Source organism: Nicotiana tabacum, chromosome 10 (assembly GCF_000715075.1).
Source record: "Nicotiana tabacum cultivar K326 chromosome 10, ASM71507v2, whole genome shotgun sequence".
In the NCBI taxonomy this organism is placed as follows: domain Eukaryota; kingdom Viridiplantae; phylum Streptophyta; class Magnoliopsida; order Solanales; family Solanaceae; genus Nicotiana; species Nicotiana tabacum.
The window spans coordinates 162,595,607-162,667,695 of NC_134089.1; the positions used below are offsets into that span (position 1 = coordinate 162,595,607).

The following is a 72,089-nucleotide window of genomic DNA, read 5'->3' on the forward strand; positions in this document are numbered from 1 at the left end:
TTCTTTTCACTTGACCTTCCTTGTTACATCAATCATGTCGAATAACAATGACAACACCCCAGGAAACCAAGAGAACCAACAAAGTCAGGGAGGCCCACAGAACATTAACATTCAAGTTCCTACTTCGTAGGACTCTTCACGGCAATCTCGTGAGGGTACTCCCGATGGATCTCAAATAAATGAGTATGCTCAATTTGAAAATATTGAAGCTGTTGATGAAACTCTGCAGATGTTAATTACTGCTCAGGTCAACAAAGCTGTTGAAGCGCTTGTTAACCAGTTACCAGTTGCAACACCCACACCTTCTCCAAATAATAACACTATAGAAAACCCTCGTTCCGGGCTTGTTAACTCAGGCAGCGGTGGAACTCCCAGTAAATCGCAGGAGAGAGAACCAGGTAATGTAATTAATTCTGATTTACAAAATTTAGTACTAACCTTGTAGAAACAGCTCAAGGAGCAAAGTGAACGCATAGAGCAGATACCCGGAGTGCCACCCATAATCAAAGGGGTAGACATGGACAGATATTCGCAACAACCCTGGAAGCCGAATGCTGCCCCACTCCCAATTCCAAAAAAGTTCAAAATGCCTGATATTCCAAAGTATGATAGAACGACAGACCCACGGGACCACGTGACTGCATTCACAACGGGCGTAAAAGGCAATGATCTGACTAAGCATGAGATCAAGTCGGTATTAGTCAAGAAATTTGGTGAAACACTCACCAAAGGAGCACTAACGTGGTATTCCCTTTTACCTGAAAATTCTATAAATTCTTTTGCTGAGCTTGCAGATTCTTTCATCAAAGCGCACTCGGGAGCCCAAAAAGTGGAAAAAGAATGGAGGATATTTTCAAAATTAAGCAAGGAGATTCAGAATTGCTTAGAGAATTCGTGGACAGATTTCAACGCGAAAGAATGACGTTGTCGCGTGTAACTGATAACTGGGTAGCCATAGCTTTCACAAGCAATTTGAATGAAAAAAGCTCGGATGCTACGAGGAGACTAAAGGAAAGCCTTCGAGAATTCCCGACTACAACGTGGAACGATGTTTATAACAGTATAGCATGAAGTTGAGGATTGAGGAAGATACTATTCCTCGATCTTAAAAAGAAGAAAGTACATGTTCAAGACGTGCGGAGAACGAAAAAAGATCCGGTAAAAACAGGTACGAACCTTATATGGGACCTGTGAGGAAAGACTCACGGTCAAAACAGGATAATCAAAGGCACGATCACAGATCAAGAAACAGAGAATCAGGTTCTTCATCAAGATTTAGGAAGAAACGAAACAATTATGAGTCACAGGATGATGATAGAAATTTAAAAGCGAGATTCAGAGGTTACAACTTCAACGTCAGCACCTCCGAGCACGTAGCTGTTTTAAAAAGCATGGGATATAAGGTTTGATGGCCAAATGAAATGAGATCGAATCCAAACAGGCGCAACCCTGACCATTGGTGCGAGTTCCATAATGATCACGGGCATAAAACAGCAAATTGCAGATTTTTACAAAGTGAAGTTGATCATTAATTAAAACAAGGGTATCTTATAGAGTTGTTCAGCGAGAAAGGCAAGAAAGATTACATAAAGAACAGGCAGGAGCCTCCAAAGCCACCTTCTCCCAAAAGAACTGTTAACGTTATAAGTGGGGGTGAAGACATTAATGGTGTGTCATATACTGCGGCTAACAAAACTTCCAAAATAACTATTACCCAAGGGAAACGGGTGCGGCATGTTCTAGAAGAAGGCAATATTACATTCAATTATGCAGATACAAATGGCATATTAATCCCTCAAAACGATGCACTGTTAATATCTTTAATTGTGCATGATACTAATGTGAAACGAGTTTTGATTTATCCAGGTAGTTTTGTGAACATTATTTTGCTAAGAGTACTACGTGAGATGCAAGCTGAAGATGGAGTAATACCAAAGGTGCATACTCTATCTGGATTCGATAATTCCAGTGTCGTCACAAAAGGAGAAGTAACACTCACCACTTTTGCTGAAGGGGTCGTCAAAGATACAAAGTTACAGGTAGTAGACATAGAGATGGCTTACAACATGATTCTGGGGAGACCATGGATCCATGAAATGGATGCTGTTCCTTCAACCTTGCATCAAGTTATCAAATTTCCATCGCCATGGAGAATTTGTCAAATTTGCGAAGATCAACATACATCCCGGGATAATAATTCTGTTGCATATACAAACATGAGAAATGAAGGCAAATAGCAATCACAGAATGCAGTTGAGGACACCACAACACAGACCTCAACTGAACAAGTGCGAACAGATGTAGACCCAAGACCTGATACCATTCAAGAACCAGAAGAGAATGAAGACATCAAAACAACGATAGAGGAATTAGAACCTGTCGTGTTGTTTGCTCAGTGGCCTGATAAAAAAATCTATGTCGGGGCTAATCTTGACCAAGGAATGAAAGGTAAGTTACTCGAATTTTTGAAAACTAACATGGACTGCTTTGCTTGGTCCCACTCCGACATGACAGGAATACCACTGGAGGTGATGACTCATAAACTAAATGAAAATCCGTCATATCCTCATGTGAAGCAAAAGAAAATAAAGCAGGGAACTTTCAAAAATCAGGTGATTCAAGAAGAAGTCCAAATATTGCTAAAAATTGGTTCCATTCGAGAGGTAAAATATCGCAACTGGTTAGCTAATACTGTTGTGGTTCCAAAGAAAAATGGTAAGTGGCGGGTTTGTATGGATTATACAGATCTTAACAAAGCCTGCCCTAAAGATTCTTTTCCACTACCATACATAGATCAATTGATTGATGCAACTGCAGGTCATGAATTGTTAAGTTTTCTAGATGCATATTCAGGATATAATCAGATTAAAATGGATCCAGCAGATGAAGAAAAAACTTCGTTCATAACAGACAGGGGGACTTATTGTTATAAAGTAATGCCCTTTGGTCTAAAGAATGCAGGTGCAACGTACCAGAGGTTAGTTACCAAAATGTTTCAGGAATATTTAGGAAAGACAATGAAGGTATATATAGATGATATGTTTGTTAAAACTCAGCACTCAAAAAAATCACATATCACACTTGTCTGACACATTTTCAGTTTTGCGTAAATATAATATGAAGTTAAATCCTGAAAAATGTGCATTTGGCGTTGTATCAGGCAAGTTTTTAGGTTTTCTTGTTTCTAACCGTGGAATTGAAGTAAATCCTGCACAGAATAAAGCCATTGAAGAAATCCCTCACATACTTTCAAACAAGAAAGAAGTTCAAAGATTAATAGGGAGAATTGCGGCCTTGGGAAGATTCATCTCTAAATTATCATAGAAGTGTTTTAAATTCTTCTCAGCTCTTAAAAAGCAGGATCATTTTGAATGGAATGAGGAATGCCAACAAGCACTTAGGAATTTGAAAACGTACTTATCAAATCCGCCTCTGTTGGAAAAACCAAAGGCTGGGGAAAAGCTACTCCTATACCTTGCTATTTCGGAGGCGGTAAGTGCTGTTCTGGTCCGAGAAGAGCAAGGTAAACAATCACCTATCTATTACGTAAGTAAATCTTTGTTAGATGCATAAACGAGGTATCCTCAGTTAGAAAAACCTGCACTTGCGTTAATCATGGCATCTAGGAAGTTAAGACCTTACTTTCAATGTCATCCTATTGTTGTGGTAACTACCTACCCTTTACGTAACATACTACATAAGCATGAGTTATCAGGTAGGTTAGCTAAGTGGGCAATAGAGTTAAGTGAATACGAAATTGCATACCAACCTAGAACTGCTATAAAATCACAAGTATTAGCTGATTTCGTGGCTGATTTTAGTCAGGGAATACAGTTAGAAGCAGAAAGAGAACTACTTCAATGGAGCCAACCCAGGAACTTGGACTTTATTCACTAATGGCTCATCTAACGTGAGATGAGCAGGTTTGGGGATAGTATTGGTACCACCTACGGGTGAAACCATTCGGCAAGCTATTAAATGTCATTCCATAACTAACAATGAGGCAGAATATGAGGCTATGATTACAGGTTTAGAATTGGCATAGGAACTTGGCATAAATCAGATTATAATCAAGAGTGATTCACAACTCGTAGTTAATCAAATGCTGGGGACTTATATAGCCAGGGAAGCAAGGATGCAGCAGTATTTAGAAAAGGCACGAGAATTGATAAAACAATTTCAAGATTGGAAAATTAGACAAATACCCAGGGATGAAAATCTTGAAGCAGATGCCCTAGCTAATCTCGCATCTGCGGCCGACGTGGCAAACGATGCAAATGCCTCAGTAATACATTTATTTCATTCAGTTCTTGATCCTGATGTTAACGAGGTTAATTTTAATAATTTAACTTGGGATTGGAGGAACGAATTGTTGCTTTTTTGTAGTACGGAACCGTTCCTGATGACAAGAAAAAGGCTTGTGCGCTTCGAAGAAAAACTGCTCGGTACTGCTTAAAACAAGGCAATTTATATCGTAAAATGTTCGGTGGTCCATTAGAAAGATGTCTTGGACCTTCGCAAATAGAGTATGTAATGAGAGAAGTACACTAGGGCCATTGCAGGAATCACGCAGGTGGCAGATCAGTGGTAAGAACCTTGATTAGGGCAGGTTATTACTAGCCTAAAATGGAAGAAGAGGCAGAAAGTTTCGTGGTCAAATATGATAAATGCCAAAGGTACGGTAACAATATGCATAGACCTGTGGAATTGTTACATCCGGTCATTGCACCATGGCCATTTATGAAATGGGGAATGGATATCGTAGGTCCATTACTGCAAGCAAAAGGACAGGTAAAATTTTTGCTTGTTCTCACTGATTATTTTACAAAATGGGTAGAGGCAGGCGCATTCAAACAGGTGCGAGAAAAGGAAGTTAGAGATTTTATTTGGCAAAATATCATATGTCGATTCGGCGTACCAAAGGAGATCGTATGTGATAATGGCCCTCTATTTATTGGAGCTCAGATCAAGGAATTCTTTTAAAGTTGGCAAATTAAAAGGATTACATCAACACCATACCATCCAGTGGGTAATGAGCAGGCAGAGTCAACAAACAAAATTATCATTAACAATTTGAAAAAGCGTTTACAAGAAGCAAAAGGTAACTGGCCTAAAGTGTTACTTGGGGTTTTATGGGCATATCGAACAACTACTAAAACAAGTGCGGGCGAAACATCATTCTCGTTGGTTTACAGAGCTGAAGCCTTGATTCCAGTTGAGATAGGAGAGCCGAGCACACGGTTCATGCAGGCAACGGAGGAGTCTAATAGCGAAGAGATGCGGGTCAATCTTGATTTACTCGAGGGAAGAAGAGAAGCTGCATTAATAAGGATGGCAACACAAAAGCAAGTCATTGAATGATATTACAACCGAAAAACGCGCCTCAGATTCTTCAAAATTGGGGACTTCGTGCTTAAAAAGGTCTTTCAATCTACAAAGGTAACTAACTCAGGGAAATTAAGTCTAACATGGGAAGGACCCTACAGAATTAGTGATGTTGCAGGAAAGGGAGCGTATGAACTGGAAACAATGGATGGCAAGATACTGCCTTCACATTGGAATGGTGTTCATTTGAAGAGATACTATTTCTAAGGAAAACCTACGGTTAGGTATAACCATTTTAAATTTCATTTTTGAATTATTAATTTTACTAACGATTTTAGATGATAGGCACAAAGCTAGCCCATACTAAATGATGAGACACGACCTGTAAGGCACACAGAGTAACCTAAAATTCATGGCCTAGGGCTACAATTATTCTGATAGAATAATTTTACGAAAATGGGTTATGTAGTCTTCATCTATAATCGTCCCTCCGAGTCCCTTATATTTTTCCTTTTCAGGAAAAGGACCAGGATGAGAGAAACAAACAAGTGCTCGAGGCTTCAAACGTCAACGCTCAAACACTTGGGGGAATACATAATATACACAGACATATGCGTAAAAATCAAGCAAAGATTTGAGGAAAAAATCAAGCTTAGAAGAAACAAGTGCAAAGCAAAAGTTACGAAGTTACGGCATTCATAGCATTCATCATGGTGTTCTTTCCTATTAAGACAATGAAGAGATATGGCATTCATCATAGTGTTCTTTCTCATGAGAACAACGGAGTCACTTCTCAGACCCTTCCAAATACATGGAGTTAGGGTAATGACTATGTACTGAAACGGGTTATAAGAAAAAACCTTGTGTGTATTATTTTTCTTTTGTAAAAATCTGTTACAAGAAAAACAGTTACGAGAAAGCTATAGATGTAATACAAATACATGTAAAGTATTATTCAAAAGCTTGTCAAGGTTCATAAATAAAAACTTGTCAAAGTTATTTCAAACAAAACATGTGTGTTCCTATTCCTTTCATCGTATTATAACACCATTATGAAGTTGAGACGTCTTCTTCATTAAGTATCGAAAATATAAAAGGGCCCTCTTTTATAAAACTCGTGTTATTAAGTCATGAGATTAATCATAGAGCATTTTCAAAGGATAAAAATGCAAGCTATTCTTTAAGTCCTTAAAAATAAAAGGCAAGAATAGAACGAATAGAAGCAATAAAAACTTCTTAATATATTTAAAATCTAAAAACTAAGTATAAACTTAGTCATCAAAATTGTTTTATATAGATGCCCCATAATAAGAACTGGGGACTTTTCCTTCTAAAAAACCCTTAAAAACAAACTAAGAGTTTGATCATTATCTTCCAAAAAGAAAAAAAAACAAAAAACAAGTTAAGTTATAAAAACTGGTCACTGGGAGGCAGGAGCATCAGAAGTAACGGTGCCAACATCAGAAGGAGCAGCCACAAGCACGGTATCAACTTGACTTGAAACAGCAGGCTCGATGAAGTGAGCAAGAGTCACGGAAGCTTCACCTTTGAGAGCTTGGTCCATGGTAGCTTCAACTTCAGGAACTTGAGCCAAGGCTACATCAGTTTCGGGAGCTTCAGCCACGGGAGCTCAATTGCGGGAGAAGGAAAGTCCAGTGGTTGTTGAGCCTTCTCAATAGTCTCCATGACTTTAGCCAATTCTGACTCTAATTAAAGTTCTCTTTGCTAGCCTCGGTTAAGGCATCACAGCGAGGGTTCAGAAAAGTCCAACTTACCTCAACAACCATTTTATCCTCGAGAAGCTCGTAGTCTCTTTCCCAAACAACAAGTTCACTTTTGAGTTCTTCATTTTCAGCCAAGGTGGAATTGAAGGAGATTTGAAAAGAGGCATTGGAACTTTCCAAAGCACGGATTTTATCAGTAGAGGCCCTCAAGTCCATTTGAGTTTGAGTCAAGCTCTGTGCAAGATCCTTCTCATAAACCTCCTTTTGACTCAGAAGTGCTTTCAACTCTTTAATCTTCTCATCTGCCTTAGATAGCCGATCTGAGAAAGAAGACTCAAGGCTTTCTTTGTCCTTCTTTGCTTGGCTTGAAGAAGCCTTGGCCACTGCCAATTCCAAAGTCAATGCACGCACTTGCTGCTCCAGGTTACTCCTACTCTCTTTCATATCTTCAATAGCAATTTGTGCACTATCAAATTGCCCTTTCCAGTTAGCCGCTTCTAGTTGAGCTTCACGAGTCACTTTCTCGGCCTCAAGAATTGTTTTCTCAAAGTCACGAGCCACCTTCTCTAAAAGAGAAATTCTGCCCATCAACTCTGTACCAATGATGTTGGCCTGAAAATAATAAAGAAAGAAAGTAAGAATCCAAGAGTAAAAAGAAAAAGAAATTTTTTAAATAAAGAAGGAAAATACCTTCAAAGTGGCATGAACAATGTCGTTCATCAAAGTCAACCAGCTATGGCTATTCATCATCTCTTTTTCAATTGAGCCAATCAAAGGCTCAAGCCAAACATCTGCCTGACCAGATTTTCTCAAAAGGCTGTTGTTGGCAGGAACTTCAATAGTCACGCTCCTCATGGCAGTAGTTCTGCTCGTAGAACCAACTTCAGTATGATGAACAATAGGAGGGGGAATAATCAAAGGAGGAGTTGGAGAAGAGGTGAGTGCAGTAGAAGAAGGAACGGAAGTAACTGGGGCCGGTATAGAAGGAATCACAGGCACAGGTGATGAAAAAGTCGATAAAGGTACTTCATCTAAAACAAGCCCGAGATCACCACTATCAAAACCACTAGCGAAAAGTTAGTCGGTGGATTCACGAGTATCTTGGGGGGTAACATCGTCATCAGAGACGAGATGAACAGGTGATGATAGGCTATAATTACGTATTTTAGTAGATTATTACACTCTAATTTACTGCACTTTAGTTGAGTTTGCGCTTTAATCGCTAGTGTTTTGCACTAATTGTGTGTTTTATACCTTGTAGGTGTGATTCCGAGCTATATAGATGTTATGTGATGAATTTAAGTGGTTTGGAGATTTGAAGTTTGAGTAATAGCTCAAGGAATTAAGTCGGGGTCGCGTTCGGGGATCAACGGATGATAAAACAACAAAACGAAAACTCGAAAAGGCATATTGCGCACTGTCTAGTAAAATAAACATACCTTTTTACTCAGAACTCCATTTGAGCTCTACAATATATGGTTGGAAATATAACGCAAAGGGATACAACTTTTATATTTTATGTTTTTCCAAATTCCAAACAGAACATGGTCAAAAACTACGATCGCGGCAGAACCGCGGCAGAGGGCAGTCGCAGACAACTGAAGAATCTGAGAGGGTGTTTGGCCGCGGTTGCGGCGCGACCGCGGTGGAACCGCGGCAGGATGTGTAAATTTCAGGGACCAAAGTGCAAAACATGAGATTTTAAGCCCTAAACCCTATATTAAACCAAGGAAGCCGGCCAAGAATTTAAAAGGGACATATTTTTGACATAGATTTGACCTAAGGAGGCAGAGACACAATAGGAGCAAGGCTTGAGAATTCTTCTACAAGTTTTTTCTTTCCTCTTCCTATTTTTCATTGTAGGTTATGTCTTTTAGTATTGTAATTTTACATACTATTATGAATAGCTAATTTGTTATCTAGAGTTTTGATAGAACCTTTTGTAGGATAAATTCTTGTTATGTTTTTATATAATTGAGCCGTAGTATAATCTCTATTTGTTCAACTACGTTCTTATTGCAGTTAATTGAAGAGCTCTCAATTAGCTGTGCCTATTTAGTATGCATAACTCGGGAGAGAGTGCATATTTAGGTAATTGTTGAACAATACCACTCCCAGAGTATATGAGGGATCAATAACCGAGGGTTTAAAGGCGAGATTAGGGATAACGAAGCCTTGGGTGCTATCTGAAGTGAGCTGTATCAAAAGCCAGCTAGCGTAGCTCGGGAGAGTGGGTCTAGTAAATTGTCGTGATTACTCGGGAGAGATTTACGGCAATAAGAGTGCTCATGATCGGTAGAGAATACTTAGGCGAAATTATAGAAGACATAGCGGGAAGGATTCCGACAAATGGGGAAATCATAACTCTAGACCTCCTTAATCTTGTCTCTAACTCTTAGTATCTTTAGTTGTTAATTTATTATTTTAATTTGTTAATCAATTAGTTAAACACAAGAATCTAAATATCTATAAGTTAGTAATTGTTCAAGCTTGTCTTCTTGGTGATAGTGAACAGCTGTAGCTAAGCCTTAGTTCTCTGTGGGATTCGACTCCGGACTTGTAAACCGGATTATATTTGCAACGACCGCATTGTCCTTTTTATAAGGCATAGTTGGGCATGATCAAATTTTGGCGTCGTTGCCAGGGAACTAACGGTGTAGCTGTAGGTGTACATATTGCTAGGTTTCAAGTTTGAACTTTTATTTTTATTTTTTGTATTTGATTTTTTTTGTGTGTGTGTTTTACTTGTTGATTTAAAAAAAAACATGGCATCATTGAATTATGAAATTTTTTATGTTGGTAATTCCACTTTTAATCCTCCTTATGAATATTGTGATGAAAACTACCCTTGGCAAAATTATCAAAATATTCTCGAGAGCGAGTTATGTGCACCAACTCAATCTTATATGTGGAATGTGTGTGATATGTGTGGTGGTCAAGATGGTCACTTTCATGGTTGTGCTTATATTTCTTAGCTTCCCCCAACCCCTTATTATGATGATTCTATGTTTTCTTGTGAGGATAACAGGAACAAAGAACCTAGGGAAGCTGACCTAAAGAAGATCGAAGATATGTTAAAGTGCATTATAGAACAACAAACTAAAATAAAGCTGCAGGTAGAAAGGTAAGATGAAACTATTCGCAACTTAGAGGATCAAGTGAGTCAACTAGTTGAAGCTTTTAATGCTCAATATGTCAATATTATGGATAGTAGCCAGGAGCAATTTGCATTAGAGACGGAAATTGAGGTGCCAATGGAGGGATCCAAAGTAGAACCCCAACACTCTAACCATCTAGATTTTGAGGATGTCGATGTCGTAGAGGAGATACTAGAGTCAACCAAGGATATTGAGGATACATATTTAGTTGACTCTATTGTCATTAGTGTTGAGAATGTAGACTGTCCCAATGTTCATGTAGTTGAGCGCATTGGTCCTCACTCCAAGCATTTTTCCACATTGTGTTTAGATGATGATATGAAAATAGAGTCGTCCGAGCCACTTGAGGAGTCAAGGAATGAGGAACAAAGTGCTTACATTCTGGAATTCTTCTTTCCAGAAAGTCGGGATTACACACCTCATCTAAAGGCCAAGAAGTGCAGAATACTACATTATTTCATTGGGCCAGTCAGATTCATTCCACCGCCCCATGACCATAATCATAAGCTTGAATCAAAACTTGGGGTTCAATTCATAAACTCGAGGTGGAGGCAAAAAGTGATCCGCGTCGTGTCGCGACATTAAATCAAGCGCTTGTTGGGAGGCAACCCAGCTTTATTGCTTTCTTTTATTTATTTTTTATTTTTTTAATTGTATTATTTTTGTAGTGTCAATTTTTTATTTTCTAGGAGCATGGAAAGCAAAGGTATTGGAAGGATGCAACAGCAAACCAAATGGTTGAAACTAAGTGTGAGGTACCCGCACAAAGGACCAAACTTGGGAGAAGTCTGAGGACCCCATGAGCTGTTAATGTTTCGGCCTTTGGCCTATCAGGAAGTCTCTTTTACCCTTTTTATTAGTTATGGTGTGCATTGGGGACAATGCACAATTTTAAGTGTGGGATGAGAAGATTGTCTGGGTGACTTTCTATGTCATTTTAGTTGTGTTAGTTTAATTGAACAATTTTTTTTTAAATAGAAAAGATTGAACTTTTCCCAACGATGGATCTATTAGACAATTTTCTTGAGGGATTTACGTCTAAAAAAAAGTACAAAAAGATTTTCTTTTGTTAGGTAGTGTAATAATTACCCCTTGGTTTTTCTTTAAACCACGGTTCTTTTCCAAGGGTTTTGTTTGAACCGGGTATAGTTAGTTTTTTTTTAGGAGTAAGAGCCAGTGTGAGATGAATTGAATTGAAGCAATATCTCTTGACTTTGTTATGCCTTGAGAATAGTGAGTACTTTGGTTGTGACGCTTAGGCTCAGTTTTTGACTCTTGTAGAAGTACCTTAAATTGTATGATCTTAACTTTGCTTAACTGCTTTGACTAGAGTGTCTTGATGCTCCAATCTTGAGTGAGTCAGTCATGTGCCATGCGTGCGTGAGGGTTGTTGTATTCTGTGCATTGCATTTGATGCCTAGAACTTGCCCTGTGTGTTTGCGAAGCGAAATAGTAGTTTTATTCAGTCTACGAAGTGATATAGGCATATCTTTTTTGAGCCAGATATGTATATTTTACCCACCTAATTGTTATGTATCGTAGTTAACCCCTTTGAGCCTGTAATCTTATTTCTTTGGCAACCACATTACAAGCCTTACCCATTTGTTTGAATTAACCATCTATTGAACCATTGTAACCTCTCATGAGCACTTGAATTGTTTATGAACTTTGTAAAAGTTAAAGTGTGGGGTGGTTGGTTTGGCTTTTGAGTGGAACTAATGAAATAAGGAGAAAGGGTGCACTGATTTGAAAAGCAAGAGTCTCTTGAATTGAAAAAGAAAAAAAAAGTTGTATTGCTGTAAAAAAAAATATATTATTTGATAGTGGTGACTATTGATATAATTGGGCTTAAATAATTTGGGAGTTTATGTATATTGATGTGAAGGTGGAGTTTGGCTTGACATAAGTATGAGGTTTGAATGTTAAAATATATGTATTAAAGTGCTTAGGGAGGTGTAGTCACTCTTATATCTAAATGTATCCTACCCGTCCCGTAGCCTACATTACAACCAAATAAAGTCCTAGTTAATCCTAGATTGAATGAGCTCCATTAATAGAGTAGTACACTATGGGCAAGCTTATGGTGCATCTTTTGTGGCATATGAATGTTATTTCTGAGAGTGAGTGAATTCTTTCTATCTTGAGTTCCTAAGTGTTCTTAAATTTTATTGTGTGGAACTACTCTTTTTTGTTGTGTGAGGGCACTTGATTCATGAAGGAAAGGTAATGTCAGTGACCTCTATGTTAGAGTAAGTAGGTGAATTGTGAATAATGCGTGGTACTTATGAGTCAAATCTTGAGGTGAAGATGTTACGCTTTTGTACTTAGTCTATTTTAATTACTCTTGGTGTGATGAGTTAGGAGAATTGTTTAAAAAGGTCGTGTCTATAAAAAAAGTGTAGTTTGATTACTCGAGGACGAGCAATGGTTTAAGTGTGGGGTGATGATGATAGGCTATAATTACGTATTTTAGTTGATTATTACACTCTAATTTACTGCACTTTAGTTGAGTTTGCGCTTTAATCGCTAGTGTTTTGCACTAATTCTGTGTTTTATGCCTTGTAGGTGTGATTCCGAGCTATATAGATGTTATATAATGACTTTAAGTGGTTTGGAGCTTTGAAGTCTGAGTAATAGCTCAAGGAATTAATCCGGGATCGCGTTCGGGGATCAACGGATGATAAAACAATAAAACGAAAACTCGAAGAGGCATATTGTGCACTGTCTAGTAAAATAGACATAACTTTTTACTCAAAAATCCATTTGAGTCTACAATATATGGTTGGAAAGATAACTCAAAGGGTTACAACTTTCATGTTTTACGTTTTTCCAAATTCCAAACAGAACAGGGTCAAAAACCACGACCGCGGCAGAACCGCGGCAGAGGGCAGTCGCGAACAACTGAAGATTCTGAGAGGGTATTTGGCTGCGGTTCCGGCGCGACCGCGGTGGAACCGTGGCAGGATGCGTAAATTTCAGGGACTAAAGTGCAAAACACGGGATTTTAAGCCCTAAACCCTATATTAAACCAAGGAAGCCAGCCAAGAATTGAAAAGGGGCATATTTTTTACATAGATTTGACCTAAGAAGGCAGAGACACAATAGGAGCAAGGCTTGGGAATTCTTCTACAAGTTTTTTCTTTCCTCTTCCTATTTTTCATTGTTGGTTATGACTTTTAGTATTGTAGTTTTACATACTATTACGAATAGCTAATTTGTTATCTAGAGTTTTGATAGAACCTTTTGTAGGATAAATTCTTGTTATGTTTTTATATAATTGAGCTGTAGTATAATCTCTATTTGTTCAACTACGTTCTTATTGTAGTTAATTGAAGAGCTCTCAATTAGCTGTGCCTATTTAGTATGCATAACTCAGGAGAGAGTGCATATTTAGGTAATTGTTGAACAACACCACTCCCAGAGTATATGAGGGATCAATAACCGAGGGTTTAAAGGCGGGATTAGGGATAACGAAGCATTGGGTGCGATCTGAAGTGAGCTGTATCAAAAGCCAGCTAGCGTAGCTCGGGAGAGTGCGTCTAGTAAATTGTCGTGATTACTCGGGAGAGATTTACGGTAATAAGAGTGCTCATGATCGGTAGAGAATACTTAGGCGAAATTATAGAAGACATAGCGGGAAGGATTCCGACAAATGGGGAAATCATAACTCTAGACCTCCTTAATCTTGTCTCTAACTCTTAGTATCTTTAGTTGTTAATTTATTATTTTAATTTGTTAATCAATTAGTTAAACACAAGAATCTAAATATCTATAAGTTAGGAATTGTTCACGCTTGTCTTCTTGGTGATAGTGAACAGTTGTAGCTAAGCCTTAGTTCTCTGTGGGATTCGACTCCGGACTTGTAAACCGGATTATATTTGCAACGACCGTATTGTCCTTTTTATAAGGCATAGTTGGGCGTGATCAACAGGCTCGGCAGAAGAGGCACAGGGAGAGACTTCAGCCTCATTATCGAACATAACACATCTCATAGCCCTTTTCCTCTTTATCAAAGAGTCATCTTCATCTTCCTCCTCGGAATCTTCTTCAGCGGTTTTCCTCTTCACCAGTATGTCCTGAGCTTTCCTTAAAGTGAGTTGAGTTCCTATAGAGGTTCGAGAGGCTGCAACTGCTTCAGCAGAAACACCTCGAATTTAAAATCCTGACAAAAAGAAGGATTAAAATTAAGGCAATAAATAGAAGATTTTACATACGAGAAAATATGAAAAAACTCTTACCATGAGTTTTTACTTTCCAATCGTACTGATTGGAGATAGATTTCCAGGACCTTGCCTCCATAGGCGCGGCCTTCAGTAATTTGTCTACCCAACCACAAAAGTTGGGAACTTTATCCACAACTCCCATGATTGCTACAAAAAGGAGAGGGAGAGAAAATTAAAAAAAATTCAAAATTGAAAGAAAAAGGTACGAGAAGAATAAAAGACTTACGTGCAAAATTCCATTTCTCTCGAAAAGGAACATTTTTTTCACCCACTAAACCAACAGTGGGGGCAGCAACGAATCGAGCATACCAGCCACGATCCTTATCATCTTCTAGGCTTACTAAAACCCTTTTACTCCTAGCTACTAAGGTAAAAACACCGATGCGATAGAGCCTGGAGGAGTAAAGATGAATTAGATGAGGGAAATCAAAATCAACACCCGCCTTGTTTGATAAATGTCTTAAGCAATCCACAGCTCTCCAAACGAGTGGGCCGATTTATGCTAAACAAACTTGGAAAAACGGCAAAAATGAAGAATTACTGGGTCAATGGCTGGTTTAAATCCTAGAGTAAAGGGATAAGTATAAACGAAAGAAAAACCAGTCATATAAGAAGTAATTCTTTGATTTGGATTAGGAACAAGAATTGGGAAGTCATTATTCCAATGACAGTCGTTACAAACTATGGGGGTTAAAACCTCTGTAATCATGGTAGGGTAGGTATCAGCACGACTCAACTCAGAAACTTGTTTCTGAAGTGATTCTCTGTCATGGGTAAAAGATAAGTCGCTAGGAACTATCTCTTCTATCAAAGGTTCTTGTAAAGGTTCAGAAGTTTCTTTACCCTTAGAAAATGATTTCAGAGTAGAAGAACCAGCAGAAGAACTGCCGCCATGGGCAGATCCTAAACTACGGAGTCTACCACCCCTACCCCTTCTATGTCTAACAAGGGCATTGGGGAAGTTATCCAAGATAGGAACTCTTCTAGGATTAGGTTTTGAAGAAGACATGATGAAGAAGGACGAATTAAGGAAGAAGTGAACAGTATCGAAGAATAAAGTATTCAATAAAATTTTATGAAGAAGAGGACAAGAGAAAAAGGTTATATTTATGTGAGAAAACGACCGTCAAAGGCAAGAAGTGTAATGATGGAAAGCCTATAATAAAGGTAACTAGCTCTTCGTGAGTAGTGGAGCTGTAAAAGCCTTGAAAAAAGGCTGTAAAACTGCAGAACCAATGGGAGAATGACACGTGTATAGAGCATTTAATAGAAGAGACAAGTGAAGCGTCAATGTTGTCACAGCATTAATAATGACATAAATTCCCTTTTTAATAAAATCAACTTCCCAAATATTTAATTGAAAAATAAATGGAAAGTGGGGGGACTATCTGTATTGGGAAAAATTGAGTTTGTATATTGGAGGTGACGTGTCATGACACGTGGATTAGTCAAATGGTCAAAGAGTTATAATTAGCCAAGAGGCACGAGCAATAATAGATACGAGAGAAGGCGATGAAAGAGGCACGGACAGTTATTCAAATAGTTCGGCGCCCGCACCTGTTTAAGTCATTTAAAGCTCAAAGATCAAGAAGAATCAAGGAAATGAATCTGACAACGCATGAGAGTCCAAATTCAGTATTTAACATACATTAAATACTGAGTACGTTAGAGAATTTGTATTTAATATAAATGATTGAGTAACGTTTATTTTATTGTCATTTATTACCCATAATTGCCTTATTAAGACAAAAGCAATACATATATCTCCAAAAAAACCATTATAAAAAGGAGAGAATGCTTTTGTAAGGACACAGAACACAATTGAAATACACTCTGATTCACTTGTTTTTCTCCTGATTACATTCTGGTTATTCCAAATTATTCTCTTCTACATATTCTTTTGATTATCAGTAACCCGCGTTCTTCTAAATTCTAGCTTTGACTAAAATTCTATTTTTTGGTTAAAAAGCCTTGGCTACTCTGGCGTCAATGTTATACCATCCGGATAGGCTTATGTTGACCCTATGCATATTCAAGTTCGTGATCAACATGCCTATTGTAATGTTGTTGAGGAGGAACTTGATGGTGAACCTTGGTTCCATGATATCCGGGAATACATCAAGATGGGGGTGTATCTGGTACAGGTCACGGGTGATCAAAAGAGAACGATTCGATGCTTGGCTAGTGGATTTTTCTTGAGCGGGGGAGTCTTATACAAGAGAACTCCAGATCTTGGATTGATGAGGTGCATAGATGCTAAACAAGTTCCGACCATCATGGCCGAAGTTCATTCTGGAGTTTGCAGGCGCTGCATATGAGCGGATATATTTTGGCAAAGAAAATTCTTTGAGCATGGTATTATTGGCTCACCATGGAACGATATTGCATCACCTTTGTACGCAAATGTCATCAATACCAGGTACATGATAATCTGATTCATGCTCCGCCATCTGAGTTGCATACAATGTCCGCACCTTGGCCCTTTGTTACTTGGGCCATGGATTTTATTGGACCAATTGAGCCAGCAACATCGAATGGGCACAGGTTTATTCTGGTGGCCATCGATTACTTCACCAAGTAGGTCGAAGTTGTGACTTTCAAATCTATGACCAAGAAGGCAGTAGTGGATTTTGTGCATTCAAATCTCATTTGCCAGTTCGGAATCCCTAAGGTAATCATCATGGACAATGCGGCTAATCTCAATAGTCATCTGATGAAAGAGGTATGCCAACAGTTCAAGATTATGCATCGAAATTCCACTCCATATCACCTGTCACACCTCCTTTTTACACCCCGAGGGGGTATATAAGGGAGTTTTTCCAATTAAAGTGACATTATTCGAAATGATATTATTTTTATAACCAGAGTCGCCACTTGGGATGGTTCATTTGGTGTCCCAAGTCACCGGTTTATTTTTAAATCCCAAATCGAGGAAATTCGACTTTTATTTTATAATCTGCGAACCAGAAATTCTAGATAAGGAATTATGTTAACCCGGGAGAAGGTGTTAGACATTCCCGGGTTCCGTGATTCTAGCACGATCGCTTAAACTATTAAAATTTGCCTATTATCCGATTTATTACATGTTTTAACCTATTGTGTGCTTTTAACTTTATAACCGCTTTTAATTATGTTAAAATCACTTTTTAGGAAAATTCAATGTTATTTAAAACACGCCTTGAACCCCGCTACATGAAATGCACCCGCGGTTCGCAACATGTTCTATTTAACATTGTTGAGGAATTGAAATTGGGTTACATGAAATGTACACCCGGAATTTAAAAAAAATCATAACTACGTCACGGGAACCATACCCGTAGCTATGATTGAATTATTTAAAAGACTCGCGTAAAGCAACTACGAAGGTTCAAATTAATAAGAAGTTTTGTGAGGGTCATGGAGAATTTAATTGATGGCACACCTCAAATTTTCTATAAAAAAAAGTTAACTAGTTTTGTGAGGGCCATGGGCTTAGGGGTTTTATTTGGCATGGCACACCTCAATTTATTTCAAAGGATTTTATTATTCGAAGTTGTTATAATCGGGTTACATGAAATGAATCCCCGAATTTTGGAATTAGGTATCATAATTATGTCACGGGAACCGTACCCATAATCACAATGGTTTATTAATCGCGCCTAAAGGAACTAGCGTATTTGAATTTTTCCTAAGTGAAACAGATTTAAAAAAAATCTTAATCTCTGTATATGCTTGGCTTCCTTTTTTTCGTTTGGCTTTATTGTCCACCATATTTATATGCTTGTCTCCTGCCACTTCCTTCTACTACTATATGCATTCAGCTTATGGATTAGTTAGGAAGAGATATGATAGCTTTAATTACTTTATATTTGTAATAGGAGAGCTTGTTCCTTCCATAGTATTTGTGGCACGGTAAGATATTAGGCATAATGCCCTTTTATGCTCTTTGTGTTTCCGGTTAACTATTACTAATAAAAAGGAATATTCTCAGAAGTGCAACACAATCTCCACTCCAAAGCTAGTTATATTCACATTACAACAATACACGGAATTTTTTTTTTAAAAAAATAATTTTTAACAAACTCAAATATCATGGCATTTAGGTTAGAGCTATCTTGAACATGACATAAATATTTAGCTAGTCACAAAATAAGCATAGACTTGATTTAACATTTATTAAAATTAACAATAATGTATGAAGTCAAGAACAAGTTTGAGAGATGGACCTTAATTTGTTGAACAAAATTCCGAAATTCTAAAATCGAATGTTGGGCTCGAACCACGGAAAGCCAGAGACCTCAAATAGCACTTCGTCGACTCAATTCCTATCTCGAAACTTTAAACTCTGAAATTGTCACTCAAATCTGAGCAACCAAAAAAAAACTCGAACCGAATGGAAGGCTAATTGATTTTCAATTTTGGATTAAGGAGGTAGGTGTTTGTATCTATATATGATGAGAAAAGCAAGAATCTAAAAATGGGTGTTCTAAAGTGGTGGAAGAAGTTAAAATCTAGCTACGGAGAAAGAGTAAACTTCCAATCCGTTCCACTCTCTTTATTCTCTTTCTATTTCATTTTTTGTTGTTTTCCCTGCCATGGTTTTTCTTGTCCATTCTTCACTTTGGAATTTAGGAATCCAATGAAAGATTGCCTTCGTTCTTCCCTTTTACCAAATGCTGCTGCCGTTTTTGTTTCCTTTTAGTCTTAGGTCCTTTTGTTTTTTTGGAGTTAGCATTATTTTATAGGGGTAGAAAATTATAGGGGTATGAATTAGGTTAGGTCAAATGGGGAATGGGTATGGGCTGAATGTTTTGGTCTTGAAGGGATTTGGGTCATAAATTTGGGCTAATTAACTTTGGGGTAGGAAGACTAAATCAAAATCTTTTTTTTTTCCTCTTTCATTTTTCTTTTTCTTTGATTTTAAAATCTAATAAAATCCTAAATTAATCTTAAATCAATCTAATTTGTAAAAGTTAAAAAAAATTATTTATTAAAACAACTAATTAACTTAAAAGTAAATAAAAACACTACTTTCTCAAGACTAAAAGCTAAATATGTAAAAATGACTATTTTTCTGATTTTTTCTAATAAAATTAATTCCTACATGCAAATTGGACTTAAAATGACATGAATTTAAAAAGTGACATTTTTATGATGATTTTAAAATATTAAAATGCATGAAATGCAACTAAATAAAGAAAAACTTCTAAAATCCCTTATAATCATTTTTGGTTTATTTTTTAGGAGTTATTTTCATGTAGGGCAAAAATTAGGTGCTCACATCGCCCCAAGGCAAATGGAGCTGTTGAGGCGGCCAACAAGAACATAAAGAAGATACTTCGAAAGATGGTGCAAGGTTCTAGGCAATGGCATGAAAAGTTACCTTTTGCTTTGCTGGGTTATCGCACTACTATTTGCACTTTAGTAGGTGCAACTCCTTATTTGCTGGTATATGAGACCGAAGCAGTTATACCCGCGAAAGTCGAGATTCCATCCATTCGAATTGTTGCTAAAGCTAAAATTGACGATGATGAGTGGGTTAAAACCCGATTGGAGCAGTTAAGTCTGATTAATGAGAAAATACTGGCGGCAGTATGTCAAGGTCAATTGTATCAGAAGAGAATGATAAGAGCATACAACAAGAAGGTGCGCCCCCGAAAATTTGAAGTGGTCAGCAAATATTGAAACACATCCTTCCACATCAGGCTGAAGCTAAAGGCAAGTTCGCCCCAAACTGGCAGGGGCCGTTCATTGTAACGAGAGTGTTGCCCAATGATGCTTTGTATTTAACAGATATAGAAGGCAAATGCGTAGATATGGTTGTCAATTTTGATGCAGTCAAGAGATATTATGTATGATTTCTTTGGTTTGTCTTCAAATTGTATTGTTTGTATTTGGCGTGTTTCGAAGATTGGAATGACGAAAGCATTTTATTCAGCTACTAAACACTTTTATCCTTTGTTACCCCTTTTGAGCCTTATTTATTTTCTTTCATACCCCTCTTTTGGAATCGAACGTTAGAGTTTAGGAATATAAAAAAAAAAGAAAATGGAAAAATGAAAAAAAAGTAAAGCAAAAGAAAGAAAAGAAAAAAAAAAGAAAAAAAAGAAAAGTAACAAAAACAAAGCAACTCTTATGTCTTGAACTACGTTCGACCTGATTCCTTTTAAGGATACGTAGGCAACCTCACGATTCGGTCCCATCAAAATAAAAATCCAAAATTCCTCAGGCTCAAAGAAATTGGGGCAGAAGTTGTGGTTTTGCAAAAGACCTGATTCCAAAAGTTGTAATTTTGAACCCTCTTATTTTTAATCCGGTATGCCGCCTTTTCTTTCTAATCCCGCCCAAAAGCCCACACTCCACTCCAAAGAAATATCTTCTAATCAATCCTTGAGAAATGCCAAGTCAAGCAAGATAGATGTATGGTTCGCATCATGGGCAACACTCCGTTCTACACAAGGAAAAATGAATAAATGAGAAAGTTTTATTGGTGAAAACCCTTACGGATACCGTAAAGCGATGTAAAGCTAAGAGAAAACTAAAATGAGAGAGTCTTATTGGTGAAAATCATCGCGGGAACCGTAAGGCGACAGTGAGTCGAGAGATGAACAAATGAGAGAGGTTTGTTGGTGAAAACTCATCAGGGCACTACAAGTCGAATGAGGCTTGTGACTTTGCAGAGGGATTGGATTATGGAAAATCCCGGTTTTCAAAGTATGAAGATGGGGCACAAAATGAAATATGACTAGGTGAATGGCCTGGGCTGATTAATCCGAAATACATGTCATGATCATTGGAGCCAGCTGCTTTACTCAGATAAGTCTCTTTTCCATTCATCCTCAAATAGTCATCTCTGTCTAAAATTTCCTTTGTCTTTGTTACTCGAAGTCACTTTGCTTCGTTTTCTTTTGGGTCTACTTCTCTAAGTCTTTTTCAATGTTAGCCTTGTTAAGCAAGCAAGAAAGGATTTCAAAGCTTATTACCAACTTTCAATTGCATAAAGTAAAGTGTGGCCAAAGCATACCAGAAATAACATGATTCAAAATGAGAAATAAGGTGTTAGTGGGAGTTCAAGTGGTCAAGTGGTTTCGTAAATTTTAAGGGAATATAGAGGTTCAAATTGGAATGACAGAAATGTAAAATAGCAGGATGAGTGTGAGACACTCGGTTCATTTAGGGTTCTATGGTTGAGGTTCAATCAGAAGTTCAAACAATTCTTTGCTAGTTCGAAAACAGCCAATCAGAACAAAAGCATGGTAGTGGAAAGGCCACCTCCTTCAACAGGAATGCCGAAAATTAACCGCCACATTTCAAAACTGATAAGATTTCTTTAATTAAAACAGGGGCAGGATTGCGTTTGTTCTACAGGAATCTTCATGAGAAAGCGTGCGCCAGATAGGTTCAATCGTAAGTTCTCGGGGCCCTCCTGATAATGGAATTTAATTTAAAATTCTCAAGACCCTCCTAGATAATGGGATTTAGTTTCAAGTTTGTCAGGACCCTCCTGGTTATTGGGATTTAGTTTTAAGTTTTTAGGACCCTCCTAGATAATGGAATTTAGTTTTAAGTTTTTAGGACCCTCATAGATAATGAGATTTAGCGCAAGCTTTACCTTTAGGAAGTAGAATTTAGCTTTCAAGATTTCACTCTTAAGATGGGATTTAATTTTAGTTTTTGAGGCCCTCCCGGATAATGGGATTTAGCTTTTAAATACTTAGAAGTTCTTTTGCATAACATGATTTGATTAACACTCACAGATGTTCCCGGTACCGAATTGGGTCAGAAAAGTTTCTTTTGTTTTGTCTGTTTTATTGTAATGTCAGGCGCCCACCTGGAAAATAAGGAAATTCATTTCAAGTCAAGTAGCAGGCACCCACCTGGAGAACAAGGGAATCCATTTCAAGTTTAAGTTGCAGGTGCCCACCTGGAGAACAAGGGAATCCATTTCACGTTTAAGTTGCAAGCGCCCACCTGGAGAACAATGGAATTTATTTCAAGTTTAAGTTGCAGGCGCCCACCTGGAGAACAAGGGAATTCATTTCAAGTTTAAGTTGCAGGCGCCCACCTGGAAAACAAGGAAATTTATTTCAAATTTTAAGTCAGTATAAGGCGCCCACTTGGAGAACAAGGGAATTCATTTCAAGTTTAAGTTGCAGGCGTCCACCTGGAAAACAAGGGAATTTATTTCAAATTTTAAGTCAGCATCAGGCGCTCACCTGGAGAACAAGGGAATCCATTTCAAGTTTAAGTTACAGGCACCCACCTAGAGAACAAGGGAATTTATTTCAAATTTTATGTTAACATCAGTTGCAGGCGCCTATCTGAAGAACAAGGGAATCCATTCAAGTATTAGGTCAAGTAGCAGGTGGAGAACAAAGCTCAGCGAAGGTGTTGGTGCACTCCACTTGCTCCGGAGTTGCCTATTTGGTCAGTATGCTTTGGATATGTATTGATTGGTATGGCGGGGCCCTGTCTCAGCCTTTATGATTTTATGTACTCTTAGAGGCTTGTAGATAGATGTCAGGTGTATGGATACTTGTATGGCTTTGTCGGCCTATGTTTCGAGTTTACTAATGGTCATGTCGGCCTTATAAGCCCGTATGTCACATATATAAGTTTGTATATCATGTTGGGTCTTTATATGTTGAGTATTCCCTTATGTTTTACTCATGATAATATGATAAGAAAGATATGTTACGTTGGTACTCGGTTGAGTAAGGCACCGGATGCCCGTCGCGGCCCTTCGGTTTGGGTCGTGACACAATCTTGGGTATTGGGCTTGGCTAAGGCTACTTTGACCATGGCACCTAGGGCCATTTGTGCATGAAATTCTATCCGAGCGACCAGATGGCATACCACCCCTCTCCTCTAAATAGATCCGCCCGTGAGAGCAGCCACTGGTGCTTGTGGAAGAAAATAATCAAGAAATGTTACTAATGACATCCTCAATTAGAAGCCCAAGAGATACATAGGACGAACCACCCTCCTTCATTGTTGCGCTGCTCCTCTTTCATTTCCTTTGCCTTTCTCCTAACTTCATTCTTGCTACAATCCTCCATCAGCTGCCCTATCCCACTCTCGATTTCCTTTGCACGCACTATGCCATCAGGCTCATATGTCCCCTCGAAATCGTTGAAATAATCTATTCGAATCTCCACTGCCAGCCCCAATTCTTTAACCAACGAAAACGCATTCATCTGCTGGTCAGCGAAGTGGGGCCAAGTGGCCATAGGATCCCAAAGCAGAAGCTTTCTACAACAGAATTCCATCCACAATGAGATACAAATCCGCCCACTGTTGGATGAGATAGTACTGCTACTTGAGGTGCCCATCCTATCACTTTCCCCACCCCATTTGTCCTTTCGATAAATCCTTCTGGTAGCACTTGATCAAAATTCTCATAATTACTCGGCAGCTCCATTTTCCCTTTTGGTGGAGGTCTTCGTAAAGACCACAAGAATCTGTAACCGCTACACTCCATTGCAATCGCAATTTCTTTGACCTGTTCAGGTTCGAAGCATGCCAAACTTCCAAAGCACAAAAACACGACAGAGGACTTTGGTTGCTCATCCAACCATTTGATAATGCTTTCTGTTTCGGATTGGTTGTTTCTACCGTGACCGCCCTCCTTAAAATTCGCCATAGGACCAACTGGATAAATTTGCGGAACTATCTTCAAATCTAAAAGAGATTGAAGAGCAAAAGGTTCTAGCTCGACGAACGTATTGACCATAATACCACTAGTCTCTTTAATACGACTTATGCATTCGAAGAAAAATTTCGTCGTAGCTGTTTGATCTATTGTCAACCTAGGCAAAAGTTTTGCAGGATACAGGTTTTTAAAACCAGGGATTGCCAATTCCTCATCGGAATTCATGAACTTAGACGTGTCTATATGATGATTTTTTTTAGGGACTCAAAATGAAAGGAGAGGGCAAGGAAAGCAGCACTTGAGGTGAAGAAAATGTAACTTGGAACAGAAAATTCATTGGCCACGTCTATCATTGGGGTGTGGAACATATCAAGAACGAAGCCCACGAGCCGAGAATTAGAGCTCATGTTATTAACAAAGTCATTTACTTTTTGTTTGTGACCTCGAATGAAATCTATGAAGAAAGTTTCCTTATTTGACAAGAATTCAGCAACAGTTTTCTCGTCTAGTGTGATGTCGACAACTGCAAGCGGGTTGTAGAAGAGAGGGATTCGATGTAGGGTTGACTCCCGAAGTCCACGGGAAACTTCATGATGAGGACAGAGATGCAGAGCCTCTCATCTCTGTCAAGAATTAGTTTTGCGATTTCTACGGCGGAGATGAGATGGCCTGCTCCCGGCGCAGGAATGAAAACCAACTCTGCTTTCGTTGTCATGTTGGATTTTCTTTTGCTAGAGTAGAACTTTGGTGGGGGTGATTATGGTATGAGATTTGGTTTCTGCTTTTTAAGTGAATAGAGTACAAGTACCAATTACGCTTTACTGTGATAATAGTGGTGCGGTTGCAAATTCAAAGGAGCCACGAAGCCATAAGAGGGCAAAGCACATTGAGCGTAAATATCATTTAATTCGTGATATAGTGCAGAGAGGGGATGTAGTGGTCACCAAGATTGCGTCAGAGAACAACTTGGCAGATCCGTTTACTAAGAGCTTACCACAGAAGACTTTTGATAAGCATGTAGAAGGAATGAGTGTCAAAATTGTAGACGCATGGTTATTAGTCTAAGTGGGAGATTGTTAGAATATACTATAAGCCATGCGTATTGTTATAGTATTCTTTATGAACAATTATTTATTTACTTGTTTAAATTCAATAAAGTTTCATTTTAAATAGATCATGTGTTGGTTTGTGCGTCCATTGCTTACATAGTAGATGATTTAGTGTATAGAGTTTAGCTTATACACGGAAGATTAAATCATCGGTTCTTGTAAGACATAAAAGTTAATGTTCACAATCTAATGATGGAATTGGACAAATCATCGGAATGATTGTAGCACAAGATTAAATATAATTTATCTTGATTATGTGAATGGTTTAATTCCAACTTCTTGTGCTAGTACATTTTGTATGTATTGAACGGATCAAGTAGAGATGAGTATTTTATACTGACTTTATAAAATAATTTATCTAGTCCATTTAATGTACTTATACTCTTAATCCTGATATAATTATTATTAGCTGTGTATGTCACTTGTTGTTTTGATTTATTAAAAGGCGAGATTCTTTCGCGAGTCAATAAGCCTGGTAAATTGGATAACAATGATATACATTGGCGAAGTAATAATTAGTTGATGGAATCCATGTCTCAATTTTGAGATTGATGATACTCCTTTATGAAAGCTTATAAGTTTTCATGTGTAAACCTGGCCGGTGGATTTTGTATCCGACACATGAAATAAGTTAAGTGTAAGTCTAAAGGAAGTAATCAATAAATTAAATAGAGTCAGTAATTTAATTTGATTGATTAGTATCTGAATCTTAACATGAGGAGTTAAATAAGGTTTTATGGAAGAATTTCGAAATTGAACTAAGGAGTGCAATTACGAATTTTTAGTGGAATAATTCGTAATTTATTATGATGGAAATTAGTTTCAGAATTTCGAAATTAATATCATAATAGGAAGCCTTGTTAATTAAATTCTGTGGTCCCTATTGTGCCTAAATAATAGAAAATAGTGGAAACTGTTACTTAGTGGGAAAGAAAACGTGGAAACCGTCCCTTAGTGGGAGAAGGAAACCTAACAGGTTTTGAAAACGGTTTTGACCTAAAAACGCAGCTATATATATGGATATAAGGGCTGGACATTTTTTACAAGATTCTGACTGCGGTTTCTACTAGAATTTTGCCCACCCAAAATTCTCTCTTTTTCGGTTATTGTTTGGGTAACACAGTAGAAGACTGTGGAAATCTGCTAGTGTGTTTTCAACTGAGGAACTGGAGAACGACCTAGATTTGTTGTGTTTACGCTTCAAGAAGTAATCCTAAAATCTCCATACGTGCTAGTTGTTTAGATTACACGTGAATAAGATTCTGTTATTGCTTCCGCTGTGGTATATATTCCATCAATTGGTATCAGAGCTTACTCACGTCTAATTAAATAATTATGATAAACCATAAGGATTAATATCATGTTCTATATGCAAGTTTTGAATTACATGCAAAGTTTGTTTTTCTGAAAACCTGCACTGTTTTTTGGTGTGATTATCTGTTATGGGTTGTGTTGATTATTCTGAAAACTTGATGTATCCTTTTAATATTGGTGATGTTGAGTTAGAATAATCTGGAAATTGAATTTTATCATGTAAAACGGAAAAACACGTTTTGCTGAATTAGGGCAGAAAATCGGAGGTCAAAAAGTTGACGGACTCCGACTGACCTGAAACTTGGCAGGTCCATGCGAAACGTCCCAGTGAGCAATACACATGGATTTCTCATGACTGAAGTCGTTTTTTGGGCGTTCGGGGTCGTTTAGATGGTGTTTTTGCTGTTTTTCTAAAATTCTGAAAAAAAACAATTTTAGTTGTTTTTAATTCCAGAAATTGTGGGGATCAATTCCCTTGGTCCCCGGGCTTAAAAAAATCAGTGATATAATGTTTTTACACGTTGACGTAGGTCTTCTTCCATATCGGATAAAAATATTATGAATAATCACTATGTTATACTAGTCATTGATTATTTGTATTTACTCTCCATCTGAGTATGCATGTTGGTTCAATTAGACTAATATATGTTGAATGTTGATATTCACTTGGCTTAAATTAACAGTTTACTCTCCATCTGAGTATGACATGTTTAAGTTTATGGAGTGAAAATCTGTCATTATATATGTATATTGCAAGAATAGCTTCTTTCCCATCGAAATTTGTTGTTCAAGGTGCATAGATTGTATATATATAATGTGTTTTGAATTTTAATGTTCATAATACAAACTGATTTGATCTATTTAAATATTTAATGTCTCCCAGATTAACAATGACTGCTTTTAATCCCCTTACTGCCATTCTTACCCAAAACAAACTTGAGGGTCCAAATTATGTTGATTGGAAACGAAATTTGGATATTGTTCTAATTGCTGAAGAGTACAAATTTGTGCTCGATGAGGTGTGTCCAGAAAAACCTGGAGATGATGCCACAGATGATGAACAGAAGGCTTACCAGAAATGGATTAAGGATGATGAGATGGCGCGGTGTTACATTTTGGCATCCATGTCGAATGTTCTGCAACATCAGCATCAGTCGTTGGAGTCTGCTTATGACATTCTGGAAAATCTCAAAGAAATGTTCGGAGATCAGAATCGTGCGGCTAAGCAGACTGCCATGAAAGCCCTTCTGAATACCAAAATGGTTGAAGGTTCATCGGTCAGGGACCATGTTCTGAAGATGATGAGTCTTCTGAATGAACTGGAGGTCCTTGGAGCTAACATTAATAAGGACACGCAGGTTGAAATGATCCTGCAGACTTTGCCTGACAGTTTTCAGCAATTTCGCCTGAATTATAACATGAACAAAATGGATTTGTCCCTTGCGAAATTGTTGAATGAGCTGCAGTCGGCAGAGACTATTATCAAGTCCCAAGCTCCTCCCGTGGCATTGAATTTTGAGGCAGGTTCTTCTTCTAAGCCGAGAGGCGGGCAGAAAAAGAAAAAGGCTCAAAAACCCTCTGTTGGTGGCGCGACTGCTGGTGTGAAAAAGGCTAAGGGCAAGTGTTATCACTGCAAGCAGCCCGGGCATCATAAGAAGCAGTGTCCAACTTATCTGGCCAAGCTGAAAAATAAACCAGGTGATTTACATCTACTTGTCGTTGAAACATTTTTAGCGGCTGTTTCTACCATGTCATGGTGTGTAGATTCGGTAGCCACTAATCATATCTGTACTTATTTGCAGGGGTTTCAGGTAACGCGGCGACTAAGTAAAGGAGAAATCAATGTTTATCAAGCAAACGGTTCAGCAGCCCCAGCTTTAGCATTAGGAAATATTAGTATTTCGTTTGGTAGTGGTAGAGTTTTAGCTTTAAAAGACACATTATATGTACCTTCCGTTAGAAGGAATTTAATTTCGGTTTCTAGCGCTATGAGAGATGGTTATGATTTTAATTGTCATGACGTTGATAAATGTGTTATTACTCATAATAAGCGTTATCTCTCTTCGGCTACATTGATTAATGGTCTTTTTGTTGTTGACTCTATTCCTAAACCGTCACCACCTAAAGAACTGAATAATGTTGATTTACCAAGCAAGAGAAAACGTTCTTCTGAATTGAGTGAAACATATTTATGGCACTTGCGTTTGGGTCATATAAATCTGAACAGAATTTCCAGGTTGGTCAAGGATGGACCTTTAAGTTCATTGAAAGTGGAGGCACTACCAACTTGTGAATCTTGTTTAGAAGGGAAAATGACAAAACGAAATTTCCCCTCAAAAGGAAATCGGGCAAGTGATAAATTAGAATTAATTCATTCTGATTTGTGTGGTCCAATGAATGTCCAAGCAAGAGGTGGTTTTGAGTATTTTGTGACTTTCACAGATGATTACTCAAAATATGGATATATTTATTTGTTGCGTCGAAAGTCTAAATGTTTTGAAAAGTTCAAAGAATTCAAGACTGAGACTGAAAAGCGACATAATAAACATATCAAGACACTACGATCTGATCGTGGTGGGGAGTACCTCTCTACAGACTTTATTGGTTATTTATCAGAATGTGGAATTACATCTCGATTATCTGCACCTGGAACTCCACAACAAAATGGTGTAGCTGAAAGAAGAAATAGGACTCTTATGGAAATGGTTAGATCAATGATGAGTTATTCTGATTTGCCTTCGTCTTTTTGGGGACATGCCTTAGAAACGGCGAATTATGTTCTGAACTTAGTTCCTTCAAAGTCAGTACCCTTGACCCCTACAGAATTGTGGACTGGGCGCAAGCCTAGTCTGCTGCATATTCGAGTTTGGGGTTGTCCGGCACATGTGCTAAAGGGGAAAACGGATAAATTGGAGGCAATAACGGATGTATGCGTGTTTATAGGTTATCCAAAAGGGACGAAAGGTGGTTTATTCTATTGTCCTAAAGAGAAAAAGGTAATTGTTAGCACAAATGCCAAGTTTCTAGAAGAGGACTATTTGATGAACCATGTTCCTAGAAGTAAACTCGTTTTACAGGAACTCAGCAAAGGAATGGAAACTCAGTCATCTGAAAATCAAAACGACCATATCCAAACCCCGGAAGTCGATTTTGACATACCATTGCACTTTAGTAGTGGGAGAAATGTCAATAGACTTAATGTACCACAAGAACAAGTGCCCGCAGTCATACTACCACAAAGTAGTGGGAGTCATGTTGAGCAGACTGCACAACAGGAAGAAGTCGTTGATATCCCTGTGGATAGCATGGAGACTCAGGTTCCTGATGATGTTGTGGTTCAACCACAAAATCAACGTGATGTAGTTGCAACTGATGTAGTGCGTAGTCGTAGTGGGAGAGAAATAAGACAGCCAATTCGTTACACGCTCTTGGGAGAATCATATGATAGGATCCCCGAGGAGCCTACCTCCGAACCTGTCAATTACGACCAAGCACTACATAATAAGGATGCCGATAAGTGGGTTGCTGCTATGAAATCAGAGATGGAGTCTATATACTCTAATCAGGTTTGGGATCTTGTAGAACCAACTGATGGGGTTAAACCCATTAGATGCAAATGGATCTATAAGAAAAAGAGAGGTGTAGACGGAAAAGTACAAACTTTTAAAGCAAGGCTTGTAGCGAAAGGGTTTACTCAGAAAGAAGGGATTGACTATGAGGAAACCTTCTCGCCGGTAGCCATGCTTAAGTCTATAAGGATTCTCTTATCCATTGCTGCTCATTATGATTATGAGATTTGGCAAATGGATGTCAAGACAGCTTTCCTTAATGGAAGTCTTGATGAGTGCATCTATATGATGCAACCAGACGGTTTTATGGAAAGTGGCAAAGAGCACATGTTGTGTAAGCTTAAAAGGTCCATTTATGGACTAAAACAGGCATCTAGGGCATGGAACACTTGTTTTGATAAGGCAATTAAAACTTTTGGTTTTGATCAGTGTCTTAACGAATCTTGTGTATACAAAAAGTGGGATGGGGACTAAGTGGCATTTTTGATCTTATATGTAGATGACATACTGCTCATAGGAAATAATGTGGGCATGTTGAATTCAGTTAAGCAGTGGTTGTCCACACATTTTGATATGAAAGATTTGGGAGAAGCGGCTCATATCATTGGGATCAAACTCTTGCGAGATCGCAAGAAAAGGATATTAGGCTTGTCCCAATGTCTTTATATTGATACAATACTCTCCAGGTTTAGCATGCATGATTCCAAGAAAGGATTCCTTCCTTTCAGACATGGAATTTCTCTATCTAAAGATCATTATCCTAAGACTGATGAAGAGATAGAAAAGATAAAGGCGGTCCCTTATGCATCAGCTGTGGGGAGCCTCATGTATGCTATGTTATGCACTAGGCCTGATATCTGCTTTGCCGTTGGCGTTGTTAGCAGATTTCAGTCTAATCCTGGGAAAGAGCATTGGACGGCGGTTAAACATATAATCAAGTACCTGAAAAGGACTAGGGATTACATGTTGATCTACCAATCGGATGACCTGGTACCTATTGGGTATACTGATTCGGATTTCCAATCAGACAGAGATTCTAGAAAGTCTACCTCAGGTAATGTGTTTACTCTTGGAGGTGGAGCCATAAGTTGGAGGAGTATCAAGCAAACTTGTGTTGCTGATTCCACCATGGAAGCCGAATATGTGGCAGCCTCTGAGGCAGCCAAAGAGGCAGTTTGGCTCGGTAACTTCCTGAGAGAGTTGGGTGTGGTTCCTTCGATTCAAGCACCAATTACGCTTTACTGTGATAATAGTGGTGCGGTTGCAAATTCAAAGGAGCCACGAAGCCATAAGAGGGCAAAGCACATTGAGCGTAAATATCATTTAATTCGTGATATAGTGCAGAGAGGGGATGTAGTGGTCACCAAGATTGCGTCAGAGAACAACTTGGCAGATCCGTTTACTAAGAGCTTACCACAGAAGACTTTTGATAAGCATGTAGAAGGAATGAGTGTCAAAATTGTAGACGCATGGTTATTAGTCTAAGTGGGAGATTGTTAGAATATACTATAAGCCATGCGTATCGTTATAGTATTCTTTATGAACAATTATTTATTTACTTGTTTAAATTCAATAAAGTTTCATTTTAAATAGATCATGTGTTGGTTTGTGCGTTCATTGCTTACATAGTAGATGATTTAGTGTATAGAGTTTAGCTTATACACGGAAGATTAAATCATCGGTTCTTGTAAGACATAAAAGTTAATGTTCACAATCTAATGATGGAATTGGACAAATCATCGGAATGATTGTAGCACAAGATTAAATATAATTTATCTTGATTATGGGAATGGTTTAATTCCAACTTCTTGTGCTAGTACATTTTGTATGTATTGAACGGATCAAGTAGAGATGAGTATTTTATACTGACTTTATAAAATAATTTATCTAGTCCATTTAATGTACTTATACTCTTAATCCTGATATAATTATTATTAGCTGTGTATGTCACTTGTTGTTTTGATTTATTAAAAGGCGAGATTCTTTCGCGAGTCAATAAGCCTGGTAAATTGGATAACAATGATATACATTGGCGAAGTAATAATTAGTTGATGGAATCCATGTCTCAATTTTGAGATTGATGATACTCCTTTATGAAAGCTTATAAGTTTTCATGTGTAAACCCGGCCGGTGGATTTTGTATCCGACACATAAAATAAGTTAAGTGTAAGTCTAAAGGAAGTAATCAATAAATTAAATGGTCAGTAATTTAATTTGATTGATTAGTATCTGAATCTTAACATGAGGAGTTAAATAAGGTTTTATGGAAGAATTTCGAAATTGAACTAAGGAGTGCAATTACGAATTTTTAGTGGAATAATTCGTAATTTATTATGATGGAAATTAGTTTCAGAATTTCGAAATTAATATCATAATAGGAAGCCTTGTTAATTAAATTCTGTGGTCCCTACTGTGCCTAAATAATAGAAAATAGTGGAAACTGTTACTTAATTAAACCTAACAGGTTTTGAAAACGGTTTTGACCTAAAAAACGCAGCTATATATATGGATATAAGGGCTGGACGTTTTTTACATGATTCTGACTGCGGTTTCTACTAGAATTTTGCCCACCCAAAATTCTCTCTTTTTCGGTTATTGTTTGGGTAACACAGTAGAAGACTGTGGAAATCTGCTAGTGTGTTTTCAACTGAGGAACTGGAGAACGACCTAGATTTGTTGTGTTTACGCTTCAAGAGGTAATCCTAAAATCTCCATACGTGCTAGTTGTTTAGATTACATGTGAATAAGATTCTGTTATTGCTTCCGCTGTGGTATATATTCCATCAATCTTATCCTCAAAGTCTCAAATCAACTTTTGTAAAATATGTTTAGTATATTGACTGTGTAGCTAGTTGGCCTATTTTATTCATCGATCGACTGATTTTGTCCAAATGTTGAATATGTATAGTTGACATTAAAAAGTTCCTTGCCAACAGATTTCAAAAGAATAGATGATCTGAACTTGTCTTTATACAAGATTAACAAGTTGGTATATAAATAAATGTAGGACTAAGTAGGATAAGAAGCTTAACAACAATTTAATTATTGTCTCAATTTAATTCTAACCTCTCAATATTCTTCAAAAATTAAAAGAGAATATAACAAGATAATATGATTAAATAGTGATAAATACAAGGATCTATAAACTGAGTAGAAGATAATTTATTTCAACTCTTAGTGGGAAATCCAATTTTATTACTAACTGAAAGGTCTTTCTTACTGAAACTTTACCTCATTTTTGGTAATTTTGGAAGTTACAAAGCTGCATTTTTCAGTAGTTCATCTATGAGTTTGCCGAGGGACAAGTATGACGATCCACCTTCGATTACGCTAGCCCTGCTCTTCTCCTTCATCTCCTTTGCCTTTTCTCTTACTGCTGTATTAATTTCCATCAATTCTTTAATCCGTTTTTCTATGGCGTCTGCAGTTACCATTGGCTGATCTTTATTCCTTTCGCAGTAATCCAAAGTGATATCCACTGCAACTCCTACTTCTTTCACTAACTGAAACGCATTCACTTGCTGTTCCGAATGCAATGGCCATGTTGCTATAGGCACCCCACACCATATACTTTCGAGTATTGAATTCCAACCACAATGTGACACGAATCCCCCGATTGCCTCGTGGGACAAAACCTTCAGTTGCGGGACCCATCCTACTACTTTCCCTTTTATCTCTGTCCGATCAAGAAATCCTTCTGGTAAGATTTCGGAATAGCTCGTGTATTCTCCGGGGAATTGCGCATTATTGCTTTGTGGGGGTTGACGTAAAGACCACAAGAATCTGCAGCCACAGTTGTCCAAAGCTAAAGCGATCTGTTTCACTTGGTCCAGTGGTAAACTCCCTTGGCTCCCAAAACATATTAGCACAACTGATTTTGTTGGCTGTTGATCAAGCCAATTTGTTATTTCTGCCTCCTCTGACTCTGACTTGGATTTTGACTGGTTCAAAATTGGACCAATTGGATAAATAGGTGGTAGTGGAACCTGATCCTGTTTAGATCTTGACATGTTACAGTTGTTTTTCTTATAAGCATCTAATTGATGGATTTCTAATTCAGCAAAAGTGTTGATAATAATGCCTTTGGCTTTTCTATATCCACGAGCGAAATCGAGGAATCTCCCTAGCCATGTGTCTCTATCGACTAGGACCATTGGCAATACACTAGGAGGAACAGGGTACGCGTAACTGGGAAATGATAAGAGATTACTACTATCAGTGTTCTTGAACAAAGAAACATCTTGTTGACACTCATCTTCAAGAAACTGGAAATGAAGCATTAGTCCAAGAAAAGCAGCTGGGGAAGTGAAAAACACGTAGCTGGGGATCTTAAACTCGTCAGCTACATCCATAAACGGAGTGCATAACATGTCAACAACAAAACCAGCGAGTGTTTTACTAGAGCGTTGAGATATTAAGAAATCCTTGATGTGAGATCTTTGGCTTTGTACTAATCTGTAGACGAAATGTCCTCGAGTTTTGGAACCCCACTCTGGTGTTGGATCAGCTGCTGGTAAGTGAACAAATCGAAGGCGATCAGAGGAGGATGAAGCAGCTACAGAGTCAACGAAAGGTCCACTGACGGCGTCAATGTAATCAGGGAGTTTCATAATAAGGACAGTGATTGTGAGATGATGATTTTGATGGAAAAAGAGTTTTGCTAACTCTAGCATCTGAGCAATATGGCCCATTGCCGGAGATGGGATCAGAATCACTTCTGCTAATTTCTCCATATTAACTGCAGGTGCTGGTTTTGGTTTTGGTTTTAACTTTCTGCTTTTTTCTTCTTCTTTTGTAGATATATCATTGGTTTTCGCGAATGCTGTCTTTGTTTTTACTTCCCAATTAGATTGAGCATAGAGCGCATGAGTCAGCGCGTTGCCCCCAATAAAAACAGCAAAATTTTCTAAAATATCAATCCTTTTACTCAACCTTTATTCCAACAAAAAGATAGCTTTTTATAAAGTCTTCTATTTTTATATAAAGTTTTCTTTCTTAAAAAAAAAGTAAGTTTCATATACTAATGGTCTCATGGTATTAATATAAGTAATTAGATTGATTTTAATAATTAATCGGACCTTTCTATAACATCATCGCTATATAATAACATCTCACTATTAAAACTAAATTTTTTCAAAACCAATTTTTAAGTTATGTTATAATAGATGTTCTCTATAACAGCACTTCGCTATAACACCCAAAAATATTCGGAATAAACAAGACTATTACAGAGAGATTTGACTATATATATATATATATACGAGAAAATAGAAAAAGTGACTTGGCACCTCTCCCTTGGGCCAAGAAACCTATTTATCTTTTTTCCCCCTCTTTTTCTCCCTATATTCCCCTTGTATTGTAAGAATAAAGCACTCAATTTCAGGCCATCTATGATGCAGTGCACCACTTCCGCATTCCGTGGTATGAAACGGTTCAATAGTTAAAGCAACGGTGCATTACCCAATTAAAGTGGATGGCATTTCATTGTGTGAAACGGCCATTACTCAATTAAGGCCTTCATTGCTCAATTAAAGGGCTGTCATTCCATGATACGAAATGGTGCATTAGTTAATTAAAGGAGATTAAATTCATTTGATATAAAAATGTGTAACTCCTCCTTCTATTTCTCTCATACTATAAATGAATGAAATCATATTCCTCCATACTGTATTAGGCCATGTTAATGGTGAAGAGGGGTTAATTAGTCACAATATTTGCACACTGTTCATCTCACCACCCCATCTTTCACCTTATTTTCTTCTTCGTACTTGCTTTGTATATTTTGTCGATATCTGCTTGTGGACAATGCATAAATACTGAAGAAGAAGTAGGGCATATCAATGTCATCATCAGGGGCGAAGGCACAATTGGGTTAGGATGGTCAACTGACCACCCTTTATTGAAAAATTATACTGTTTATATAGGTAAAATATTAAACTTTAGAGGTACATAACATGTATTGAATACCCTCTGTCGAATTTTTTTTTTTATTTATTTCAAATTTGAACATCCTTGAGAAAATTCCTGACTCGCCACTGATCATCATGCTTCATTTTCTGAAAGTATCACCTGTGATATGGTTATTAAAATTAATTGATATACCTTCCTTCTTTGTATGTAGCTCTTGGAAAAGTAACACACATATGCTGATACGCCCAGCGAATCACAACGAGTGTATAAGGTTAATGTTTTTTCTTTCACTTTGAAAAGGGTAAGTTTATGTAAATCTTTGTTGTGATGACCCGGTTGGTCATCTTAAGAATTAACGGCCCAATCCCCTATTAACTGTTTTCCCCGAGTTTATTTCTGCTATTTTGATTTGCCAGGACGTTCGGTTTTGAGTTTTGTGGAGTTTTGGGACACTTAGTCCCTAAATGAGAGCTTAAGTGTTGGAAAGTTGACTGTAGTTGGAACAGTGTGAAGACGTCCTCGGAATGGAAATCCGACAGTTCCGTTAGCTCCGTTAGGTGATTTCTGGTTTAGGGGCGTGTTCGGATTGTGTTTTGGAGGTCCGTAGCTAATTTAGGCTTGAAATGTCGAAAGTTGAATTTTTGAAGTTTCCGGTCCGATAGTGAGATTTTGATCCGAGGGTCGGAATAGAATTCCAGAAGTTGGAGTAGCTCCGTAGTGTTGAATGTGATGTGTGTGCAAAATTTCAGGTCATTCGGACGAGGTTAGATAGACTTTATGATCGAAAGCGTATTTTGAGAATTATGGAGTTCTTAGGCTTAAATCCATGGTTAATTCAAGGTTTCGATGTTATTTTAGGTGTTTTAAGGATTGGTACAAGTTTGGATAGTGGTTTGTGACTTGTTGGTGCCTTTGGTTGAGGTCCCGAAGGCCTCGGGATGAATTTGGATGGTTGACGGAAAGATTTTGGAGTTAGAGTTGCAGATTCAGCTGCTGGTTCTATCATAACCGCACATGCGGTTTGGGTTCCGCAGGTGCGGCGCCGCAGAAGCGGCTCAGAGGCCGCAGAAGCGGTTTGAGGCAAAAAGGGAGTCGATCGCAGATGCGTTCAGGTAACCGAAGAAGCAGCACCGCATCTGCGGTAAGGTAGTCGCATGTGCGAAAAGTCCTTCTTTAATGAAATATCGCAGGTGCGACCTTGGCTCCGCAGAAGCGGGACCGCAGATGCGGACCCAGGGCCGCAAATGCGGAAATTGCTGGCAGAACATATGAATTCTTGCCTTCGCGAAATTTAGCCATTTTTCATCTTTTTTTCAAAACGGGAAGAAGCTTGGGGAGCACTTTTCAAGAGGAATTTATAGAGGAGTTCATTGGGATAAGGTCTTTAGTCCCTAAACTCGTTATTGGAATGATTTTTATCAATTTAAGCATGAAAAATTAAGGAAAATCAGTGGTAATTGGGGTTAGGGCCTGTCTAATTAGACACATTTGAGATGATTTGAGGGACAAATTGAGGTTCGATTTTGGTAATTTTGATATAACTGAACTCGTGAGAGTGCGAGGTTTCTGGAAATATAAATTTTACCCGATTCCGAGACGTGGGCCCGAGGGCATTTTGGTCATTTTACATAAATTCCGCGTATTAGCTTAGAATTTAATTGTAGAATCAGTTACTTGAAGTGTTATTTACATTATGCAATTGAACTGAATAGATTTGGGCCATTTGGAGTCGGGCACTCGTGGCAAGAACGTGGTCTCGTGTTGATTTTGAGTCGGTTCGGGATAAGTGGCTTGTCTAACCTTGTGTGGGGAACTTTCCCCTAAGGATTGGTATATTTGGTAATTGAAATGACTTGTACGTGAGGTGACGAGTGCGTACTTGTGCTAATTATTGGAAATCCGGTTTTCTTTAAGTAATTACTAGTATATTTCCTTTCCTGTCTCTATTACTAGCACTATTAAGCATGCTGTTAGCTTAGGAAAGCATGTCTAAGTGACTTAATTGTTTTATTTGCTCAACCTGCCTTACCTGAATTCTGTGCAGCATGCTAGGCTAGAATCACTTGTTGCCTTAATATGAAGTTTTGTCATTTCTGTATATTTTTCTGTTGTTGTTGTGTATTTATTTTGTGACTACGGATGTGGGATTCCGATAGCTCCCCCTTGTCTGTTTATTTTGGGACTACGGATGTAGGATTCCGGTCTATCCCACTACACAGTTATATGGAACTACGGGAATGCACCTAGTAGATTCCCCAATACTGGGTATTTACATTTGGGACTATGGAACAGGATTCCGGTAGATCCCCGCGCATTATGAGTTGGACTATGGGACGGGATCCCGGGAGATCCATTAGATATGTACACATGGGACTACAGGACGGTATCCTGGGAGATCCCCGATCGTTATTATTGGTGCTGAGCTGTATTTCCTTTCCGTGTTTTCCTTGTTTCTGTATAGTTGTTGTTGTCCTGTACATCCTGTGTTATTTTACTACTATACTTATTTATATTGTTATGTTCTATACTGTTTATATTGTATTTAACCTCATTAGGGCCCTGACCTTCCTTGTCACTACCCAACCGAGGTTAGGCTTGGCACTTACTGAGTACCGATGTGGTGTACTCATGCCCTTTTTGCGCATGTTTTTCATGTGCAGATCCATGTACCGCTACTCAAGCCTACCATCTTTGAGGGAGATGACTACTCTAGAGGCTTCGAAGTACATCTGCCGCGTCCGTAGACCGAGGAGTACCTTTCTATTCTAGCTGTTAAACATTGCCCTTTTGTATTGTCTTTCTTGTTAGATATTCTGGAGTTAGACTGTTAGATATTCCAAAGGCTTGTGTTTCCGTGAGTTTCCGCATTTTGGGATAGTGTACTTGGTTTTGAGAATGTTGTGTTGTATATGCCGAGCGGCATTATAACTATTGTTTCCATTCAGTTATTTTGGTTTTTGATTATTTCTTCCACAAGTTTCGTTTATGTTCCGCATTTGTTAGGCTTACCTAGTCGTAGAGACTAGGAGCCATCACGACAGTTCACAGAGGGCGAACTGGGGTCGTGACAAGTTGGTATTAGAGCTCTAGGTTCATAGGAGTCATAAATCACAAGCCGGTTTATTAGAGTCTCGCAGTTCGGTACTGAGACGTTTGTACCTATCTACGAGAGGCTATGTAACTGTTAGGAAAACTCCACTTCATTTGATTTCCTTGTGTGCGATATTTTGACATCACGATTCTAAACTTTTGTCTTCTATTCTCTCACAGATGGTGAGGACACGTGCTATACGAGATGATCAGGCACCCGCGCCCCTACTGTAGCTGTCAGATTGAGGGTATGCATGCTAGGGAGAGAGAGAGAAGAGGGAGGCCAAGAGGTCTCGAGAGTCAGGGCCATTTCTCTGTTGCCCATGCCCCAACAGTAGGTCGTTATGGTAGGGGTTATATGAGTCGCCATGTTTAATAACATCTCACTATTAAAACTAAATTTTTCGGAACCAATTTTTAAATTATGATATAATAGATGTTCTCTATAACAGCACTTCGCTATAACACCCAAAAATATTCGGAATAAATGAGGCTATTACAGAGATATTTGACTATATATATGAGAAAATAGAAAAGGTGACTTGGCACCTCTCTCTTTGGCCAAGAAACTTATTTATCTTTTTTTCCCCTCTTTTTCTCCCTATTTCCCCCTTGTATTGTAAGAATAAAGCACTCAATTTCAGGCCATCTATGATGCAGTGCACCACTTCCGCATTCCGTGGTATGAAACGGTTCAATAGTTAAAGCAACGGTGCATTACCCAATTAAAGTGGATGGCATTTCATTGTGTGAAACGGCCATTACTCAATTAAGGCCTTCATTGCTCAATTAAAGGGCTGTCATTCCATGATACGAAATGGTGCATTAGTTAATTAAAGGAGATTAAATTCATTTGATATAAAAATGTGTAACTCCTCCTTCTATTTCTCTCATACTATAAATGAATGAAATCATATTCCTCCATACTGTATTAGGCCATGTTAATGGTGAAGAGGGGTTAATTAGTCACAATATTTGCACACTGTTCATCTGACCACCCCATCATTCACCTTATTTTCTTCTTCGTACTTGCTTTGTATATTTTGCCGATATCTGCTTGTGGACAATGCATAAATACTGAAGAAGAAGTAGGGCATATCAATGTCATCATCAGGGGCGAAGGTACACTTGGGTTAGGGTGGTCAACTGATCATCTTTTATCGGAAAATCACACTGTTTATATAGGTAAAATATTAGATTTTAGAGGTACATAATATATATTGAACACCCTTTGTCGGATTATTTTTTTTACTTATTTCAAGTTTGAACACCCTAGAGAAAATTTCTGGCTTCGCCACTGATAATCATGCTTCATTTTCTGAAAGTATCACCTGTGATATGGTTATTAAAATTAATTGATATACCTTCCTTCTTTGTATGTAGCTCTTGGAAAAGTAACACACATATGCTGATACGCCCAGCGAATCACAACAGTGTATAAGGTTAATGTTTTCTCTTTCACTTTGAAAAGGGTAAGTTTATGTAAATCGTTTATGTGACGACCGGCCGGTCGTCTTAAGAATTAACGCCCCGATCCCCTATTAAATGCTTTTCCCGAGTTTATTTCTGCTATTTTGATTTTGTCGGGACGTTCGGTTTTGAGTCTCGCGGAGTTTTGGGACACTTAGTCCCTAAATGAGAGCTTAAGTGTTAGAAAGTTGACCGTAGTCGGAACAGTGTGAAAACGGCCTCGGAATAGAAATCCGATGGTTCCGCTAGTTCCGTTACGTGATTTCTGGTTTAGGGGCGTGTTCAGATTGTGTTTTGAAGGTTCGTAGCTAATTTAGGCTTGAAATGCCGAAAGTTGAATTTTTGAAGTTTCCGGTCCGATAGTGAAATTTTGATCTGAGGGTCGGAATGGAATTCCAGAAGTTGGAGTAGCTCCGTAGTGTTGAATGTGACGTGTGTGCAATTTTTCAGGTCATTCGGACGAGATTTGATAGACTTTTTGATTGAAAGCGTATTTTGAAAATTTTGGAGTTCTTAGGCTTAAATCCATGGTTAATTCGAGGTTTCGATGTTGTATTAGGTATTTTAAGGATTGGTACAAGTTTGGATAGTGGTTTGTGACTTGTTGGTGCCTTTGGTTGAGGTCCCGGAGGCCTCGGGATGAATTCAGATGGTTGACGAAAAGATTATGGAGTTAGAGTTGCAGCTTCAGCTGGTGGTTATGTCATAACCGCACCTGCGGTTTGGGTTCCGCAAGTGCGGCGCCACAGAAGCGGCTCAGAGGTCGCAGAAGCAGTTTGAGGCAAAAAGGGAGACGACCGCAGATGCGGTCAGGTAATCGAAGAAGCGGCACCGCATCTGCGGTAAGGTAGTCGCAGGTGCGAAAAGTCCTTCTTTAATGAAATGTCGCAGGTGCGACCTTGGCTCCGCAGAAGCGGGACCACATGTCGCAAATGCGGAAATCACTGGGCAGAACATATAAATTCTTGCCTTCGCGAAATTTAGCCATTTTTCATCTTTTTTCAAAATGGGAAGAAGCTTGGGGAGCACTTTTCAAGAGGAATTTACACAGGAGTTCATTGGGGTAAGGTCTTTGGTCCCTAAACTCGTTATTGGAATGATTTTTATCAATTTAAGCATGAAAAATTAAGGAAAATCAGTGGTAATTGAGGGTTAGAGATTGTCTAATTGGAGACCTTTGAGTGATGATTTGAGGGACAAATTGAGGTCCAATTTTGGTACTTTTGATATGACTGAACTCGTGAGAGTGCGAGGTTTCTGGAAATATAAATTTTACCCAATTCCGAGACGTGGCTCGAGGGGCATTTTGGTGATTTTACATAATTTTGCGTATTAGCTTAGAATTTAATCGTAGAATCAGTTACTTGAAGTGTTATTTACATTATGCAATTGAACTGAATAGATTTGGGTCATTTGGAGTTGAGTACTCGTGGCAAGAACATGGTCTCGGGTTGATTTTGAGTCGGTTCGTGGTAAGTAGTTTGTCTAACCTTATGTGGGGGACCTTCCCCTTAGGATTGATATATTTGGTAATTGAAATGACTTGTACGTGAGGTGACGAGTGCGTACTTGCGCTAATTATTGAAAATCCGGTTTTCTTTAAGTAATTACTAGTATGTTTCATTTCATGTCTCTATTACTTGCACTATTAAGCATGTTGTTAGCTTAGGAAAGCGTGTCTAAGTGACTTAATTGCTTTATTTGCTCAATCTGCCTTACCTGAATTTTGTGCAGCATGCTAGGCTAGAATCATTTGTTGCCTTAATATCAAGTTTTGCCATTTCTGTATATTTTCCTATTGCTGTTGTGTATTTATTTTGTGACTACAGATGTGGGATTCCGGTAGCTCCCCCTTGTCTATTTATTTTGGGACTACGGATGTGAGATTCTGGTAGACCCCCCTACACAGTTATATGGAACTACGAGAATGCACCCAGTAGATTCCCCCCGTACCGGGTATTTACATTTGGGACTACGGAACGGGATTCCGGTAGATCCCTATGCACTATGAGTTGGACTACGGGACGGGATATCCATTAGATATGTACACATGGGACTACATGACGATGTCCTGGGAGATCGCCGATCGTTATTATTGGTGCTGAGCTGTATTTCCTTTCTGTGTTTTCCTTGTTTTTATATAGTTGTTGTTGTCCTGTACATCCTGTGTTATTTTACTGCTATACTTATTTATATTGTTCTGTTCTATACTATTGATCTTTATATTTTATTTAACCTCAGTAGGGCCCTGACCTTCTTTGTGACTACCCAACCGAGGTTAGGCTTGGCACTTACTAAGTACTGCTGTGGTGTACTCATGCTCTTTCTGCGCATGTTTTTCATGTGCAGATCCAGGTACCGCTACTCAGGCTTACCATCCTTGAGGGAGGCGAATGCTCTAGAGATTTCGAGGTATATCTGCCGCTTCCGCAGACCGAAGGGTCCCTTTCTATTCTAGCTATTAAACATTGCCCTTTTGTATTGTCTTTCTTGTTAGATATTTTGGAGTTAGACTGTTATATATTCCAAAGGTTTGTGTTTTCGTGAGTTTCCGAATTTTGGGATAGTGTACTTGGTATTGAGAATGCTATGTTGTATATGCCGAGCGGTATTATAACTATTGTTTCCATTCAGTTATTTTGGTTTTTGATTATTTCTTCCGCAAGTTTCGTTATGTATCACATTTGTTAGGCTTACCTAGTCATAGAGACTAGGTGCCGTCACGACAGTTCATGGAGGGAAAACTGGGGTCGTGACAAGTTGGTATTAGAGTTCTAGGTTCATAGGAGTCATGGATCACAAGCCGGTTTATTAGAGTCTCGCTGATCGGTACGGAGATATCTGTACTTATCTACGAGAGGCTATGTAACTGTTAGGAAAATTCCACTTCATTTGATTTCCTTATTGTACGATATTTTGACATCACAATTCTAAACTTCTGTCTTCTATTCTCTTACAGATGGTGAGGACACGTGCTACCCGAGATGATCAGGCACCCACGCCCCCTACTGCAGCCGTCGGAGGTCGGGGTCGGGGTAGAGGCCAAGGAAGCGCACGTGGTGCAGCCAGAGCAGCTGACACGCCTACTGCTACTACTACTCCAGCTCTTCAGGAGACTCTGACACAGTTCATGAGCATGTACACCACTCTGGCTTTGGCAGGGTTGTTTCCCCATTGTTGCAGCTACATCTTAGGCCGGGGGAGGAGCACAGACTCCTGCCGCCCGCACTCCTGAGCAGCGAGTGCATGTTGAGCAGGTCCCTAAGATTATTCATGTACCGCCTGTAGTGCCAGATCAGCCCGAGGACTGGGAAGCGGCTTCCGAGGAGGAGCATCTGAGGCTTAAGAGGTTCAAGAGGTACAAGCCTCCTGTATTCAGTGGTCTAGCATCGGAGGATGCTCTGGGATTTCTAGATGAGAGTTACCGCATTCTCCGTACCATGGGTATATCAGGATCGAGCGGGGTTTCCTTCACTACCTTCCAGCTTCGAGGAGCCGCCTATGAGTGGTGGCGCACCTATGAGTTAGACAGTCTAGATGAGGCTGCTTCACTGACTTGGACTCAATTTTCAGATCTGTTCCTGAGAGAGTATGTTCCTCAGAGCCTCAGTGATGCATGGCGCATAGAGTTTGAGCATTTGCGCCAGGGTACTATGACTGTCTCAGAGTATGCTGTCTGTTACACCAGTTTGGCTAGGCATGAATCGGCCTTGGTTTCTACCGTTCGCGAGCGAGTTTGCCAGTTTATTGAGGGCCTTATTCCCAGCATCAGGTCTAGCATGGCTCGTGAGTTGGAGATGGATATTTCTTATCAGCAGGTGGTGAGCATTGCTAGGAGGATTGAGGGTATGAATGCTAGGGAGAGAGAGGAGAGGGAGTCCAAGAGGTCTCGAGAGTCAGGCCATTTCTCTGGTGCCCGTGCCCCAGCAGTAGGTCGTCATGGTAGGGGTTATATGAGTCCCCCTATTCATTCATCTCTTCCAGCAGCCAGTGGTATTCCAGCTCCTCCTAGACCTCAGGAGCCTTATTATGCACAACTGGTATCTAGCGCGCCTCCTGCACAGGGTGCTTTCAGGGGTCAGTCCAATAGACCTGGCCCGAGCCGGTCACAACCACCACATCCTCCCATAGCTTGTTTTTAGTGTGGTGACACACGCCATATGGTGAGGGATTGCCCCAGACTTGGGAGGGGTGCACCTCCACAGACTTCTCAGCCACAGCGTGCCCCGCAGAGTTCTCAGGCTATGGTTACAGCTCCAGTTGCTACCCACCTGGTCATCCAGCTAGAGGTGGAGGTCGGGGAGGTAGGGATCGCCCTAGAGGGGAGGCCAGGCCCGATACTATGCCCTTCCTGCCCGTACCAAGGCTATTGCCTCCGATTCTGTCATCACAGGTATTATACTAGTTTGTCACAGAGATGCATCGGTTCTATTTGATTCAGGCTCCACTTATTCTTATGTGTCTTCTTATTTTGCTCAGCATTTAGGTGTATCTCGGGATTCTTTGAGTTCCCATATTTATGTTTCTACTATTGTGGGAGATCCTCTTATTGTGGACCGCGTTTATCGGTCATGTTTGGTTGCTCTTAGTGGTTTTGAGACCTAAGTCGATTTATTGTTACTCAGTATGGTTGACTTCGATATTATCTTGGGCATGGACTGGTTGTCGCCCCATTATGCTATTCTTGATTGTCAGGCAAAGATCGTGACGCTGGTAATGCCAGGTGTACCGCTTATTGAGTGGAGGGGTACTTTAGATCACACTTCTAGTAGAGGTATTTCTTTTCTTAAAGCTCAGCGTATGGTTGAGAAAGGGTGTGACACTTATTTAGCTTATGTGAGAGACGTCAGTATTGATAACCCTTTAGTTGATTCAGTCCTAGTAGTACGAGATTTTCCTGATGTGTTTCCAGCTGATCTTCCAGGCATGCCGCCTGATAAAGATATTGATTTTGGCATTGATCTATTGTCGGGCACTCAGCCTATTTCTATTCCTCCGTATCGTATGACTCCTCCTGAGTTGAAGGATCAGTTACAGGAATTGCTTGATAAGGGTTTTATTCGGCCTAGTGTATCACCTTGGGGTGCTCTTGTCTTGTTTGTGAAGAAAAATGATGGTTCTATGCGTATGTGTATTGATTATCGCCAGTTGAACAAGGTTACAGTGAAGAACCGTTATCCTTTGCCTCGTATTGATGATCTGTTTGACCAGCTTCAAGGCACACGGGTGTTTTCTAAGATTGATTTGTGCTCAGGTTACCATTAGTGGAAGATTCGGGAGCCAGATATCCCGAAGACTGCTTTCAGGACTCGGTATGGTCATCACGAGTTCTTTGTTATGTCATTTGGGCCGACCAATGCCCCAACAACCTTTATAAATTTGATGCACATTGTGTTCGGCCGTATCTTGACTCGTTCGTCATTGTCTTTATTGATGATATTATGGTGTATTCCCCGAGTCGGGAAGATCATGAGCAACACCTGAGGACTGTGTTTCAAACTCTGAGAGAGAAGAAGTTATATGCTAAGTTCTCGAAATGTGAGTTTTGGTTGGATTTAGTGGCATTTTTAGGCCACGTGGTATCGAGCGAGGGTATTCAGGTGGATCCGAAGAAGATAGAGGCCGTGCACAGTTGGCCCAGACCATCCTCAGCTACTGAGATCCGCAATTTCCTTGGTTTGGCAGGCTACTACTGTCATTTTGTGGAGGGGTTTTCATTGATTACGGCCCCTATGACCAGGTTGACCCAAAAGGGTGCTCCGTTCCAATGGACGGAGGTGTGTGAGGCGAGCTTTCAGAAGCTCAAGATAGCTTTGGGTACAGCCCCAATTTTGATACTGCCTATAAGTTCGGGGTCTTATATGGTCTATTGTGATGCCTCGAGGGTTGGCCTTGGAGCGGTGTTGATATAGGACGGTTGGGTGATTTCCTACGCGTTCAGACAGTTGAAGATACATGAGAAGAATTACCCCGTTTATGACCTTGAGTTAGCTGCCATTATTCACGCCCTAAAGATTTGGCGCCATTACTTATACGACGTTTCCTGTGAGATTTATACTGACCATCGGAGCTTGTAGCACTTGTTCAAGCAAAAGGATATAAATTTGCACCAGAGGAGGTGGTTAGAGTTGCTGAAGGATTATGATATCACTATTTTATATCACCCGGGTAAGGCCAATATGGTGGCCGATACTTTGAGTCACTGGGGAAAGAGTTTGGGGAGTTTGGCTTATTTACCAGCATCGGAGAGGCTTATGGCGATGGATGTTCAGGCTTTAGCCAGCCAGTTTGTGAGATTGAATCTTTCGGAGCCTAGTCGGGTTCTAGCTTGCGTGGTTTCTCGATCTTCATTATTTGATCGTATCAGGGAGGGGCAGTATGACGACCCTCATTTGGTTGTCCTTAAGGACAAGGTTCAGCACGGTGATGCCAGAGATGTGACTATTGGTGATGATGGGGTATTGAGGATTCAGGGTCGGATTTGTGTACCCAATATTGATGGGCTTCGAAAGTTGATTCTATAGGAGGCCCACCGTTCGCGGTATTCCATCCATCCGGGTGCCGCGAAGATATATAAGGATTTGAGACAGCACTATTGGTGGAGGCGGATGAAGAAAGATATAGTTGGATTCGTAGCTCGATATCTCAATTGTCAGTAGGTGAAGTATGAGCACCAGAGACCGGGTGGGTTGCTTTAGCAGATAGAGATTCCAGAGTGGAAGTTGGAGCAGATCACCATGGACTTTGTAGTTGGGATCCCGCGGACTTTGAGAAAGTTCGATACTATTTGGGTGATAGTGGATCGGCTGACCAAGTCCGCTCATTTCATTCCTGTGTGTACTACTTATTCTTCGGAGTGGTTGGCGGAGATTTATATCCGGGAGATTGTCCGTCTGCATGGTATTCCAGTGTCCATCATTTCAGATAGAAGTACTCAGTTCACATCGCGATTCTGGAGAGCCGTTCAGCATGAGTTGGGTACTCGGGTGGAGTTGAGTACAACATTTCACCCTTAGACGGACGGACAGTCCGAGCACACCATTTAGAGGATATGCTTTGTGCGTGTGTGATGGAGTTTGGAGGGTCTTAGGATCAGTTCTTGCCATTGACGGAGTTTGCTTACAACAACAACTATCAGCCCAACATTCAGATGGCACCGCATGAGGCTTTATATGGTAGGCGGTGTAGATCCCCGGTGGGGTGGGGGGGGCTAGTTTAAGCTGGGTGAGGCTAGATTATTGGGCATGGACTTAGTTCAGGATGCTTTGGAGAAGGTTAAGGTGATTCAGGATAGACTCCATACAGCCCAGTCTAGATAGAAGAGTTACGCAGATCGGAAGGTTCGTGATGTTTCCTATATGGTTGGAGAGTGGGTTCTGCTTCGGGTATCACCTATGAAGGTTGTTATGAGGTTTCGGAAGAAAGGGAAGTTGAGTCTGAGGTTTATTGACCCTTTTAAGATATTGAGTCGTATTGGGGAGGTTGCTTATGAGCTTGCCTTACCTCCCAGCTTGGCAACAGTTCATTCGGTATTTCATGTTTCGATGCTCCGGAGGTATCACGGTGATCCGTCGCACGTGTTGGATTTCAGTTCAGTCCAGTTGGACAAGGATCTATCCTATGTTGAGGAGCCAGTGGCAATATTGGACAGGCAGGTTACAAAGCTAAGGTCAAAGAACATTGCATCCGTGAAGGTTCAGTGGCAGGGTCAACCGGTCGAGGAGGAGACCTGGGAGATCGAGAAGGATATGCGCAGCCGTTACCCTCATCTTTTCACTACTTTAGTATGTCTTTATGCTCGTTCGAGGACGAACGAATATTTAGGTGTAGGAGGATGTGACAACCCGACCGATCGTCATACGAATTAACACTCCGATCCCCTATTAACTGCTTTCCCCGAGTTTATTTCTGCTATTTTGATTTGCCAGGATGTTCGGTTTTGAGTTTCAGGGAGTTTGGGATAGTTAGTCCCTAAATGAGAGCTTAAGTGTTGGAAAGTTGACCGTAGTCAGAACAGTGTGAAGACGGCCTCAGAATAGAAATCTGTTGGTTCTGTTAGCTCCGTTAGGTGATTTCGGTTTTAGGGGCGTGTTCGGATTGTGTTTTGGAGGTCCGTAGCTAATTTAGGCTTGAAATGCCGAAAGTTGAATTTTTGAAGTTTCCGGTCTGATAGTGAGATTTTGATCTGAGGGTCGGAGTGGAACTTCGGAAGTTGGAGTAGCTCTGTAGTGTTGAATGTGACGTGTGTGCAAAATTTCAGGTCATTCGGACAAGGTTTAATAGATTTTTTGATTAAAAGCATATTTTGAGAATTTTGGAGTTCTTAGGCTTAAATCCATGGTTAATTTGAGGTTTCGATGTTGTTTTAGGTGTTTTAAGGATTGGTACAAGTTTGGATAGTGGTTTCTGACTTGTTAGTGCCTTTGGTTGAGGCCCCAGAGGCCTCACAATGAATTCAGATGGTTGACAGAAAGATTTTCGATTTAGAGTTGCAGCTTCAGCTGCTGGTTCTTTCATAACCTCACTTGCGGTTTGGGTTCCGCAGGTGCGGTGCCACAGAACGGCTCAGAGGTCGCAAAAGCGGTTTGAGGCAAAAAGGGAGTCGACCACAGATGCGGTTGGGTAACCGCAGAAGCGGCACCACAACTGCGGTAAGGGAGTCGCAAGTGTGGAAAATCCTTCTTTAATGAAATGTCGCAGGTTCGACCTTAGCTCCGGAGAAGCGGGACCGCAGATGCGGTCCCAGGGTTGCAAATGCGGAAATCGCTGGGCAGAACATATAAATTCTTGCCTTCGCGAAATTTGGCCATTTTTCATCTTTTTCAAAACGGGAAGAAGCTTGGGGAGCACTTTTCAAGAGGGATTTACAGAGGAGTTCATTGGGGTAAGGTCTTTGGTCCCTAAACTCGTTATTGGAATGATTTTTATCAATTTAAGCATAAAAAATTAAGGAAAATCAGTGGTAATTGGGGGGTTAGTGCTTGTCTAATTGGAGACCATTAAGTGATGATTTGAGGGATAAATTGAGGTCCAATTTTGGTACTTTTGATATGACTGAACTCGTGAGAGTGCGAGGTTTCAGGAAATATAAATTTTAGCCAATTCCGAGACGTGGGCCTGAGGGGCATTTTGGTCATTTTACATAATTTCGCATATTAGCTTAGAATTTAATTGTAGAATCAGTTACTTGTAGTGTTATTTACATTATACAATTGAATTGAATAGATTTGAACCATTTGGAGTCGAGTACTCGTGACAAGAAAGTGGCCTCGGGTTGATTTTGAGCCGGTTCGGGGTAAGTGGCTTGTCTAACCTTGTGTGGGGGACCTTCCCCTTAGGATTGATATATTTGGTAATTAAAATGTCTTGTACGTGAGGTGACGAGTGCGTACTTGTGCTAATTGTTGGAAATCCAGTTTTCTTTAAGTAATTACTAGTATATTTCATTTCCTGTCTCTATTACTTGTATTATTAAGCATGTTGTTAGCTTAGGAAAGCATGTCTAAGTGACTTAATTGATTTAGTTGTTCAACCTGCCTTACCTGAATTTTGTGCAGCATGCTAGGCTAGAATCACTTGTTGCCTTAATATGAAGTTTTGCCATTTTTGTATGTTTCCTGTTACTGCTGTGTATTTGTTTTGGGACTACGGATGTGGGATTCTGGTAGCGCCCCCGCTATTTATTTTGGGACTACGGATGTGGAATTCCGGTAGATCCCCCTGCACAATTATATGGAACTACGGGAATTCACCCGGTAGATTCCTCCAGTACTGAGTATTTACATTTGGGACTACAGAATGGGATTTCGGTAGATCCCCTCGCACTATGAGTTGGACTACGGGATGGGATCCCGGGAGATCCATTGGATATGTAGACATGAGACTACAGGACAGTATTTTGGGAGATCCCCGATCGTTATTATTGGTGCTGAGCTGTATTTCCTTTCCGTGTTTACCTTGCTTCTGTATAATTGTTGTTGTCCTGTACATCCTGTGTTATTTTATTATTGTACTTATTTATATTGTTCTGTTCTATACTCTTGATCTTTATATTTTATTTAACCTCAGTAGGGCCCTAACCTTCCTCGTCACTCCCTAACCGAGGTTAGGCTTGTCACTTACTGAGTACCGTTGTGGTGTACTCATGCCCTTTCTGCGCATGTTTTTCATGTGCAGATCCAGGTACTTCTACTCAGGCCTACCATCCTTGAGGGAGGTGACTACTCTAGAGACTTCGATGTACAGCTGCCGCGTCCGCAGACCAAGGAGTCCCTTTCTATTCTAGCTATTAACATTGCCCTTCTGTATTGTTTTTCTTGTTAGATATTCTGGAGTTAGACTGTTAGATATTCCAAAGGCTTGTATTTTCGTGAGTTTCCGGGTTTTGGGATAGTGTACTTGGTTTTGAGAATGTTGTGTTGTATATGCTGAGCGGCATTATAACTATTGTTTCCATTCAGTTATTTTGGTTTTTGATTATTTCTTCCACAATTTTCATTTATATTCCGCATTTGTTAGGCTTATCTAGTCGTAGAGACTAGGTGCCGTCATGACAATTCACGGAGGGCGAACCGGGGTAGTGACAGTCGCAAAGTCTAGTGAATTCTTCTTTGTACTTGCTTTGTATATATTGTGATATCTACTTGTGGATGATGCAAAAATCCTTTTTTTTTTTCCTTAAGACAAAAGTCCTGAACAACAAGTAGGGTATTTATTTTTATGTTTTGGATGTTGAATAAAGTTAACATAGAAAAGGTGATGTGGCAATTTTTTATGGCTAACAAATATATTATTCTACTTCTTTAGAGGATGTATATGTGGTTAGGTTACTCAAGATGATATTTTTTTATCATAATGTACTTATAAATGAAACTCTTGATGTGTCTAACTAAGAGTATATTGTACATTTAATTAATTTTTAGCAAATTCTAAAAATATATGGTCAAATAAAGCATATGTCGTCCATACATGCTGCTTGGCAATCTTTATTTTTTATTGCTCTTTTCTGGCTAATATTGACATATTGCTATTGTTTGTTCTTTTATATTTTCGCATAGGAATAAATTTGAAACAAAGGTCTTGATTAAGGATTTGAAAATGAGTCCAAATAAGAGTGGAATTAATAAGTACTTATTTCTCTTCACTTTCAGAAGTGGTGATTTTATGTGATAGTTTAACTCTTATACACGAATACCCTATATATCTATATATGTTTTTGCATACAAAAGATTTTCCACATAGAGGTTAAAGTATTAGCCAAATGGTAGATTATTAATAAAAGAGGTGAACGCGAGATTGCATGTGCAATTTGAGCAATATGAGTAGACCGTTGTTTACTTTGTAAATGCAAGAAGAACATGGTGGAATATCAATTTTAATTTAAAGTTCAATTCCACCAACAGAACTTGCAACTCCCTAATTATCCATTTGTCTTCATCTAGCGGAATAGTAACAAATATATGCTTATTCAATAACCAGTGTCCAATCTTAAAGATTAACACTTCAATTTCTTGGTATCGCGTAAACAATATAAATAGTTAATACTTCGTTGTTCATTAAGCATATATTATCTTAATTAATTATCAGAATTTATTTTCATATATAGATGAAGAAAGATTTTGCATTGCAATCCAAACCTTCCTAATAGAGATTCTTAAGAAAGAGTATAAGGTTCGTATGCTTCCATGTAAAGCTTGATATTTATAGAAAAGAATAATTAACTCTAAAAGTTCAATTACATCACGAAATAATTGTTAGTGTTACGGTTGGTGATACCAATTAGGTATCACACTGCAATAGAACAATGAAATGAAGGAAGAAGAAGAATGAACAGAGGAGAGAAATAGAAGGAAGGTAGGAAGAAAGAGAAATGAGAGAGAAGAGAGATGGGAAATCAGTATTTTCTATTCAAAACTAGCTTCCATCTATTACAATTCACTACTTATACAGTTGGGATTTAGAATGTAGTTGAAAACAAACTGAAAAATAGAGATTGCAACTAACTCCTTTTCCCCAACTAACTTTCAAATAATCCCACTCAGCTGCCAACTCAGCTGCCACGTTAGACGTTGCTGCAATGTGTGCATCAATACCCCCTTGTTGAAGATCACCCTTGTCGTCAAGGGTGAAAGCTGGGAAACGAGTACGAAGGACAGAAGCCAATTCCCAGGTGGCATAAGAAGCATCTAAGTTGGACCATTTGACAAGTCACTGAGCAACAACCTTGTTTCCCCTTTTGATCAAACGGCGAGCAAGAATAGCCTCAGGAACTGGACAAAGGTGGCTTGAAAGGTCAAAGACATGTGGGTGAATAATTTCTAAAGGAAGAGAATGGAAAATTTTGTGGTGAGAAATATGAAAGGTGGGGTGGATAAGAACCTCAGGAGGTAACAAGAGCTTATAAGAAACAACACCAATCTTTTCAACAATGGGATAGGGACCAAAGTAACGGGATATGAGCTTGTGATAAGGAGAACCAGCTAAGGTGGACTGTCGATAAGGTTGTAACTTAACAAATACCCAATCCCCAACATTAAAGCTCTAATCGGATCTATGAGCATCAGCCTGAGCTTCATTCGTTGCTGAGCCCTATGCAAATGAAATTTGTCCATTTGAAGTTTGAATTCTCTTACGAGTAAGATATCCTCAACAGAAGAAAAATCAGTATCACCAGGAAGGAAGGGTAGGTGTAAGAGGGGAGGATAGCCATATAAAAGTTCAAAGGGAGAGGTTTTAACGGAGGAGTGTGGAGTGGAGTTGTACCACCATTCAGCTAAGGGTAATAAGGAAGACCAATCTGCAGGGGAGTCAATGCAAAATACCTTAAATAAGTCTCAAGACACCTATTGAGCACCTCACTTTGGCCATCAGTTTGAGGATGGTAAGCAGTATAAGACTGCAAGGTAAAGACTTGGGCTATAAGGAACTCTTTCCAAAAGGAGCTGATAAAGATAGGATCTCGATCACTGGTAATAGAAGCAGGGAACCCATGTAGTTTAAAAATGTTATCCAAAAAGATAGGGACCAAGGTTTGGGCAATGTATGGGTGAGTGAGAGAAATGGAGTGACCATACTTAGTTAAACAATCAACTATGACCCAAATGACTGTCTTACCTTTGGACCTTGGAAGTCCCTCAATAAAGTCCATGGTAATGTCAGTCCAAGGTAAAGGGGGAATAGGAAGAGGTTGAAGAAGACCAGGAGAGGCTGATGTATCATACTTGTTCCTTTGGCAGGTAGTACAATTAAGAATGAAGGTTACAATGTCTTTTCTGATGCTCTTCCAATAGAAATAAGTGAGCACCTTCCTGGTGGTGGCATCTAACCCAGAGTGGCCCCTATTGGGGTTGAATGCCATAAGGTAAGCAATTTAGTCCTCAAGGCAGCATTATTACCAATCACCAACTTTCCCTTTCTTCTAAGTTGATGATTTATCCAAGTGAAGTGTTTTTGAGGGGCCTGTTGTAAGGACAAAATTAGGGAACTTAGCTCAGGATCAGAAGACCAGCTGGCTGTGATTTCTTCCCACAATTCAGCGGAAACAAAGAAACCAGCAATGACATTAGTTCCGCACCTTGAACTCTTGATAAGGAATTAGCAACTATATTCTCCCTGCCCTTCTTAAATTGGATCTCAAAATCAAAGGGTAAAAGCTTGGCTATCCACTTGATTTGAGAATCTGTATGGATTTTCTGCTCAAGTAGATACTTCAAAGTCTTCTGATTAGTTCGTATAATGAAATGTTGTCCCATGAGGTAATAAGACCACTTGCTCACAGCAAAAACAAGGGCCAGAAGTTCCCTCTCATAAACAGAAAGAGCAGCATGTCTAGGGGCCAAACCTTTGCTAATAAAGGCCACATGATGACCTTCCTGCATAAGAACAACCCTAATACCCGTGCCACTAGCATCAGTTTCAACCACAAAAGAGGTAGAATAGTTGGGCAAGGCTAGGACAAGAGTAGTGGTTAATGCCTTCTTCAGAGCAATGAATGTCTGCTCAGCACTGATGGACCATTTAAGATATCCTTCTTGAGTAATTCAGTGAGAGGTTGACTAATAAGACCATAATTCTTGATAAACTTCCTATAATACCCAGCAAGACCAAGAAAACCTCTGAGTTGCTTCAGAGTAGTAGGCACATGCCATTGTTGAACAACCAAGATTTTCTTTGCATCAGTTGAAACACCTGTAGCAGAAATAATATGACTCAAGTACTCCACTTTTGCCACTCCAAAAATACATTTAGAGTGTTTAGCTAATAGGCTGTTAGACTTCATAACTTCAAATACATGTTGGAGATGTTGTACATGATCCTGTAGTTGCATACTATAAACCAAAATATCATCAAAGAAGACCAATACAAACTTTCTTAGAAACTGTTGAAACAAATAATTCATAAGACGTTGGAATGTAGAACGGGCATTTGTTAAACCAAATGGCATGACAAGGTATTCATAATGGCCTGAGTGAGTCTTGAAAGTAGTTTTTGGAATGTCCTCAGGTACCATCCTAATCTAATGGTATCCTGGCCTTAGATCAATTTTAGAAAAGGCTGTAGCTCCAGTGAGTTCATCTAAAAGGTCATCAATGATAGGAATAGGAAATTTGTCCTTAATTGTTCATTGATTTAGCTCCCTATAATCAATACACAACCTCCATGATCCATCCTTCTTCCCTACTAGAACCACTAGTGAAGAAAAGGGGCTATTGCTATATTGGATAACACCTTGTTGTAATATTTCCAACACAAGTTTCTCAATAATATCTTTCTTCATAGAAGAGTATATATAGGGTCTAATGTTAATTGGTTTAGTCCCTTCTTATAGAGGAATTCTATGATCAAAAACTCCCCTCTGAGGAGGCAAAGCTGTTGGTTCTCTAAAGAGCATTTGATACTGCCCAAGTAGCTCCTGAAGTGTATCTGGTGGAGGCTCCTCAACAGGCAAGTGAAAAGTATTAAGGTGGTTTTTACACTCTATCACAGTAATAGGAGAAACCACTTTCAACATAAAGAATTGGACCTCTTCACTGCAACTCTTATTGATAGCCTTAGAGATTGAAAGCTTGCAATCTTCAGTGACTCACCTCAACACATGATGTTTACATTGCTTGTTAAAGGACATAGTAAGCTCAGTGTAATCTATAGTAACAATACCCAATGTCTTCATCCATAGGGCCCCCGAAACCAAGTCATACTTCCATACAGGGAAGACAATCAAATCTGATGTATCGGTAGTTCCTTGTAACATCCATTGGAAATTCCTCATTTCACCAGAAGTAGCCTCCATAGTATTGTTGCCCAAGCTGACATAGCCCAGCTTAGTTGGGGAAATATGACACCCCAGCCTTTGTGCAGATTCAACAACAATGAAATTATGGGTACTTCCACCATCTAACAGTATCTGAGTAGGTCTTTTATTACTATAGCCAATGACATGGATAGTTTGAGCCCTCTTAAGACCACTTAGAGCACATAAATAGATCAAGGGAGGATCTCCATCTGGCACAGCCCATTCCTCAGTTAGTGAGGTCCCTCTAACTTAACAAGGTCCTCCTCTATCTCACCCTCAGGATATTCTAGATCCATAATGAACATCTGCTTAGGTAAGGAACACCATTTTGATACCCAATTTTTCCCTATATATTTTTCATATGCAAAATACTTTCAAAATAGCATATGTATGCATATATAAGCATGTCCAAGTGTTTTATTATTTTTCCAATTTTTAAAAGATTTTTAATCAATTTATTGCCTTATTAAAATAAAAAAGAAACCAATAATTATTTCCCAAATTATCATTTTTGGTAATTCCTTTATTGTATTCTCATATTTATACCAAAGCATAGCTAAGGTAATTTTTGCACATTTTTTACAAATTTATTGAGTATTTTAAAATTAAATTGCACATAATTGCAATTTTAGCCTATTTTAAGATTTAATTGCGTTTATAATTACAAAATTTATCCTAGTATTTTTAGTTATTAATTAATTTAGTACCTTCAATTTGTTTCCAGAAATTATTTTGCTATTTTTTTATAAAAATAAAGAGGGGAAAAGTGGCAATTTAATACTAGCCCTACCTATTTAAATTTTAGCCCAAATTGACCCCCCAATTAACCCCAATTTCAATTTCAAATGGACCGGCCAAATTCCTAAACTACCCGTCCCTGATCCAATTAAGTTCAGCCCACCCGACCCCCCATTAAATCCAAGCCATTGATCAAAATGATCAACGACCATAATCCCTCCTTTTCGTTTTTAATCCACCACCAACCCTTAACCCTAAATCATTTCACCTAACTAGCCGCCTCTGAAACCCTCCCCTCTCTCAGAACACTCTCGAACCTTCTCTAACCCTAGCCGCCTCCCATCACTTCTACCTTGAAACCCACCGGGATCCATGGCTTCTCAGACTATGGAAGTCTTATACCCACCTCCTCTTGCTCCCATGCGCCTGATACCTGAAGATTCGAGGCCTAACCATGAAGGGTTGAACACAGACCTCTGTCGATTCGAGGTTCCAGGGTCATCTCCGGCCTTGCTCCGACGTACCAAGGTTATCTGAGCCTGTTTTTGACCTCTCCGACTCAGATCAGTGGCCTTTCAAAGCCTTTCTCATTTCTAGGGTTCTTCTGAAGCCCTAACCCTTCGAGGTTTTTATCCAATTTCTTTAGAGCCGTTGTGTATCTGTGCTCTCCTTGAGTTTTCAAACGATTTCCCTAACTTCTCTTTCGAAAATTACTTTTTTTTTAAAAAACAAAATCTTTCTTTCCGATCTAGGGTTTTCTGAAAAAATGTTTAAGTGTTTCTCTGACTTTTTTTCCCATTTATTTTGTGTATTTGCCTCTACTGTGCTCCTATGTATTTTATCTACCACGTTCTCGAATGTTCTCCTACTGTGTTCTGTTCTTGTATGTTCTTCTACTGAGTTTTTATACTCCGTTCTTGTATATTCTTTTTACTGTGTTTTATATACTCCATGCTTGTATGTTCTTCTACCATGTTTTCCATACTGTGTTCTCATATGCTTTTCTATTATGTTCTTGTATTTTTCTTCTACTATGTTCCAACATGTTTCTCCTACTGTACTTTCCTGCTAAGTTCTTAAGCTTCCTTACTTTCCTTCTACTAAGCCCTGTTTAAGTTTCTTCTGAAAAACTTCTTAAGCATGATCACTGTTCCTATCAATGTTTCTCCTCTATTTTTTCTTTGAGCGCTTCTACTGTGTTTTCCTGTTACCTTGATATCATGCTTTCTCATGAGTTTTGTTGTTGATAGAAGCATGCAAGAGGTTTCAGTTCTTCTCTGAAACCTCTGAGCCTGCTTCGACCACTTTTCTTCTCATCTCTGTACTTGATTGAAGGCGGAAACCCTAAAATTTGGGGGTTCTGCCAGGTTTGATCATATATTTGATTGAACTAGGGTTTTATTTTAGAACCCCTAACTCTTTGAGTCTTTGAATTGAGTTTGGACTTCTTTGTTTTCATATGATTCTGACCTTTTTATTAAAACTCTTCTACACTATTTTTTCCTATTGATATTACAGTGACATGAAAGTTTTCTTTCATACTTAACAACTCACATGCTCTTTATATATGATGAATTTCCCTATAAATGGTTTTTAAATTTGCAATTACTTCAAGATTCCTTTTGAATATAGCCTGATTGATTTCTTTCCTTCCATTGTTTACTAATTTTCTCTGTGACGCGACCTAAGTGAAACCCTTCTTCATTTTTTCTGACTTGGTTCATTCATACAAAATCTCAGACCCTTTTGATTTACTGGTTGTTAACTGATCTTCTTACCTTATTTGCACAAACCGTGTATTTTAAAACCCCGTCCTTAAATAACTTTTATGTATGTACCCCTAATTGCCTACTTTGTACAAAGTGTTTGATTAATTTCTTTCCTTAATTGGTTTATACCCGTTTGAATCTGAATCCCTTAATTAAGGGAGGTCTTGTGTAATTGATTGACAATCAGTTTTCCAAATATTTTCTTACCTTGTTTCCTCATGACTTTCACACTATAAAAGGCACGACCTTTCTTCACAAACGGAGACTTCACAATTCACAATCTCTTCTGAATTCTCACTCTCACATAATAGAATTCTTCCTTCTTGTATGCATTCTGACTTTCACAAGACTAGTGCTTTTCCCTGTTTGTTTCTTTAAAACTGGTATGTCCTAATTTAACATCAGCATCACACAATGTGTTTACTTACAGCTTTCTGCATCTATGTCTACTTTACTACTTCTGGAGAGTTAAATACTTAAACTAGTATGTTGATTTCCTTTTGCTTGTTTCTGCTATGAATCCCTATTCCCCATTTCCCTTTATGTGCTTTGAGTTACAGTTTGAAACATGGCAATATGCAACTTATTGTCTATGGTTTGAACTTGATCCCTTAGGGGATCCTAACCTCTAAACAATGTGTTCCAGTAGGCATGTAGGTGTGCCAGTATCTCCCATTATTGGGTTATGCCCACCAACCTGCTTTTTACCTCTTGCAACTCCCCATTCCCTGTAACCCTATATGTACTGTTTCCCTTCCCCTTTCCCCCTTTCAGAATTCTGCACTTGCACTCTCTCTTAGTTCCTAAGTTCTGCCCCCTCTTGTGAGTCTTGCCTTGGGACCTTGGTTCCCTTTAAACTTGGACACTTGAGGGCTGGCCCTTCCACACTACACCTTGGCTTAATATGGCGATATATTTGGATGTAAGCACTGCCCGGAGTTCTTATGGAACTCTTAGGGGACTCTGACACACCCAAGTGGTAGAAAGGCTTTGAAACATGATCTTTGGCGTTGGTTTACTTCGTACTTCAGACAGGAAGTTTGAATCAGGCTCTCCTTGCTTGTAATTTTCAACTTCTGATGTATTTTCTTTACTTTATTTTTTCTGAACTGTAATAACTTTGTAATAAACTATTGGGGATGGCTAGTGAAAAAGGGGGGGGATAACTATGTATGTAAAAGTGGTAGATATCCTACTCATAGGGAATTTTTGATCTCTGCGTATCACATAGATATCCTGCCTATAGGAATTCTGCACTTTCATATGTAGATACTATGCCTATAAGGAATTATGCACCCATATAGATATCCTGCCTATAGTTTTCTGAAATTCTGCATTCATATGGATATCCTGCCTATAGTTAAATTTCTGCATCTCTCATATGGATATCCTGCCTGTTTATAGGGCTTAAATAACTAACTGCATCTAGATATCATGTTCATAGGCTTAAACAAAGTACAACATTTAGATGCCATGCCTATAGGATTTCTGCACTCTCGCTATGTCTGTAAAAGTGTCCAAAATCGACAACACATAGAAAGAATACTTGTAGGAGCTTCAACCAAATCTGAACCGCTTCATTTGCTTATAAGTTTAAAACCAGTCACAAATGACTTGTGCTCTTTTGCTAAAAATCGTCTTTCTTTAATAACAAACGATGTTTTAAGCCAGTATGTATTTATGTTTACTTCATTATTTCTGGAATCAGTAGATATCATGCCTATAGGTCTTCGTCTAACCCCTAGGCAAACCATATGGTGAAAGTTTATAAACTAAATCCGATTTTATATGCTACAACCAGCAGGCAGCCTTGATTCGAGCTTCTTATCTGAACTATGTAATAAATCAGTCTGCCTCGACCCATTAAGTTTTAATCAGATCTTAAATAGTACATGCAAGTCATGCTACATTGTATGCTTTCTTTGGTTTAAAGGAGGTCTGTTTGAGCCCTTTTATTTGTTTATATGCTTTCCCCAAACTTGCTATATGTGTTTTGTTTGTCGCCTTAGTATTTTACCTTTTGAAACCACAAATAAGCCCAATACCTCCTCCTTTTAGGATTAGTAGTCCTAAATGCCTCCGGGAGTGATAGAATTGGGACGGGTAATAGCATGCAATAAGTAAACGAGACCATTCCGCGCTTTAATACCTTAATAGGGTGGAAAAGGGTAGATATGGATATGATGACCACGCGATAACATCACATGTAGCCCCTCACTGAGGAGTGATTAACGGATGTTGTGTGGGGTGATCCATATTATTAATAAACCTAGAACCCCCTTCCCATTATTTTCTTTGTTTCTTTTAAATCTTTTTAAACCATTTCTTTTAAGAAAATTAACTCTTTTTAGTTCCTTTTTCTTACTTTTGTTTATTTGTAACCATTACGTGAAAATCCACTCTTATTTGAAACCTTTATTTGACTATGTGTTATTTGCACTTAAGTCACAACAATAGTCTGGCCAGGAACCACACTAGTGGATCTTGAGGGGTGCCTAACACCTTCCGCTTGGGATAATTTCAAGCCCTTACCCAATCTCTGGTTACTCAAAACAAACCCCTCCTAGTGTCCTAATGCACTTTAATCATTAAGTGGAGACTCTTCAATTCAAAGCCCAATTCCCGAACGGGAACGAGTTATCTCCCAAATGTCATAAACCCGATTTCGCGAGAAAAAAAGGGGCGCGACAGCGTGGCGACTCTGCTGGGGATCTTTTAGGATTTTACCATTTCAAGCTATTACTGTGATTTTACATTTTTTATGTGCCTTATTTGTTTAATACCTTTAAGCATTTAATTCCCTCTTCTACTACAAAAAGCTAACTTGTCTCTTGTTTCTTTCACTGTTTTCCTTTACTGCACTCCTTTATTACTGTTTTAAATTATTGTAATTGTTACTTTATGAACGTGCAAATACGTGACAACTTGTTTTAATTATTGCATATGCATGTTTCCAACATCATATTCCACTTGTGCCAAACAAATACCATAGCAACGCTTATAATGAGTGATTGCGCTCTTCCGATATTATTGCCCTTTAAATCTGGCAAAGGCATATTTGCGGTAAAAGCAGTCAATCAACGGTGTAGTCGACGCTTCCGTGCCTTTCTCTCTTGCATTGTCCGCTCATGGGTACCAGTCTAAAACCCCATAGAAACCTTACTCTGTTTAAACTGTTCATGCATCATGGTCAAACCTAGCCGAGTCAGTTATGTTGTCCGCATAATGACTCTTTAAGATAGCCTTGTCTAAAGTCCACTGGGTTTCACAAAAACCCAAACGGACACTATCACGTTTTGTGCATTTATTTGGAGAAATAAATGCTTTTATGCCAATTATTGGTATTTAATAGTCGAGTCTGGTGGGGGTAAGGGCCTAACCCTTTTGTCTTGCAGAAACATGAGGCACAAGGTCCCCAGTTTCAGTATGATTAGCACACCCTCAATCTTGCTGGACTAGTGGAGGGAAAATGATGAAGAGAGTCACTGACTGCCAGAGCACTGAAGGAAATGAAGGAGAACACATGGAAAAGGCATTTCTACTGATGAACCTACACGAGCTGGAGGATTTGATTAACGAGAGCATTCAACCTGATGAAGGTCCTGCGGGGACCAAATAGATAGGAATCTTTTCTTTTTGCTTTAATAAATGTAATAAGGCCAATGGCCACTAGTGACATTTTATTCCTTGTTACTTAGTGTCGTTTTGGGATTCATCTACTTTTTATCAATAAAATAAGTCATTTAACATTCTAAGTTCTCCAAATCAATTTGTCTCTAGGCCTACCTCAGGCACAACGAGGCTCCCAAATTAGGACGCGATTTACATTCTTGCACTATGTGTTTAAATATCACAACACTTTCTTATAATCCTCACTAACTTGTTACTTTTTTGTTTTTACTTTTTGTTTATTTACTCCCCTCCCCAAAGGTTAGTTCGTGCACTCTGGTATCATCATCATATTCCACAAGATCAAAGGGCCCTCTACACACTCCTCCTCCTAGTCCTATCAGAAGCAGGAACAAAGGAAAGATGGAAGATTTGAACAACACCAGAAAGGAAAACTCAACTAAACGGGTAGAGGTCACTCATGGTGCTCAGGTCTCCAAAGAAAGTGCGTTCCAACTCGAGCAAAAACTGTTGAAATTTCAGGAGGAACTTGATCAGGTTCGGAATCTAGCAAACTTGTCATTTTCCCTCACCACTCCAAATATCAATTTTCCAAACGCTCAGAACCCCACACCTCCAAAAAACATCCCAAAACCACAAAACCATCCCCCTCCTCACCACCACTGCAATACTTGCCACACTCCACTACTCATCCCAGAACCTCTAAATTCCACAAATGACCATTTCCACGCCCACCATAACACCTCCATCTATCTGGAAACCATTCCACCCTCCACCCAACCTGTCTCAAGCACACCCGAGTCTGATGATAAAGACTCACTCATCAGGTACCTAGCTGCGGAACTCAAGAAATTGACTAGTCAAATTCATGGTGTCGAAGGAAGTAAGGGGATTGAAGGGTTGAACTACGAAGATCTTTGCATACAACCAGATGTCGAACTGCCCGAGAGGTACAAACCTCCTAAGTTCGAGATGTTTGCTGGTACAGGGGATCCGAGAGTCCACTTAAGAACATATTGTGACAAGCTGGTCGGAGTAGGGAATGACGAAAGGATTCGCATGAAGCTTTTCATGAGGAGTCTGAAGGGATATGCTCTGTATTGGTATATTAGCCAAGACCCGAAGAAATGGTCAAACTGGGTGAGTATGGCGTCCGACTTTATAGACAGGTTCAGGTTCAACACAGAAAATGCACTAGATGTGTTCTACATTCATAACTTAAAGAAGAAGCCCGCAGAAACATTCCGCGAGTATGCCTCTCGCCGGAGATCAGAAGCTGCTAAGGTCAGTCCTGCTTTAGAAGAAGAACAAATGAACAAGTTTTTCGTCTGGGCTTAAGACCCGCAGTACTATGAAAGGCTGATGTTGATTGAGAGCCAGAAATTTTCCGACATTATCAAGCTGGGTGAAAGGATTGAAGAGGGCATCAAAAGTGGTATGATTATGAACTTTGAAGCCTTGCAAGATACCAATAAGGCTTTACAGTCTGGTGGTACGTCCAAGAAAAGGGTCGTAGGTGTCGTAATGGTTGCACGAAGAGCCAAATCCCCTATCAAATACCAAGCCTATTTGATACCTCCACTCACATATCAGCCTACCCCGAATTACCAAGCACCCTCACCCTCTTACCAAACTCCACCACCTATTTACCAATCACCCCCACATCCCACATATCAACCTACTTCACCCAGATATTCCCAATCTGCACATGTCTACCAAGCCTACAATACTCAGCCATCCCACTATCAATCACCTCCCATACGTCAAAACTTTCCTATAGCTCGACCAAATTTCGATCACAGACCCCCCAAATAGTATACTGCCATTACCGAACCGATCGACTAGCTGTACGAAAGGCTCAAAGCTGCTGGTTATATCACCCCTATCCTTGCTATAATCCCTGAAAACCCTTCTCAGTGGGTCAATCCAAATAATTCCTGTGCATACCATTCCGACATGAAGGGACATACCATTGATGAATACCGCTATCTGAAAGATAAGATCCAGACTCTGATCGATAACAAGATCATTGTAGCAAATGAGCCTACTCCGAATGTCTGCAAAAACCCTCTATCGGACCATAAGGGTAGAAGTGTTCACATGATTGAAATAGAGGATGATTGGGATCCCAAAGGATTGATCGGTTTAATCACAGAAGGTGACGAACCAAAGAAGCCGATAGTCACCCTCAATCCGATTGTAGTCCAGACTCAGCCTTTTGGGGATGCCGAGTTAAACATGTATGTACCACTTGAGTTTGAAGCACCCCCCCACAAAGACGCCAACACCAATTGAGGTAGAGTTTGGGTCTCCATCAAATGCACCGTTTGAAGTTGCGGTTTTACCCTCCAAAATACATGCTCCGTTCAGAGTAAAGGTGCCCATCCCAGTAACAATGTTAGCCGTAACATCGTTCCATACAAATGTCATACCTTGGGATTACACAGCCGAGGCGAGAAGGAAAGGGAAATCTAAATTCGGGGAAACAGTTACGGCACAGGGTATGACAAGAACCGGCGTGGTTTATACTCCAAAGCATTTAGCTGAGTCGAGTAAGCAGGCCTTTGGTCGGCCGACCATCATTGAAATCGGTCCTGATGATCTCTTGAGAAAGATACAAGCTAAGAAATACTTAGTCATTGATCAGCTGAACAAAACACCGGCACAAATTTCTATCCTAGCTTTTCTGTAAAGTTCCGACGTACATAAGAATGCCTTGTTGAAGGTGCTGAGTGAGGCATATGTACCAAGAAACATCACCGGAGGAGAAATGGAAAACATGGTAGGACATGTATTGGAAGTCACAAGATCACTTTTCATGAAGATGAGATGCCACTAGAAGGGTTGAGTCACAATAAAGCGTTGTACATCACCGTGCAATACGAAGATTATTTTATCACTAGGGTCCTGATTGATGGAGGGTCCAGCCTCAATATTTGTCCGTTGGTAACACTCAAAACATTGGGAAAGGGTCTGCATGAGATCAAGGATGGTGCCATCAACGTCAAAACTTTCGATGGTTCCCAAAGATCCACCATTGGGGAAATTAGCCTGTGTTTGCAAATGGGGCCTACTTGGTTCGACGCTTATTTTCAAGTTATAGACGTGCCGACATCTTACAACTTGTTGTTGGGACAACCGTAGATTCATGGCTCTAGGGCCGTAGCATCGATACTACATCAGGCAGTGAAATTTGAGTGGAACCACCAAGAGGTGATCATTCACGGCGACGGTAGCAATCCCATATACAGTCGCCAAACCATCCCAATGATTGGAGGAAGGAGAAGGATAGGCAGGGAAACCTATCACCACATCGAGCGAGTCGATGTCGTCGACAAAGACAAGTGGTGGGGCAACAAAATTGAGAGCATACTAAATTGGTGCGGATATGAACCTGGCAAGGGACTTGGCAAGAACCTCCAAGGAATCGCCAAGCCTATCAAACTGAAGAAACATGGCACCACTTTTGGTATGGGATATGAGTATACTTGAGAGGAATTCAACAATTGGTCGCCACCATGGGGCGGTCCATACTACCCGCTGGAGCAGCCAATACCACATTTAGAGCAGACTTTCCAATCGGCCGATGTTATCTATGGGTCGGAAGAAGAGGAAGCACTGGCAGTAGTGAGGAATTTGTTCCTAGAAAAAAATGACATGGATTGTTGTGTCATTTTCGAGGAGCAGGGGGAGGAAGGCCCTTCCATACAGGCCGTAAGCCGAGAAGCACGCCTCAACAATTGGACCAGCAGAACCACCAGATCTCGAAAAGCCTCGGGGTAGCAAGGCTGAACAAAGCATCATGCATTATCTTTTATTTTTACTAGTTGATTTTCCTTTCGCATTTTTGAATTTTCACAATAAGATCTTCCAATGTTCAAAACAGTTATGAAATTTATCAAAGCATTTCGGTTTTCTTACAAATCTTACTCTTATTATTTTCTCTCATTACTTTACTTATACAACATTACTATTGCCTATCTTGATGAACCAATGGCTGTGACATGCAACGAGACAATGCAATAAACGGACATAAATTCAGAGTAAGATGATACCGGAAGAGATTGTTAAAGAGGTTGAAAATTTTAAGAACAGACCTAAGTCCAACCTGGATGAGACCGAGATTGTTATCCTAGGAGATGCCGAAAATATCAAAGAAACTCGGATCAGCGTTCATTTGTCACCATCAGAAAAGGAAGAATACACAAAATTTCTGAAGGAATATGAGGATATATTCGCCTGGTCATATGATGACATGACTGGTTTGAGCACATCTGTCGTGGCCCACAAACTGCCAACTGATCCGACATGTCCACCGGTAAAACAGAAGCTCAGAAAGTTTAAACCCGACATGAGTCTGAAAATTAAGGAAGAAGTTGATAACTGTGATTTCTACATGTTTTATACCCATTCTTACCTAAGCTTTGTGCATTAACTGCCATAAATTAGTCCTAAAATGCTTACAAGTTGCGCTTGATTGCAGGTTTGAGCGACAAGATGACAAATACCAAAGATCGGCTCAAAAAGGATTGAAATCTACCAAGTTTCAAAAGACAACAAAAGGGGGGAACAAAATGACCTGTGCGGTCCACTCTGTTTTGTCACGCGGCCGCACGGGAGAGTTTAGAGGATGGGCATTTTCAAGGTCAGCCTGCGCGGTCCGCACTATTTTTCCACGCGGCCGCGCAGGAAAGTTCAGAGGCCATGCCATTTTTAAGTCAAGCTGAGCGGTCCGCGCCTAAGAGTGTCAGAGACTCAATCATTCAAGGCAAAAGCCCACGCGGCCGCACACCTAATCAGTGCGGTCCGCGTGGATGAAGTTCACGAGGCCGCGCATCATTTTTGTGCGGTCCGCGTCCCCAGTGCCAGAAGCAAGATATGAAGACCCAAAACCCTCCGCGGCCGCGCGTCATTTGTGCGCGGTCCGCTCCAGACCCTCAGGGGTATTTTTGTCCGGTTTTTCCTGTGTAGTATAAATAGAACATTTTACTTTTTAGGAGAAGTTTTTTCTTTAGTTCTATTTTTGGGCGGATAACAGCTGAGCTCGTGAGACTTATATTTTGGCCTATCTTGGGCATTTTTAGCTTAGTTTTCATCATAGATTATTGTAGTTTAACATTAGCAATTAATTAATATGGTTGTTTCATCTTCTATTTCTTCAATTTCTTTTTCTATTATGGCTAGATAAACCCATTAGCTAGGGTTGTGGCTCAACCCTAGTGTGGGTAATTAATAGGTGTGATTGTTTAGTGCATGAATGATGTTGGGTATTTGTTATTTGGATTAATCTTATGTTTTCATTAAGATTTGGTAGTTGCAAACACTAAGTCTAGCTTAGTGAGTCTTGACTCCTCTTGAGAAAGAGAGTCTATGACCCCAAGGTTAATTCCAACAAGGAATTGGGATGGACCTATGAGAATGGTAGTCCCAATTAACGGGGGTTAAACCTCGAGAGAGTAATTACCCAATTTGAACCATAAGTTGCTTGGGAAAATTGGCCTACCCAATTGGTCTCGAGAGAGTCAATTGGGCAAAATCACTCTCTCCACTGAGAGGTGTGACAGTGGGTGAAAAAGTGCAACGGTTATAGCATAAGTCCCATATTCATCGTTCTTGCATTAGGAATCTCTACCCATTAGTTGACCACCTAGGTACATGCCACGACCCTTGTGCTTTTCTCTATATTGCATATAACTTAGAATTAATATCTTAGCATAACTTAGCTTTAAATTTGTAGTTGATATATTGAGTTGATAATCAAAAGAAAACCAAAAATGTTAGAAGATCAATTAGGAGCTAAAACATAGTCCTAGACCATACAAACACTCAACTCCAAATTGAAGTTCTCTGTGGAAAATTGACCCCGATACCGCTATTGGGTAAAAGTATTAGCGCCTAGTCTTCCTTAGGTTGAGTCCGCTGCGATCACTTTTTGGCGCTGTTGCCGGGGAGCTTTACGGTGTTGATTATTTGTGTAGCTAGTATTGTGTTTTGCTTCTCTTTCCTTCTTATTTACTGACTTTGTTGTGTCGATCAATCAGATACAATGGCTCTTATTGCAAATGACCCTCTCGGTAATGTGATAGCGGGGGAGGAGGTAGAGGATCTAGAACAAGATGAGGTCTTACCTCAACTCCCACGGAGAGGCCGACATGTCAATATAAATGCAAATGAGAACAATAACATTCCAGACCCTCCTTCGGCACCGCCAAGAGTGGTTCCCAGAGTTCCACCAAATTAAGGATACACCAGTGCTATTGTTCCTCCCCGAATCCGGGCGGGGAACTTTCAAATCACAAATATTATGCTGACCTTGCTCGAGTAAAGAGGTTATTTCACGGGTGCCTCCAATCAAAATGCCTAGAAGCACTTGAAGGGGTTCGTGGATACATGTTGGGGTAGCAAGCAGACAAACGTGTCCGAGGATGCGCTGAGATTGAGGCTTTTCCCGTTTTCTCTTCGGGGTAAAGCATTGGATTAGTTAGAAAGGCTCCCCAATCATTATATTACAACATGGGATAAATTGGCGGACAAATTTATTGCCAAGTTCTTCTCTCCAAGTCATATGGCAGCTCTTCGGGATGAAATTCTAGCTTTCAAACAAGAGCCAACGGAACCTTTGCATGAGATATGGGAACGATTAGAACAATGGTGAAAGAGTGCCCTAATAATGACATGATCGAGGCTATTATTCAACAAACCTTTTATCGGGGCATCAACACCACAAATTAATGCATTGTGAACCAATTGGCCGGAGGGAACTTTATGAAACTTTCTTACCAAGAGGCATGTGATGTACTTGATGAAATGGCCGACACCTCTTCGGCATGGTAAAGCCGAGCAAACGTGCCCCAAGGTGACCCCACGATCATCCATTTGCACAAGGAATTGCATGATCATGGCCAAGCTATATCCGAGCTTACAACAACTATGAATCAATTGGCAAAGGCGCAATTGCATCAAGTCCAAAACCTGCGCCAAGTCAATGCAATGAAAGGTGTTTCTTTGTTGAAAAGGAGGCAAAGAGGACAACAACCTCAAGGTAATTGTGAACAATATGACAACAACAATGATGGTAATGGATATTCGACTGAAGGTTTTGATGATCAAAGTGAGGAAGTCCAATATGTCAACAACTATCAAGGGAATAAAGGTAATCAAGGGAATCAACAATGGAGACCCCAAGGTAATTGGGGCCATCAACAAGGTGGCAATTGGAATTACAACAACAATCAAGGAGGCAATTGGGGGAACAATAATTTGGGGAATCAAGGTAATTGGAACGGGAACAACAATTGGAACAACAACAATGGTGGTCAGGGTGGTTGGAACAACAATGGTGGACAAGGTAATAGGGGGCAAGGCTTTCAAAGGCCCCCGATGTATCAACAACCCAATAACCTGCCTCCGTTTCAATCTCAAGGGTCGAGTTCGTCGGGCAATGACATGGGTCGAATAGAGAGCATATTCGAGCAAATGATGAAAACGAGTCAAGATTCCGAGGCCCAATTAGCTTCGCATAACACATCTATCCAGAACTTGGAAGTGCAATTAGGCCAAATCTCTCAATCTTTAAATACTCGCCCAAAGGGTGCTCTACCAAGTGATACGGTAGTAAACCCCAAGGGTGGGCATAATAATCATGTGATGGCAGTGACAATGTGAAGTGGAAAAGGCGGTGATGTGCATGCCTCAAGAGGAAACCAAGTTCCGGTAGATGAAGATGAGTTGCAAAATGATGAGATCTCGTTGGTAGTTGAGGATGTTGTTGAACTAAGTGCAAATAATGATTTGAGAATTGAAATTTATGAGTGTGAGGAGGAGACTCAAGAGGCCGTGAACCCGTCTAGGGAACACGTCATTGATATGCCCGAACCGGTGGTGCCAAAAGCCAAGGCACCCTTGCCTATACCTCCTCCGCCCTATCCTCAACGGTTGGCCAAGCAAAAGGGTGACAACCAATTTAAGAAATTCATTGAAATGATGAAGAGTTTGACTATCAACGTGCCTTTGGTGGAGGCACTCGAGCAAATGCCGGGATACGCAAAGTTCATGAAAGATTTAGTTACAAAAAAGAGATCAATGGAGTGTGAGACAATCAAGATGACCCATCAAGTGAGCGCAATTGTGCATTCTATGGCTCCGAACTTGAGGATCCTGGTGCATTCACTATCCTATGTACCATTGGAAGTGCTGACTTTGCAAAAGCCCTTTGTGACTTGGGAGCAAGTATCAATTTAATGCCATATTTAGTCTTCAAGACCTTGGGTATCAGACAACCTCGTCCAACTTCTATGAGACTTCAAATGGTGGACTGGTCAATGAAGCGGCCTTTGAGAATTATTGATGATGTCCTTGTTCGTGTTGATAAGTTCATATTGCCGGCCGATTTCATGATCTTGGATTGCGAAGTGGATTTCAAGGTGCCTATCATTCTTGGGAGGCCGTTCCTAGCTACAGGGAAGGCCTTGGTTGATGTGGAAGTGGGAGAATTGACCTTCCATGTTGGTGATGAAAAGGTGGTGTTCCACGTATGCAAATCAATGAGGCAACCAAATAGTACCGAGGTATGCTCGTTTGTTGACATTTTCACAGCGGTGATAGTGAATGACACAAGCGCAATGGCAAATGTTGAGGACCCACTTGAGGCCGTGCTATTGAACAAGGATGTTGATGATGATGCTAGAAGGGTGGAGTGTGTGAACGCATTACATGGCATGGGCTCGTATTTTTATGAATCGAGGAAGTTATCTCTTGATCTTGAAAATCGCAAAACTCCACCCACCAAGCCATCTATTGAGGAGCCACCGGTGTTGGAGTTGAAACCACTTCCTCCTGACCTCATGTATGAATTTCTTGGTCCTAATTTCACTTTACCGGTTATTCTTTCTTCTTGCTTGACTAACGTGCAGGTTGACGCCACTTTGGCGGTTCTTCAAAAGCGCAAGCGGACGATTGGATGGACCTGGCGGATATTCGGGGTATTAGCCCCGCGTTTTGCATGCACAAAATAATATTGGAGGAGGATCCTAGGCCGTCTCTTGAACATAAAAGGAGACTCAATGAGGCCATGCAAGAGGTGGTTAAAAAGGAAGTCATCAAGTGGCTTGACGCTGGGGTGGTGTATCCAATTTCTGACAGTTCGTGGACTTCTCCGGTACAATGTGTGCCAAAGAAGGGAGGAATGAAGGTGCTGACCAATGACAACAATGAACTTATTCCGACCCGTATTGTGACGGGTTGGAGGGTATGCATGGACTACCGGAAGTTGAACAAGGTGACTAGAAAGGATCATTTCCCTTTGCCGTTCTTGGACCAAATGCTTGATCGTCTTGCGGGTCGAGCTTTCTATTGTTTTCTGGATGGGTATTCAGGCTATAACCAAGTTCTCATTACCTCGGAAGACCAAGAAATGACAACCTTCACATGTCCTTATGGCACATTCGCTTTCTCTCGAATGCCATTTGGATTATGTAATGCACCAGCGACCTTCCAATGATGTATGATGGCAATCTTCACTGACATGGTGGAGGACATATTGGAGGTCTTCATGGATAATCTTAGTGTGGTTGGGGACTCATTTGGTGATTGCTTGCAAAACCTGGATCGTGTGTTGGCCCGATGCGAAGACACAAACTTGGTTCTCAATTGGGAGAAATGCCATTTTATGGTAGAAGAAGGAATTGTGTTGGGTCACAAAATTTCAAAAGGAGGGATTGAGGTTGATAAGGCGAAAATTGAGGTTATCTCAAGGCTCCCTCCCCCTACTTCTGTCAAAGGGGTGAGGAGTTTTCTTGGACAAGTGGGTTTCTACCGAAGATTCATCAAAGACTTCTCTAAGGTAGTTAACTCGTTGTGTAAATTGCTAGATAAAGATGCAAAATATGTGTTCGATAAGAAATGTATGGAGGCTTTCGAGCTTCTAAAGAAAAAGTTGACGACTACCCCCATCATTACCGCACCAAATTGGAACTTGCCCTTTGAGCTCATGTGCGACGCTAGTGATGTTGCGGTCGGGGTGGTCTTGGGCCAAAGAATCAACAGAATGTTCCATCCGGTGTACTACGCAAGTAAGACAATAAATGAAGCTCAAAAGAACTACATGGTCACCGAGAAGGAATTGCTTGCCATTGGTTT

The 72,089-nt window shown here is 39.7% G+C and overlaps 3 protein-coding genes and 1 pseudogene across 3 annotated transcripts; 1 reads left to right on the plus strand and 3 right to left on the minus strand.

Moving 5' to 3' along the window:
• Positions 1-22,728: 22,728 nt before the first annotated feature.
• Positions 22,729-24,860, minus strand: LOC107805041 (UDP-glycosyltransferase 71E1-like; annotated as a pseudogene).
• Positions 24,861-30,746: 5,886 nt separating this feature from the next.
• LOC142165504 (secreted RxLR effector protein 161-like) lies at positions 30,747-31,538 on the plus strand. The gene has a single exon (XM_075224042.1). It carries the CDS (start codon positions 30,747-30,749, stop codon positions 31,536-31,538), a length of 792 nt encoding a protein of 263 aa, XP_075080143.1.
• Positions 31,539-33,196: 1,658 nt separating this feature from the next.
• LOC107782544 (anthocyanidin 3-O-glucosyltransferase 2-like) lies at positions 33,197-35,144 on the minus strand. Its single transcript, XM_016603425.2, has one exon. It carries the CDS (start codon positions 34,784-34,786, stop codon positions 33,308-33,310), a length of 1,479 nt encoding a protein of 492 aa, XP_016458911.2. The 5' UTR covers positions 34,787-35,144; the 3' UTR covers positions 33,197-33,307.
• Positions 35,145-52,730: 17,586 nt separating this feature from the next.
• On the minus strand, positions 52,731-53,880 carry LOC142165505 (uncharacterized). Its single transcript, XM_075224043.1, has 3 exons — positions 53,637-53,880; positions 53,156-53,319; positions 52,731-53,012 (listed from the first exon to the last, which is right to left on the minus strand). Exons 1-3 carry the CDS (start codon positions 53,878-53,880, stop codon positions 52,731-52,733), a joined length of 690 nt encoding a protein of 229 aa, XP_075080144.1.
• Between the last annotated feature and the right edge of the window lie 18,209 nt (positions 53,881-72,089).

Excerpts from the sequence above, each read along its gene's own strand:
- LOC142165504 (XM_075224042.1), top strand. The coding sequence starts at position 30,747 with ATGCATGATTCCAAGAAAGGATTCCTTCCTTTCAGACATGGAATTTCT.
- LOC142165505 (XM_075224043.1), bottom strand. The coding sequence starts at position 53,880 with ATGGCATTCAACCCCAATAGGGGCCACTCTGGGTTAGATGCCACCACC. Across the intron at positions 53,320-53,636 it reads GGGACTTCCAAGGTCCAAAG|ATTGGTCTTCCTTATTACCC; the intron begins GTAAGACAGTCA and ends ACTCCCCTGCAG. Across the intron at positions 53,013-53,155 it reads CTGTTGAGGATATCTTACTC|TCCACCTTAGCTGGTTCTCC; the intron begins GTAAGAGAATTC and ends CCTTATCGACAG.
- LOC107782544 (XM_016603425.2), bottom strand. The coding sequence starts at position 34,786 with ATGGAGAAATTAGCAGAAGTGATTCTGATCCCATCTCCGGCAATGGGC.